At 47.0% G+C, this 71,585-nt stretch overlaps 2 protein-coding genes and 1 non-coding gene across 5 annotated transcripts in view; 1 reads left to right on the top strand and 2 right to left on the bottom strand.

Annotated features, from left to right (window-relative positions):
* The window catches only part of Npy4r2 (neuropeptide Y receptor Y4-2), a 4,988-nt gene extending 2,387 nt beyond the window's left edge, over window positions 1-2,601 (bottom strand). The window contains exons 1-2 of the mRNA XM_074077920.1: window positions 2,473-2,601; window positions 1-1,840 (exon numbers count right to left, since the gene is read on the bottom strand). The exon at window positions 1-1,840 is cut by the window's left edge and continues 2,387 nt beyond it. Of these exons, the coding sequence (XP_073934021.1) occupies window positions 657-1,784 (1,128 nt within the window). The 5' untranslated portion in view covers window positions 1,785-1,840; window positions 2,473-2,601 and the 3' untranslated portion in view covers window positions 1-656. The remainder of the gene's footprint in view (window positions 1,841-2,472) is intronic.
* A 41,731-nt stretch (window positions 2,602-44,332) lies between these two features.
* Gprin2 (G protein regulated inducer of neurite outgrowth 2) lies at window positions 44,333-71,301 on the bottom strand. Of its 3 annotated transcripts, none has more exons than XM_074079355.1 (3): window positions 71,176-71,301; window positions 70,467-70,678; window positions 44,333-66,117 (listed from the first exon to the last, which is right to left on the bottom strand). In XM_074079355.1, exon 3 carries the CDS (start codon window positions 66,109-66,111, stop codon window positions 64,744-64,746), a length of 1,368 nt encoding a protein of 455 aa, XP_073935456.1. In that variant the 5' UTR covers window positions 66,112-66,117; window positions 70,467-70,678; window positions 71,176-71,301; the 3' UTR covers window positions 44,333-64,743. The 3 variants fall into 3 exon arrangements, with proteins under 3 accessions (XP_073935456.1, XP_073935457.1, XP_073935459.1); XM_074079356.1 differs by having other exon boundaries at window positions 70,467-70,579; XM_074079358.1 differs by lacking the exon at window positions 70,467-70,678.
* Trnaa-agc (transfer RNA alanine (anticodon AGC)) lies at window positions 56,434-56,506 on the top strand. Its single transcript has one exon. It is a non-coding gene; the product is annotated as a tRNA-Ala (tRNA).
* Window positions 71,302-71,585: the final 284 nt, after the last annotated feature.

Genomic DNA, 71,585 nt, shown 5'->3' with positions numbered 1-71,585 from the left:
GATACAATGTAACTCTCAAGGTGTTCACAATCTCATCAAGAGGAGACACTTGCAGGTTGATTCCATTATAAGGTGGCAGACACAATGACAGAGAAAAAGGCTGGAGTCAGATGTGCATTGTGGAAGTCCTTCTGCAGGGGAGAAGAGCCAGAACTACCAGGATCCAGGCTCTTCCGCTGGATGTGTTAACAGCACAACAGCAACTCACTGATGAAGCACATCCACACGCATCTCTCCCAGAGGGCAGGGGCTGACCAAGATCCGGAACTCTATCTCCAAGTGCTCCTTCCCTTGCCCCGCAGTGACCTCAAGCTCTCACCAGCGGGGGAAAAATCACTGGATTCTCAAGCCAGACACAGGTTGCTGAGTTACCAGAATGATCCCTGCCTGCTACAAAGAGCCATCTCCGGCTCTGGCATCCTGCAGCTCAAGCAGCCAGGCTCACTGTGACCTGCAATATCTGGCCTCAGAATTCTCCCAGGAGCAAGTGGGTGAACCATCTAAATGCAGAGGATGCATTTAGATGCAGGCTTTTACCAACCTATCTGGGCCTGAAGGCTAGGAATCACAGGGTGCTGCCTGCAGCTTGCAGTATGCCCACTTAATTAAGTGAAAGAGTCTGGCAAGGAACACAGCAAGGAGAAGCCTAGAAACAGCTAAATGGGGTTAGACTTGTTATTTAGCTTCAGGGACCCTTTGGAGACTTCTGTATGCACTGTGGATAGGGGCAGATGCTCAGACTCCTCCACCGGGGCACTCTTCTGGCAGGTCAGCACCAGGGCCTTGACCTCCTTCTTGAAGTTGGTGTTGAGAAAGCCATAGATGAAAGGGTTGACACAGGTGGAGGCCATAGCAAGCAGGTGGCACACAAAGAAGATGAGGTTGCTGTGGCAGACAGGAATGACCTCGTGATACCAGTCCTCCAGACTATTGAACACATGCAGGGGCAGCCAGAGCACTGCGAAGGCAGCCACCATCACCACAAGCACCCTGTTGATCCGCTTCAGCTGTCCTGCCCTCAAGCTGCAGGTACCCTTGCGGAGCACACACCCCTGCCTCCGCAGGCGATGGTAGATGCGCACATAACAGACCAGGATGAAGCCCAGTGGAATGCAGTACTGGAAGAGCAGCAGGAAGGTGGTGTAGATGACACGGTGGTGGTCCAGGGGCCAGGACTCAGTACAGACCACCTTGTCTGACAGAAACTCCAGAGCCTTGGGGTGGCTCTTATGGAAGACATTATCTAGGATGCTATTGGCCAGGAAGGGCAGTGACAGGAAACAGGCAATGAGCCAGATGACCACAATCCCCAAGTAGGCCTGGGGTACACTGGGCTTCCAGCCTGTTGGGTTTATGATAAGCTGATGCCTCTCTAGGGCCACGAGGACAAGCGAGAGGATGGAGACAGTTACCGACATACACTGGATAAAGGCTGACATCTTGCAAAGGGCCTCACCGAAGATCCAGTAGTCCATGAGGGTGTAGGTGACCGTGAGTGGCTGGCAGATGAGGCACATGAGGAAGTCGGAGAAGGCCAGGTTGGCAATGAGCAAGTTGGTCACATTTGTCTTCTCTTTCTGCTTCATGGTCACGCATATCAGGCAGAGGTTGCCCAGGACCCCCACAATGGTTTCAATGCTGTAGCAGGTGACAATAAAAGCCAGCAGGTCCACAGAATCCTGGCAATGGTCAGAGAAGTTGTAGGGGATACCCCTTGGCGTGCTCCTGTTCTCACCCTGTGGGGATCCTGGGAAGAGCGAAGCCAGGAAGTGAGAGGCATTCATAGTAGACGTGAGATCCAGAAGTTCTTGAACTAAGAGGCCCACTTCAGAGGCAATGCCTGCAAGGCAAACAGACAAAAGGGGTTCAGGGTCATGCCCCAGGATAGAATCCATGGGGGAGCAAGCCCCCCACCCCGAGGAGATAGGAGCTATCACCTGAGGCTCAAGACAAGATCCAATGAGCGCCACAGCATACCCATTGCATGTCCAGTATTGTACTCGGTGCTCTGCATTTGTCAGCTAGTTTACTCTGAGAGATAGGTATCACCAACCCATTTCCTTGATGAGGAACTGAAGACTCAGAGATGTGAAGCAACTTGCCCACAGTCACACAGCTAGTAAGCTGTCTGACTGTCTGATGCCAGACAGTCAGGATGCAGGGCTGTTCTGATGACAAAGAAGGCTGGAGCACTGTGTGCAGAAATCAGGTGCTTGGGTAGAAAGCCCTGGTCATGTTTATCCCAATGAAGACAGCAAGAAAAGCTGCTGTACACAGTGACTGTGTAAGTCACACTGTGTAAGTCTTCCATGGCACACAAGAGGGACACAGTGCACCCTCCTAATCTCACCCCTCCTGCTCTGCCAGCCTTGTTTTTCAGATGACACATGGCCAAGGTGAAGACTGCCAGGGATGTAAGTTAACTTATCTGTATACAAGTTTCTTCCTGCTGCTCACCATATACATACTCACCTGGTCAAACACAGGATGCCTGTCACCCTCCCTGCAGCCTATGCTCAAGTCATCTGACGCAGTTTGCAATCCACCAGGCGGCTGCCCATCTCATGCCCTGGCATAGACTGCCTCCTCAGCTCCAGGGACCCCTGCCAAGATAGAAGTAAAACTTGGACCCCAGAACCTCCAGATGGGTAATACCAGTGCTAGACATTTTGACATGGAGGGTCACCCACCCTGTCATTGCACACACCACTGTGACTTACCACACAGGTGAGTTCTCTAGGAGTCGTTAATCCCACAGGGTCGTAGTTCTCTACCTTTAATAAACATGAGAATCATCCCACGAGTGTGTGAAAGTGCAGATTCCAGGGCCCCTCACGAGGATATGCAGTTAAGTGAGTCCAGGCTGGGCTCAGGGATCTGTATTTTAACAAGTGGCCTGTGGGGTTCTGATGTACATGCTGTTGGGTCCTATTTTGAGAAACACTATTCATGACAGAATACCCTATTTGAGATATTCTTTACTTCCCATCGACTAGCCACAATGACTTTTAAACTGCTCAAGTGATAAGTTAAAAGCAGCTTTCACAGAGTAAAGCCAAATTAACCAGAAATCAGTAACATCACTTTGACAGCTGTCATAAATGTGTATTCGATCTGACTCCTAGAGATGAGTCTCGCCTGGCCATTTACAAGATCCAGTCATGAACTCGACTGACAGTTTATAGTCTGATCATTTTGCTGCCAGATCTCAAGAGGCAGGAGGGCTCTGCAGGCACCACAGTCTTCTGGCAGAAATGGCCATTTGGGACTGAACATAACAAGATGAAATATGCCAGGCCAAACACAAAGGTTCAGAATTTCAGGCAAAAAGTAAGCCATAGCTCCATAAACCTGTGGCAGATGCACTGGTTCCAATGCAACAAATGGGACAGAAACCCAAGGCTCTGATTGACCTTGAGGGTGGGACAACACCAGCCATTCTGAGCCAACCAACTGCAGCATGATAAAAGGAGTTACTGGAGTGGGGAGGGCTGCAGAAAATATTCACTTCTTCATTTAATCATCTACTTGGTCAATATGTGCCACACACTAGGCTAGAGACAAGGGCAGCAGAGGTGAGTTATACAGCCATGGCCTTCTCAGACTAGAGAAACTGACCATCAGAGCACAGACAGAACACAAGACCATATTGCTATTCCAAAACCAGTATGAACTGGGAACTTGTGAGCTGGAAGATCAGAGAAGGAGCAGAGTGAGGAAATGAGAGGAGAGGTGGCATTGATCTGGAGTTCAAAGGATGAAGAGGAGTCATCCATCCAAATGGACCTAGGAGAGGAAGGAAGTCCAGGTGCAGGGAACAACACAGGCAAAGGCACAAAGGCAGGAAGGAAAGGAGCCTTCTAGGAGGAGCAAGAAGCTCAGAATGACTGGCACCAGGACCATGGAAGGAAGTGGCAAATGATGAAGCTGGCAAGGTGGACGAGGCCAGGGATGCTAGGTGAGCCATTGAAAGGCTGCAAGCAAGCCAAGTGCTGGGATCATGGCACTTGATCACTGGAATATAGGGAATGGCATGGGGAAGACAGCCATGACAGGAGGAAGGGAACAGCACCAGGGGTCTGCCTGGCTTGCAGCCCTCTTCTCAGAAAACCAGTGGAAAGTTAACTCATAGGATGGTCACCCGTAAGCCAGGACACCCCACACTAACATTGTTAATGAGCCCAAATCGGCCCTTCCAGCAGAGGAAGCACTGGGTCCGGAAAGGAGATGATTTGAGGAGCCAGGAAAAAAGTAAAGCTGGTCAGTTGACCCCTGGTGCTCCCCCAGAGCTGCAGAGGCTGGGAGGGAGTAATCCAGTGTAGACCCACATACAAGATCATGCCCAGAGGAGCCCTTGGTGCACAGGGACTGAAGATTTCCAGAAGCAACTTTCAGAGACAAGGCAACAGACATTCAAATTCCTGAGCCCCAGGTTGGCAGGACAGCTGATGCCTTTTATAGAATGTTCTGGGAGGTGGGGGATGTTACAAAACTGAACCACATAAAGAAGGAAGGTGCTAAAAGACTGTGACACAGGTTACTCCAGAGGCACCTGCACACCCATGTTTATTGCGGCACTATTCACAATAGCCAAGTTATGGAAACAGCCAAGATGCCCCACCACTGACGAATGGATTAAGAAAATGTGGTATCTATACACAATGGAATTTTATGCAGCCATGAAGAAGAACGAAATGTTATCATTCGCTGGTAAATGGATGGAATTGGAGAACATCATTCTGAGTGAGGTTAGCCTGGCCCAAAAGACCAAAAATCGTATGTTCTCCCTCATATGTGGACATTAGATCAAGGGCAAACACAACAAGGGACTATGAGCACATGATAAAAGCGAGAGCACACAAGGAAGGGTGAGGATAGGTAAGACACCTAAAAAACTAGCTAGCATTTGTTGCCCTTAATGCAGAGAAACTAAAGCAGATACCTTAAAAGCAACTGAGGTGCATAGGAAAAGGGGAACAGGTACTAGAGAAAAGGTTAGATCAAAAAGAATTAACCTAGAAGGTAACACCCATGCACAGGAAATCAATGTGAGTCAACTCCCTGTATAGCTGTCCTTATCTCAACCAGCAAAAACCCTTGTTCCTTCCTATTATTGCTTATACTCTCTCTACAACAAAATTAGAAATAAGGGCAAAATAGTTTCTGCTGTGTATTGAGGGGGGGAGAGGGAGGGGGCGGAGTGGGTGGTAAGGGAGAGGGTGGAGGCAGGGGGGAGAAATGACCCAAGCCTTGTATGCACATATGAATAATAAAAGAAAAAGGAAAAAAAAAAAAAAAAGGAAGGTGCTACCAGGCCCTGGTGGGAAGCTGTCATGGCTTAGCCATATCATCACCAAATAGCTAGAATGAGACCTTGTGGCTACAGGCAGCAGTTTGCCTGGCCACTGAGGGGCCTTTCACCCAAAAACAGCTATAGGCCTGGCTCTCAGGTCATCTGAGGGCCTCTGGGGTCAAGATCAGGATCCTCTGCTGCACAGACAGAGCCACTTCAGGGTGTAAGAAAGAACTCAGTGTCATACTAGGTCCTACGCAAACTAGCATGCTACATGCTTGTCTTGGGTTCAAATTTCTGCTCTACCATCTTGCAGTACAGTGACTTTGCAAAGTCCCTGAAGCTTTCTGAGCCTCAGTTTCCTCTGCTGCATAAGGGAGAAAAGAAGAGTAATACCTGTGTTGCAAGGTGGTCTGACACCCCCAGGCCAGGGGATGAAGAAGAGACAAAGAGCAGTAGGAAGGTAGGGCTTGGAGCTCCCACCCCTGCACTCTTTCAGGTCATTCTCCAGCTTGGTCTTTTGGGCAAATGATGTAATTGGATGGACTAGGCCCTGTTCACAAACTTTCTTTGTCACTTCTTGGGAGGTAGAGTTGCCTATTTTGCATAATGACCAACTTGATTCATAGTATGTGTTTGTCAAATGTTTGTTCCCTTTCCATTCATTCCACCAACTCCACCCTAAGGGACATCACCCTCCCCCCACCAGGAGATGCTGGCCACAGCGACACACAAACCCATGCCCAGACATCCCAGTCCACCTGAATGCAGATCTGACCTTAATCCTAAGAAGGAAGCCCTGGGGTTGGGCAAGGGACCATGATTCATCACTAACACACAGCCTCAAAAGAGCTGCCTTGTAGCATTACCCCTCACCCCTGCCCTGGAGCTCTGCCCCAGAGGCCCATCTCTCTCCAGGGCTGGAAGGGGCCACACTCCCACCAACCCCTCCAATCTCAGAGCTGAAGACTGATTCCCATTCACAGCCAGCGATTAGCCTGGGAGAAATGGATTATGGGCCTTCTGCTACCTTCCACCCACACAGTCCCCTCTAAAGATGAGGCCCAGGATGCTGAGGAATGCAGGACAGCAGGTAGAAGGAGGTGGCAGCAAGCATACAGAGATCACTCTATTCTGAGTTTGGCCCCACAGACAACTAGGAGATGCACAAGCAGTCTGAGATGCTGCACGCAGCTGGAGGGAAGTTGAGCCCGAAGAAGTAGGAGGAGCAGAGAGGAGTGCTTGGAAGTGCCAGCAGCAGAGTGGTTGTGGGAGCCCTATCTTGGAGAAGAGAGTTCAAAGAAAGGGGGTTCACCTCACCCTGGGGAGTTCACGGTTCTGAGGGGACAGAGGGCAAAAGAGACATCAGCTTTCATTTGCGCTCTCACTGAGCATTAGACCATACCACAGTTCTGCAAAGAGGGCGTTATTATTCTGATCCATATGAAATTGCCAGTATCTGACTATTTTTGACCTGTAAAGATGGCAAATTCATCTGCTTCCATCTAAGATAGGCCCCATTTCAAAGAGGAGAAGACAGGACCAGTGAGATTAAAGATCCTGACCAAGATCCCCTAAGAAGAAAAGCTGGAGCTGGAACCCTGGTCAGTCTGGCTTTGCTCTCCCTGGCACCTGCCCTTCCAATTTGGAAAAAGAAGAAAGGGAGCTGGAGCTGTGTCAAAGCAAGAGACAAGCTGATGCACAACAGGTGTCAGAGCACAGCTAGAAATGGACATCCCAAATCTACTATCCAAGCCAAACTTGATCCACTCATAGAGTCCTGGGCCCAGGGGAGTTCCTGAGGGGTGCTGAGTGAGAAGGTGCCCAGAGTCCCCCTCCCCCAGCAGCCTCTAGTGGTGAGGATCCACTGGCCTGTAGCCCCTACATACTTCCTCAGAACCCCTGCTCCATGGCAGTGCCAATGCTGGCCCAGCTTCTCCACACCCCCATCTTTCCTAAAGAGACCTGGGCTTGGGGTCCCTAATGTAAGGACGCCCTCAGATAGGGGTGCCTCCCTCTCAGCAGTGTGGACCCTCAGAGGCCTCCCTCATATAAAGAACAAAAAAGCACAGCTCCAGTGGGGAGAGGGACTTGGTCACCAAGGGAGGTGACAGTACTGGTATCTGTCCTTTCAAAGGATAGCATCTGTCCTTCCCTCCTCTTGCAGCCTCCAGTTTGAACCTCAACTCCTGGACCACTGCAGGGTGATTACGTCCACTCCCCAGGACTGCTGGACTAAGGCCCACTGAGCGGTGAGAAAGGGGGCCGCAGGTCCCCCAGGCACACCCCAGAGGGTGGCAATCTTGGGAAGGAAAGGTAGATCATTATGCAAGATCAGCAAAAACGCCGGCTGTTAATTTAGCTCCCATGTGGCTCTGGAGACATTGGGGACAGGCTGCAACCCCCTCCCCCCAAGAAATGCACTGTTTCCCCCCAGCCAGTCCAAGGAAAACTAATGAATACAGCGCTGTTCTCTTGTCTCCTCCCATCTCTCCAGATAGCTACTATCTCCTAATGCCACAGCCTAAGCATTTCCGGGGTACCTCTTACCTCCCTGCTCCACAGGGCAAGGTATCAGTCCACCTGCGAGAGTCAGGAGCTGCTACAGCCCAGGTCCGCTGCAAGGACAAGGATGCTCCTCAGCCCCGGCGGTGCGCCACAGAGTCCCAGGCTCTGGGGGCCCACCCGACGCCGTGGCCCAGGTACCCGGGCCAAGCAAAGCGCTAGCCTTTCTGGAAAGTCGGCGCCCGGAGCCCTTCAGCCCCCGCCCCTCGGCTGCGCTCCTGCCCCGGCGCTTGGCTGAGCTGTGCGGGTCTCACCTGCGCCTGTGTCCGCCGCGCTGTGATCGAGGAGCCAAGCCGCCCCCGCCGTCCGCTGTCCCAGCCTGCGCCGCCGCCACCGCCTCCGCCCAATCTACCACCCGCCCTGGAGGACGCTCCGGGAGCCGCACCTACTCCAGCCCCCACGTCCACCCGCCCTGCAGCCCGGTAAACTGCAACTGGTCTATCTCTATCCCTCTCCTCTCCCCTCCTCTCCCCTCCTCTCCCCTCCTCCCCCCTCCTCTCCCCTCCTCCCCCCTCCTCTCCCCTCCTCTCTTTTCTCTTCCCCCACCACCACCCTTTCTCCCCCCTCTCTCCTTCGCTCCCTCCCCCTCCCTTCCTTCTTCTCTCTACTTTAGTTTCCTCATCCATGAAATGGGCACAAGAAGACATGCCTTTCATAAACTCACTCAGCAACATTAACTGCCTATCTCCTAGGAGTCTTGTTTTCCTGCTGGGCACAGGGAGTTGAGCAAGATAGGATGCTTGTATCAACCTGGAGCTCCCGGCACTAGAGAAGAAGGTAGCCAAGAGGCAAGTAAAGAGTGAAACAAGTTACTCCAGAGGGTGGGCTGTTTGGGAAAATGGGTCCACTTTGAATCCAGAGGGCATGGCAAGAGCAAACGCCCTGGGGCTGGAGACATCTGGCCAGTGTGGCTGGAGAGTCAGCCAGGGGATGGAGGAAGCAGGTAGGCTTCCAGAGGTGCAAGCAGGACACTCCTGAAAGGCCTCCAAGGTTGTGGATTAAATGAGAATGTATCCTTTTCTCCTTTGGCGCCAGGGAATGCCAATTCAGATGAAATACATCTTTCAAGGGATGCTCCTATTTGAAATACACTAACACAATTCCTTCCCCTAGAGGACCTCTTGAAAGGTATGCATACGCTTCAAGGGCACCTCCTAAATGCTGCACATGCACAAGTGCCCATAAAACCTTCTGTGGCTTCCCATGCTAACAGAGTTATGGGCATAGGGCCTTCCTAGAACAGCAGCTGCCACTTGTGGTCAATAGAATCGACAAGAATGACCTCTGATCACACCATCTCCCCTGAGTAGTGAGCATCTTCATCTCTGTCTTACTGACAAAGCAGTGAGACAGCTACTGAACAACCTGCCTAGGTCACTCTGCTGAGAAACAGCCAGATCTGGGATGTGAACCAGGCCTGTCCCCATGCAGGCTTCTCCCCTCTGGGTGTGGACGAGCACCTGCCTTGCCTTCTTTCAGGACCACTCTCCTCCCAAGTGGACCTGCGAAATACTGCTCCCCCTTCACAGCCTGGCTCCGTCTCTCAGCTGTGTGATGCATGCTTCTGAGGTCTTGCTGGTAAGCCCTTGATGCTATGTGGACATGTTTGGGAACCATTACGCAGGCTCACAGGTCTGAGCCCTAGTCCTCGTGGGTCGGAGAACAGCAGAGGAGCTGAGAAGGCAGTGAAACCATAAAGGGCTTATGTGCCAGGCAGGTGGCCTGCTCTTATCCCAGTGCCGTGCCCACCTAGTAAGGTGTAATCATCTCATTTCACAGGTGAGAAAAACTGAGCCTCGAAAAGTGGGCTTCTCCAGCCACTCAACTTGTAGATGGCAGGGCTGGGATTTGAACCTAAAGTCTAAGCTTGTTTTCCAGAAGCATTACCACCCCGGGAGGGGTGGGTAGCTCCTCCCTACAGCCATTCCTGGTGAGACCACAACATAGCCCAGTCCCTTTTTCTCTGCTGGGAAAGAGAACAGCGCCCTCTAGCTGCAGAGGAACCTGGGCCCCTGCACAGCTGGAGAACATGAAACTCCCCCAAGAAAGCAGAGCCTCACAAGTAGGAATGGACTGTCCTTCCCCACTCTCTGGTGTACAGGGTCAGAAGCCAGGTCTGTGAAGCTCTGCGGACCAGGCTGCATTCTCTGGATGCTTGGGAAGGGTCTGGATAGGATTTTCCTTCTCCCATAAAAGCGGCTGGCTTGTCTGGCCCTTCTTAAGGGTAGCTTGGTGATAGACCTCACTCAGAAATGTTACATGAACCACCTTGGAGTCAAACAGGAGCACTAATGCCTCAGGTATATATGACCAACCAGGGCTGCTAGTGAAGCACTTTTGTGTCCCATGACTTCTCTCTGACATCTCAGTCCACATCAAGGTCAGTAAGCATCTTGATCCAACGAGGAACCCTAGGGTAGGGAAGACAGGGAATGGGTCCTGAGCGCCACCCCGCACCCCTTGCTGGAATTTTCCTGGACTTGGTGTCCTGCCCACTCACAGCTGCTGTCACCACTCTGAGAGCCAGAATGGGGAGTGGTCACAGGTCAGCAATGAGCCTCATCCCCCTGAACCTCTGATTCCCATCTGTAAAGTGGAGCTAAAGCTAAAATCCACCACGAGGCTGCAGAAGGAGAAATGAGACAAGAGGCAGAGTCACTGGCAGGAAGCACCATAGGGCTATGGCTGTGTCCCCTCTCTAGGTTTCTCGTCCTATATCACAGCCCACCTGTCTCACCTGGACTAGTCCAACATGGTCCTGACAGACCCTACGAGCTAGCCCTGATGACTCTAAAATCAACCTGACCCTAGCTTTCCTTAAGTCCTTCTATTGCTGCCTCGCCCCAACTTGTTCTCCACTTAAACTGTTCGGGTTTAGGGAACCCGGACATGAGTTGCACGTGTCCAGGCTTATTTATGTTACTCATCGAGCTCATTTTCCACATGGAAAACATCTGCTCATTCTTGCAGACCCAGCCCTCTGTGAAACGTCCTTTTACCCCACACATCATTCTAAAGAGAGGCTGCCAAGCATGGGCCAAGTGCATAAAGCAGCTTCCCTAATTTTCCCAGGAAGATGGTGCAAAGCCAGGTCAGCTGTCCAGGTAATACAGCTTCTTTTCCCACGCTGCTGAGCAGAGAACCAAAGTTCTCTGCACATTTAAAAAATCAACAGCACGACAGATATAGATCAAGATCATGCTTGCCTAGCAAGCATGAGGTCCTGAGTTCAAAACCAAACAAAAAATAAAGATTAATAAACAAAATAATCAACCTTGAAGGGAAACTGAAATAACCTGGGGAATAAAAAAGAACTTTAAGAAATCAAAAACTTCTCATTAATCCCCAGATTAGAGAAGCTACTGCATCCATACAACAAAAACAGATGTCCATGAAATAAGAGAGACCAAGAAAGCAAGAAAGAACCTTTGAAAATTATACATATGATTGCTGAAACTTAAAAACATTTCAAAGCAGGCCTGTGGCGTACACCTACAATACCAGCAATTGGGAGGCTGAAGTGGGAAAATCGAAAGTTCAAAGCCAAGCTGGGTTACACAGTGAGAGGTAAATTTAAAAATAATAAGTTAATAAAAACATTTCATTGGAAGGGATGGCAGAATGAGGTAAGGAAATGTCCTGTAATTTAAAGCAAAATCACAAAATCACAAAAAGATGGAAAACCTCAAGCAAAAATAAGAGACATAGATGATTATCACAAATGATCCATCATTCAACTAATAAAATTTCCAGGAAGGGAGAATGAAGACCATGAAAGGTAACACATCAGTCACAGTCTAAGCAGAAAGCAGAGTTCACCCTGGACAGTCAAATGAAGAGACTTTATTGGAAAGGTAGCTTGCAGGGTTCATGGAATCACACAAGACTTGTCTAGATACCTACATACTAGCAAAACAAGCAGTTACCTCCCTACAGATAAAGGAATATGAGGTGGTGCAATAAAATGTGTACACATGTAAGTAAATGAAAAAAAGGAATAAAGAGAAAAAGGACTGTAGGGACAGCTGCTGTGCCACCATCCTTAGACTGGCCTGAAAACAAAGGCAGGAGGAAAGAAACATGACAGCCTGTCTCCCTTCACATCTAGGCTCCTGTGGGTCCTTCCCATCGATCAAAGTCAGCTGGAATCCCACCAGAAAAGGAGCCTCCTTTTCTGCCCAACCTCCCTTTTCTGCCCAACTTCCCTGGGCATAAAGATGAGCAAAGAATGGTAGTGGGTGTGGCTCTGGGTGGGGTGTGAACAAAGGACAGTGTTCCCCCTTATCCATGGGGGGATACATTCTAAGACCCCCAGTGGATGCAGAAACAGCAGATATCATTATCAAACCTTATATATACTGCTTTTTTCCTACACACACCTACCTATGATAAAGTTGGCATATAAATTAGGCACATTAAGAGATTAACTAATAATAAAAAAAAATCAGAACAACTTTAATATAAGGATCTTGGGAGCCACTGTAGCCAGCATGCGGAATTATCAGTAATAAAGGAAACTATCTCAGAGCTACAGCTGGGAAGGATCTCTGGGTACCAGTCACTGTCCAATTGCAACCACCAAGGATAAAGAGAAAATTCTAAAATGGTCCACAAGAGGGACATGAGGTTGCTTACAAATGAAAAGAGAGATAGAGGTCTGACCACTACTGGTAGCAACATGGGTGATGGAACACCCGTGAAATGGTGGAAACCATTTTAGAGCTCATGGACATGTATTTTGAACCTGAAACCCTCATCTCAGCCATAATATCAAGTGTAAGTCTAAAGATATTTCTAGACTTGCAAGTTTACTTTTCACAAACACTATCTGCAGAAGTTAAGTTGATTAAAAAGATACTCCATTGAGAAGTGGAGATTGGAAAGATCTCAGTTTGAAACCAGTCCAGGTAAAAAAGTTGGTGAGACCCTATCTCAGCCAACAAAGTTAGACATGATGGCATGTGCCTGTCATCCTATCTATGTGGGAGGCATAAATAGGACGATGGTGGTTCAGGGAAACCCTACTGGAAAAATAACTAAAGCAAAAAAGGCTGGAAGTGTGGCTCGAGTGGTAGAGTGTTTGCCTAGTACAAGGCCATGAGTTCAACCCCCAATACTGGCACACACACAAAAAAAAAAGACACTCCAGCATAATTGGTACTAAAAGAGATGAGTACAAGAAGAGATGAGGTCAAAGAAATGGTTGAATTGATCAAGGAGCCTAGAATTTTCTCTCTACCCAAAAAATAAACTAGCATCGCTGTATCCCTAGGGAAATTTCAGGATTTGATGCTGGGATTAGACTTGAAAATTATAGGAATGGGGATTCCTGTCACATTCCCAGTTGACTGCTCTCTTCATCCTGTGCAGAAAGTTGAGCTCTTGGAGAGTACTGGATTATCATAAATTTAATCAGGCAGTAATTCTAATTTTAGTTGCTCTCCCAGCTGTGATACAGAACCACTTAACCACCCCTGGCCCTTAGTGTAGAGCTCTTGATCTGGCTTGCATTTTCTCTCCCTCTGTATCAATTAGGAAGAATGACCACAGTTGGCTTTCACCTAGTAAGCATAGCAGTGCAAGTCCAATGTCTTCTCTCGGGCTATTCTGCTTTCCAGCTTTCTGTCTTGGTATGACTGACAGACACCTTGATCATCTGAACAGCCACAGATGTGATGTGATCCAGTGTACTGGGAACACGTGCTGACTGACTGGTGAGCAGGAAAAAAATTAACCAGATGCCTTACAAGATACATACAGTGCAGAGCATGAGAGCTGTACTTCAGGGACTTCCCCCTAGGTAAAACTTCCAGATGTCTAATGGATGAGAAGCAGGTCAGGAGTCTCCAGCTATGAAAGATGTGTTGTTTGCACCCCTTATCCCTGAGAAAAATCACATGATGAATTTGTGAAGCAAAAGATTGTGTGTTTAGGGGTGCTGCTCCAACTCACTGAGCAGCCCATGGGCAGTCAGTTTAAAGTAAGGTTCAAAGCAAAAGAAGGCTCTCTAACAGGTCCAGACCATGTCTGTGACATACGACCCAGCCATTCAAAGATACTCGTGTATTCTTGGCATCTGGACATACTACTATCCAGATTCTCACAGGAGAATCGTGACACAAACCCCTTGGGAATTCCAGCAAGGCCACATCTATTCCAGCAAATACCAATCTTCCTTTCAAGAAGCAGCTACTGCCTTTCTATTTGACCAAACCATGAGAGACCAAGTGGTCACAGCTAATGGAACCTATCACCCCTGGTAAAGCAGAGTCATCTGACCCTGGTAAAGGAGTTGATGTGCACACAGCAACCCAGAGCCAATAGGAAGTGGTATAGATGAGTAAGTTCAAGAACAGATGTCTCAGGCCCTGCAGCTACTCGCCTGCCCCATCGCTGTCTCTCCCTCTACCTGTAGCTACAACCGTAGTAAAGCAAGTGGACCTCGTTCTGGAAGATGTGCTGTGACCCAGCTAGAGGCAGATGCTGCAGCTTACAGACTCACTCACAGGTCACCCTCAAAGTCAATTGGGAAAGAAAATGCCTCCGGAGGCCAAACTGCAAAATGTACATCTTGTGTCCACCCTGCCAGGATGGTGAGATGGTCACAGGAGGAGATTGTGGCCAATGTAGTACATGAGCAGTGGATCATGTTATCACATCAGGACCCTGGGAGAGAAGACTAGAGATCTGCTAACAAGGAGATCTCAAAAGAGATTCATAAATTTCTCGCAACGGGCACGGAGAGAGGATATGTATCCCCTAGGAATCAGCATTGGACTTGCACTGCTATGCTTACTAGGTGAAAGCCAACTGTGGTCATTCTTCCTAATTGATACAGAGGGAGAGAAAATGCAAGCCAGATCAAGAGCTCTACACTAAGGGCCAGGGGTGGTTAAGTTCCTTGTGTTGCTGAGTACCCGTCCTGACAAAAAAAAAGTGCTCATTCTCAAGCCCCTAGTATGGCAGCATAGCCTAGGGAAGCCTGCCAACAGCATGTGACAAGTTGACTGTACTCTACTTTTTTGTCCTGGAGGGGATGGCAATTTGACTCTAGATGAAGCAGGAGTTATGGAGGACTGGTGTCCAAGAGCTGGGAGTGGAGATCAAGTGGAAGAAAAGGATGTTTGAACGGGGTGCAGGTGAGGCAGGTGGGGGCATTGCAGCCAAGTAAAGAAGGAGGCATCCATGATGGGGCAGTGGCTGCACTAAGGATAGCACTGCAGGCATGGGGTGTCAGAGGCCTAACAGAACAAAGACTGTGTCCCTGCACGGAGATGGGAGCTCTGTGGCCCAGCCCAGGCAGTTAGTGAAGAGAGGTCCACAGGAAAAAAGGGAACAGCCAAGTGTGGGTTCCATAGCCCAAGCAGAGGAAGGTGCTAGAGTAGGGGTGGGGGTCCCATTGTGGGAGATTTGGTACATGCAAGGGGATCAGCTGAGCAAAGTAAACCTATTAAGTCTAACAAGGCAGTTTTCTCACTGTTGGGGAAGGCAGAAACACGGACAGAAAGGGAGAAAGTAGATGGTGGAGCCCGGTGGTTTTGAATTAGAATTGAAAATATTGCTGTGAGCTCATGGAGATTCTGATGTAATAGGGTATATGGAATGACACCCCAAAAGCAAAAGGTTCTACTGCCACCCATATCTTGGCTTCTAAGTGCCGTTCTCCGTGCAAAGAATCCAAGTCTCCTTGAGAAGATGACTGTCCAGGACTGGGGCAGAGAAAGTCCAAGATAGTCTTGCTGAGCTAGAAAGTAAGAATCCTGCAAACATATCAGAAAGACCCAGAATCCAGCTTGCAGGAGACTTCACTGGCCAGATCTGGGAACATATGTGCATTAAAGTAAATAATTATATTAATGGATAAGAACTCACTGAATAAAGGTGAAATCTGTGAGTCCATTCTAATATAAATAAATGAAGGAAGAAAGTGAACGTTTGATATGGAATGGGATATTTATATAATTTCAATGTTCCTCCATGAAAGGCTTATCCATGACAAAGAGAAAGAGTTACTTTACAGCAGGGAAGCCTTGCAGATACCACTTCAGTCAAATGATCCAAACCAACACCATCACTGACCAATGCTCAAATTGAAATTAAGCACTTACAACAGATGCAATGCAAGCATGGCAAGCTTCTGTGGCCTACCCATTGAAGGGGCATGAGAATGAATCCAAGCCTGAGGAGACAGTAGACCAGCCCAAAGTGAGGGGCATGTTACAAAAGAACTGGCCTGTCCTCTTGAACCGTCAAGAGCAAGAAAGTCAAGGAAATACTGGACAAGTGTCCAGATGAGAGGAGACCAGAGCTGTGACAACTAAAACTAAGCCCTGTGGTTCACCTGATAGAACTTTCATGGGGCCTGAGGGTGAAGTGGGGAGAGGGGAGAGATGTGTTAATGCTCATTGTCTGGGTCATGGTGGATTTATTTTGGTTAAGTAAGACAATGTCCTTTTTAAAAAAAAAAAACAAATATATATATATATATGTATTGGCAGCACTGGGGTTTGAACTCAAGGCCTCACTCTTGCTAGGCAGGTGCTCTTACCACTTGAGCCATTCCACCAGCCCTTTTAATTATATTTTCTAAGAAGAGTATCAAAAAGTTTCTTCATCTTCATGGAGTAAAACAGAAATAAAAGTCAAATCTGGCATGATGGCAACCTGCCTGTATGTAATCCCAGCCCTTGAGAGACTGAGGCAGAGAGGATCTCGGGTTGGAGGCCAGCCCAGGCCACATAGCAAGACCCAGGCTCAAAAAAAAAAAAAGAAAGAAAGTAATAAAATAAATTAATAAAAGCCAAGGGAAGTAACCTGGAAATAGAAGTGGGTGTGAGAAGAATTAACAAGCATTAGCTGAGCAATAACATTGCAAGATATTTGTTTCCTTCTCTAAATTTCTCTCCATTAAAAAGAATTAAGCTGCGGGTGTGGCTCACTGGTACACCCAGCTTAGTATACACAGCACCTGGGGTTCCATCCTCAGCATACACACAATAAAAAGTTCTTAAAGGAATAAGAAGTGCTTTAAACCTGGCAGCCCTTTGTGTTTGGAACAATACATGCAATCGGCACTGGGTTAGACTTGCCAGCTTCTACATTCTCACCAAAAGGAAGAGTTGGCCAAGTTGAACATGTCACGAAAACCATGAAAAATAGCAATACAACCATTGGAATCAGATAGAAGGTGACTTTTTTTGTTGTTTGTTTGTGTTTTGGTGGTACTGAGGTCTGAATTCAGGACCTTGCTCTTGCTAGAGGCAAGTGCCCTACCACTTGAACCACTCTACCAGCCCTTTTTGCTTTAGGTACTTTTCAAATAGGGTCTTGCATTTATGCTTGAGCCAGCCTGGACCACAGTCCTCTTATTTATGCTTCCCCCATAGCTGGGATGACAGGTATGTGTCACTACATCCAGTTTTTAAGTATTGAAATAGTGTCTTGAGAACTTTCTTCTCAGGCTGGCCTCAAACTGCCATCTCCCAATCTCTACCTCCTGAGAAGCTAGAATTATGGCATGAGCCACCACGCCTGGCAAAGACAACATTTTTGGAGTAGAAAAATTCAGCCTTTCTAAGTTTTATGAAGAAGTTTCTAACAAATGATGCTTTCTTTTTTTTTTAAGGCTCTGGGGATCAAACCCAGGGCCTTGTATAAGCTAGGCTACACCCCCAGCATAGATACTTATTATTTAGCGACAATTTAAGTGAAGAAGTTTCCAGCTTTAGATCTAACTTTGGCTGTAACATTCCACCAAAATATCTTGCAGACAGACAGCCATGCACCTACAGGTGTGTGTACTCTGAGGCACTGCTGACCATTGGCAGTGTGTCACAGCAGGTTTCATAGTGTGAATGGCGGTGCACAAACCCCGTGTGACTAAGCCATTGGCTGTTTCATACAGTCATTGGGACTGTGCCACTGTTAGTGTCAGGCAAGCTGCAAAGACAGAAATAGAATAAGTTTCAAATCAAAATCTTTTTCTAAGCCACATGGAAGGGAAATGTTAGGGAGAAACCCCAGAACTTCAAAGTCAGTGTAAGGACAGGCTTTGGCCTTCCAGGAGGCCTTCTAAGTAGAGATTCCAGCCCCCCTGGGCCAAGGCAAAAGACCAAGGTGACTCCTAGACTCTGGGAAATCAATTGCTCTTTGTTTGCCTTTGCTCTCTGCTGAGGCCATAAAGAAACTGGGCTGTAAAATAACCTATTCTCGCCACAGGAAAGGAAGATAAGAGATGCCAGTTGGGTAGTCAACACCTTCCCTGCCTCCCACCCCAGACAGCTGGCCCTGCCTCTCCCCAACTCCTACTACCACCTCTGCCTCTCTCCAGGATACAGCTGGCTGCTCTGGAGCCTTTTCCCTGCCCCACCCCCACCAATGCCTTCGTTGTTCTCTACTCCATTTCAAGGAAGTTGCCATCTGCCACTGTATCTCCATGGTGTGATTTAGCCCATGACCTCAAATCTGACCACCCTAGAACAGCACTTTAATTCCTGAACAGAGAAAGAGAAAGACACGGACAAAGGCACACCCTTCCCCAGAGGCCTGTATTCCCTACTTTCTGTGAACCAGTGAACTTAGCAGCCCAGAGTGGGCCAGCTGCCCTTCTAGGGGACATCAAAGGTGAAATAATGCCACCCAGCCAGCATACTTTGAACAGACTCTCCCAACCTTTGTCCCTGCCTTATGAAACCACTTACAGTCATTCGACTAATATTTTAAACTCCTACATGGTCTGGACACTGGATAGATTTTAGGGCCCCAAGATGTGTTATGATGGGTACAGATTGAATAGTAAGTAAATTTTGCACCAGCTTACTATACACCAGGCAAAGAATTCAGTCTATTCTATTCTCCATCTTAGCTATGTTGTCTTACCAAATTTGCCTGGTACAGTAGTGTGGCATTCAGCCATTGCTGAGTAACAACCAACCACAAAATCCCAGTGACATAAAAACATAGCTACAGGGGGGTGGTGGGGGGGTTGCTGACCTAGGCTGGACTCAATGAGGCAGCTCTTCCTGAAGCCATGAGTCCAGATGGACTTGGTTTCTTAGTGAGATGCGGGCTTCTCCACCCATTTTCACTCTGGGACCAAGGCTAAAGGGAAAATTCAAAAGAGGCCATAGAGATGGCAAAAGTACAAGAGGATAAGCCCAGCCATGCAAGGTCATTTCCAGCCCTACTTGAGTCACATCTGCTAACATCCACTGGCCAAAGCAAGCTGCAAGACTGAGCACAAAGTCAAGGGACAAAGAACTATACGCCACCCACCCTGAGGCCAAAGCAAGACAGAAGCCACACCCAACAGTAATAGAACCAAGAACTACATTCTTTAATGAGGTAGAGTGGTAGGAGAGTTGTGATGTGCTTGAATAATAATTTAATCTATCACACAATTCCGGAATTATTAAAGGAAACAACATTGGCTTCTTCCTTATTAAATTTAACAAGAAAAATTCCTCCATTCTTAATTATCAAGTCCAGCTTATTTTGTTCCAGATAATTTTTAAATCTTCCCAAAAAAAGAAACTCTAATTCCATTTTCTCATGGAAAAAAATAAGTTCACAACTTCATTTTCCCTAGAGCAGTTCTACTCTGGGACAGATACAGTTCCTTGACATTCTTAGATCTAGGTTATTTAAAGTACTGGAAATCACTCCACATGTACTTGACTCACTTCCTCTGCTTTCCTGCTAGTTTCCACTAGTTTTCTTTTTTCCCTCTGTTGTTTTCCATAAGAATCGTAGTCTTCTTTGCTATATCAAATTAAAGTTATTTGAAGTACACACAAATGCACAAAAAATATTACAGTATCAGTCACATATATGATTAGTATGTATATAGAATATATCTCACGTGAGTTAATTCCCAGCTCCAAATGAAATGAAACAATAACAGTGGCTTATAATTAAAGTACCAATTCCATTATATAGAAATCTTTCTCTTAAAAGGTAATGTGTCCAGAACCCAGTGCATTTTATAATCTAATTCCACATGTTATGCATGATAAACATATGCACTTACACCTTTGATATTAACATAAGCCTTCCTTTTAACAGCTGCTACCTTTTTCATTTCCTTACTTTCAACCTTGTTTTAAGTGTTTTATATCTACCATATAGCTGGATTGGGGATTTTATATACTATGAATCTCATTATTTTAATAAAGCAAGTTAACCCATTCATGTTTATAGTAATTATTGCATCTTTGGATATATTCCACTCATTTTGTACATTTATTGATCATATTCTATTTTTATCTTTTCTTTTCCTCTCTTTTGTTAATTAAATTAGCATTTCTCTTTTCTCTCTAGCAATTTGGAGCTATACATCTCGTTTATATTTTTCTAGTAACTCTTAAATCTTTAATACAGATATTTAAGCATTGTTCAATGAGTGGCCAGCATTAATTGCCATCTATATCTCACCCCTAAACAGAAAGAGAACATTAATGTCAAAGATAAATAAAATGCTGGATTAAGTTACAGGTATAGAAATTCTAAGAAACATATTTTTAAACTTTTATTTTGAGATATATGTAGAGTCACATGCAGTTGTAATAAATAATATTTTAAAAATCCCTTATCCTTTTACTCAGATTCCCCATGGTAACATCTTCAAAGCTACAGCACAGAATCATCGCCAAGACATTGACATTGAAGTCAGGATCCAGGACAGTTCAACACCACAGGGATCCTTTTATAACCATGCCCATTGCTCTCCCTCCTTCCCACCACTTCTTAACCTCTGGCAATCTGCTCTTCCTTTCTATAAATGGAATCACACAGTGTGTAAGCCTTGGGGATTCATTTGCTTCATTCAGCATGATTCTCCAGAGATTCCACCCAAATTTTTGCATGCACAAATAGCTTGGTCTTTTTGCTGTTGTTGTTGCTGAGAAATATTCCATGGTATGACTGTATCATAGTACGTTTAACCATTCACTTGCTGAAGGGCATCTGGATTATTTTCAGTAATTTGGGGATATTATGATAAAGGTTATATTACCACTTGTGTACAAATTTGGGGATGCAAATGAGTTTTCATTGCTGGATCAAATACACAGAATGTTGCTTTTGTGTTTGAGGTTTGTTTAAAAATAGCCCAACCTGTTCTTCAGAGTGGCTGTACCACTTCACATTCCCACCAGCAATGTAGGAATGACCCATTTTGTCCGCATCCTTACCTACTCTGGCTATTGTCACGTTATTTTTTAAACAGACACTGCCTTAAATTAATATAGCAAGAAAGACTAACATTCCTATGGAAAACAACAGAGGGAAAAAGAAAACTATTGCCTAGCAGGAAAGCAGAAGAAGTGAGTCACGTACATATGGAGTGATTAATGATAGTACAGTTTCTTAACACCCCTTATCTTCTTGGCTAGTCATGATTAACAAAACTGACTAAAGCATGTTTCAAAAACCTTGATGCACATACACACTTAAATGTCAGGGAAATATACTTTTAATTAGTAAAGACATGCTCTATGGAAAAGCAGAACTGTGTTGGTCAGCTTTCCATCATTATAACAAGTGCCTGAGACAATCAACTTATAAAGAGAAAAGCCTTATTCTGGCTCTCAGTTTTGATTTCAGTCCATGACTGGTTGGTCCTGTTGCTTTGGGCCCGTGGCAAAGTAGAACATAATACCAGAAGCACATGGTAAAGCAAAGCTGCTCACCTCATGGCTTGCAAGTGAAAAAGGGAGGAAGGAGCTGGGGTCCCACTATCCCCTTCAAGGGCATGAGCTCCCCCAATAACCTGAAGACCTCCCCTAGGCCCAGCCTCTTCAAAGTTCTGCTACCCCTGATAGTGTCATGCTGGTATCAAGAATTTACCACATGGAGCTTTGGAGGACACTTAAGATCCAAGCTATAATAATATCAAAAATGTTCTTTCATCTTGTTGGAAAACACAACATGGAAGAGCTACAACTTGTGATAAAATTAAGACAGAATGAAATTGTGTTTTAATTTGAGAACTTCACATCAATCTGACTTGTCAGCAAATTGATTCCCTGTTTTAGTTCACTGGGTCAGAAACACATTGCCTCATTCGATTTTTCAAAAGTCCCAGAGAAAGTGACCTACATTGCATGAGTAAATAATAAAGTATTTTTAGGTCCAAATGCTTCATAGTTTCTCTTTAATTCAACTTGATTCCCCTCTTAAAAAGAGACTTGTATTTCTGTTTTCACACTTTTCTTCCTTAAAATGGGGGCTTATTACTATTTCCATTGTACCATGTCTTTCATTTCCTTATCCCCTTCCCCCAGTGTTGAAGTTCCAGATTCTTATAGCTATATGTAACATAATCAATAAACTATACTAGCAATGCCATAAGTAATAATAATGAAACCTGATTTTTTGTGATCATTTCTTTGTTTATATCATGTCTTACATTCTTATACATTGTGTCTTTTTCTTAGATTTGTGTTTTGTTTTGCTGAAGTATAACCTCTAATAATTCTTTCAAATAAGATTCATAAGTAATAATGTTTGTGGTAAGCAGAATTTCTTTTTTTTTACTTGGTACTTTTTTTTATTGTTTTATTATTCATATGTGCACACAAGGCTTGGGTAATTTCTCCCCCCTGCCCCCACCCCCTCCCTTAACCACCCACTCCACCCCCTCCCTCTCCCCCCCACCCCCTCAATACCCAGCAGAAACTATTTTGCCCTTATCTCTAATTTTGTTGAAGAGAGAGTATAAGCAATAATAGGAAGGAACAAGGGTTTTTGCTAGTTGAGATAAGGATAGCTATACAGGGACTTGACTCACATTAATTTCCTGTGCATGTGTGTTACCTTCTAGCTTAATTTTTTTGATCTAACCTTTTCTCTAGTTCCTGGTCCCCTTTTCCTATTGGCCTCAGTTGCTTTTAAGGTATCTGGTAAGCAGAATTTCTTGTCCTCACACTTTATAGATATACACAGAATTTAAAAATTGTATTAGTTAATTTTTTGTTACTATGCCTGAGGCAGGCTATTTTTTTAAAGAGGCTTATTTAACTCAGTTTTGGAGGCTGAAAGTCCTACACCAAGCAGCTCCATTGCTTTGGCCTTTCCTGAGGGCCTGATGCCACACAGTGGGAGCAAGAGATCATATCGCCAAACAGGAAGCCAGAGAGTAAGCTGGGGATTGGGCTCACTCTCATAATATCTCTTTCTTTCTAGTACTCAGAGGTCCCACAAGAGAGCACCACCCCTCTTAGAAGACCAGAAAGTTTCGCATCCTATTAAACAATCTACAAAGATGCAGTGAATGCTAGGAATTCCAGTCTCCAGACCAATTCGGAGTGGCTCCTGCCTCCCCTTCCTGTTCACTCCTCTGAATTCCCTTCCAATGTCCTTACCTCTGGTTTCTGGCACTCTAGTCCTGGGGTCAGCATAAGGACCACCTTTGCTCTCACACTTGGCCAGAGTTCTATGTCAAGCGGACATCTCTCCAAGCCCCGCCCACTGCCTGGGCTCCCCAGTCACACTCTGGTTCCTTGCAGTGACCCTCCTCAGCAGCCTGCAAACCTAATGCTGCCACATGCACCACAGAGACTGCTGTTACTCCTGCAACTGCCCATAGATTCTGTCCCCCAGGATCATATCCCACTTTGTACATATACAGTCTCCCCAGCTGGCAATGCACCCTGACCTATATACTACGTCAACCTTCAAAATGTTGGTCGTGGAACCACCTTCTTTACTTTTCGGCCTGTAAGTTTGTTTTCCTAGTGAATTCCTCCAAAATTTGACTGGTGTGAGTAGTCAAGAATGTGAGTAGTCAAGTCACTGATGAAAACTCTGAGTTTGTTAGGACCAGGTGTAGTAACCCCTGTCTATAATCCCAGCTATGCAGGAAGCACAGATTGGAAGATTATGGTTCAAGGTCAACCAGGCTAAAAGAAAAAGTTATCAAGACCCTATCCCAAAAAATAAGCTAGACATAGTGGTACACACCTGTGAGCCCAGCTATGCAGAGGCAGAAGTAAGAAGATCACAGTCTGAGGATGGCCTAGACAAAACCACAAGATCCTACCTGAAAAATAAGCTAAAAGCAAAAAGGCTGGATGTGGGGGGAGCTTGCTAAGCAAGTGCAAGGCCCTAAGTGCAAACCCTAGAAGTGCCAAGAATAAGAATTCTGAGTCCATCATAATCACCCAATACTGCCTACTGTCCCTTCCCGAGACAGAACTGTTCCCCCATTACCATGTCCAGCATCTGACTGGGGATGCCCCTCTGCTAGGCCTGCCTGCCTCCCTTTTCCTGGATTTCATCTCACTGTGCTTTGCCATACAGTCCCATCCTAACCTGAAACTTCCTGCCATATTCCCTCCAGAGACCTTGAACTCCCCCAGATAGAGCTGCCCCTGGGTATCCTTGGGGAATTGGTTCCAAGACCCACCATGGCTACAAAATCCATGGTGCTCAAGTCCCTCCAGTAAAAATGGTATGGTATTTCATAAAATCTGTGCACCTCCTCCTGTGTGTGTTAAACTTCCTCTAGGACTCTTGCAACACTTAGCATCTGTAAACTTACACTGTACTGCTTAGAGAACTATAACAAGAAAAGACTATACATGTTCAGAATAGATGCAAATTTTTCCCAATATTTTTGACCCATAGTTGGAGGTATTTTTAGCATACGTGATACCAATTGCTATTTGTACTATTTCCATCCATTTGTTTTGCAGCCAGGTGTTCTAAGACTGGGGAATGGGAAAGATGAGAAGATGGGGTGGAGAGAGGCAGGGACTCATCGAAGCCGGGCCCAGTTCACTCTTTCTTGCATCTTCTGATGCTGCCCCGATCCTACCCAGGCCATTTCTGAGGATAACTGCAACACTGCACCTCTACCCTGGAGGTTTCTAGCAGGCCCTCTTAGTTCATTTTCAATGTCCTGAGCTCATTTGTCAGGCTGACTATCATTTCAAAACTGGTTCCCATTGTTATTGGTGACCATGGCGCTGTCTCCAATTTCATCAGTCCAAAGAGAAGCTGGGTTGTTCACATCCTCCTGCATTACGTCACTAGAGAACCCATCCCCCACTGTGGATGAATCCAGAGCTGGGTCTGAAAATCATGGTCAGGGGCAAGGTTTCTCTGATGCCTACTGAGAAGCCCATAGGAGAAAATAAATGCCACTGCTTTCCTCAGATGCCCTGCAATCAAGCCATGAAACCCCAAAGGCAGTCTTTTCCTGTGCCTCCCACTCTATTGTCCACAAGTCACAGGCTCCAGACTTCAGAGCCAACACATCACAGCCAGTCTGGAAGCTTAATATGGTGGGGGAGGGTGCAAGGACCCTGAACCAACCTACACCCTCCACCCAGTTTCCCCCAGGACTTAGACTGCATTCCAAATATCACCACCAGGTCCAGACCCATCCAAAAAGATCTGTGGATGCCAGCCCCAACAATGCAAAAGTCCAATGTCACAGACATTGTAACCTATCTCTGTAACCTGTGCAAAGATTTGCTACTCTCACAATATGAGGTCCCCTCAAGCAGGTACAGCCCCCAGGTGAATCTCTATTCCTGCTGACACCAACTACAGCCAAAGTTTTGCTTTTGAAATTTTACCACGTAGTCCCAATCAATGTAGGGCTTTGCTGCCCAAATGCCAGTTCTGTGAACAAATACTCACTTATCCAGGTGACTATGCCAAAAATAGGTGTGTGTGTGTGTGTGTGTGTGTGTGTGTGTGTGTGGTGAATGGTGTAGTGAGGAGACTGTGCGTGGTGTGTGCTATATTGTGTAGAGAATGTATACACCAGTGCGTTCTTGTGTGGTATATTGTGGAGGGGTGTATAATATGCATGGTGTGTGTGGTGCACATGTGTGATGTGGGGAGGAGCGTGTGTGGCATGTGTGTGTAGTATACATATGCCATGGCACAGGTATGTCTGACTAGCATTGTATTCATATGACGTGGACGTGTGGTGTTTGAGTATGAAGTGGTGCCCGTGGTGTGGGTGCTGTTGGTGAGGGTGGTGTTCGGGTATGTGGTGTGGAATGGTTTGTGTGTGTGTGAGATGTGGTTTGTGTGGTGTATGTATGCTGTGTGTGCTGTGTGGTGTGTGTGCACGTGTACTGTGGTATGATTTGTGTGTGAGAGAGAGATCAGCTGTGTATATGTGTGTGTGCAGTGTGGAAACTGTGCTGTGTGGCGTATCTGCAAGTGGAGAAAGCCTTGTGGTAACATCTCAGGGGACCCTTGGAATGCCAAGCCTTCCTTCCACTGGACCCCTGAGGTGAAGGTCTACTGGTATCAATGCCTGTGCTCCCTCTCCTTTCCTTCTTGGAAAGGCAACTATCCCACCTCCTCATGTGGGAGCTGCCATCTATCCCCCACTCCTGCCACAGTGAATTGGTCTCAGGAAGTCACATGACCAGTCTTGGCCAATTATCTCTCATTCCATGATTTTTCCAACTGGAGCTAGGAAAAAAGATCCGCTTTGTCTTGGGTGGTCCAGGGAGAGCTACCTGTGGTCTTGTGGCCTGCCCTGGCAAGTTGGCCAAGCTGAGTCCCCCTGTGGCTAGTGCTACATAGGTTGGAAATCACCTCTAACTTCAAAGAAACAAGCACTCCAATTCCAGGGTAACTTGTTGAAACTAGTTACTAGTTGAAACTAGGCAAGCTTTTCAACAGAGAAGTGTGAGCACTGGGAAATGCGGCTAGTAGGAGAGACTGAACATTCTTTGACTGCTCTCCTCACCTCAAATGAAGCCCTAAAGAGCAGAGAAGAGGCTCTGAGCCTCCAAATAGAGAGTCCCCCCATAGGAAATGGATAGCTAAATTATGAATGGGGGAGGTGAGGAGGGAAGGAAAGGAAGGAAAGGAGGGAGGGAGGGAGAGAGAGAGAGAAAGAGGAAGGAGGGAAGGAAAGAAGAAAAGAAGGAAGGAAGGAAGGAAAGAAGGAAGGAAGGAAGGAAGGAAGGAAAAAGAAAAGAAAAGAAAGGGCAAATCATAGTATTGTTTTCCTGGCAGGAAATACACTATCGCTCTTAAAAAAAAAAAAAGCAAGTCTAGAGAATAAAAATGAACAAGGGAAGCTGCTTCAAACTGAGATGGTAAGAACAGAAGTTTAGCAAATACTGTGTGACTGTTTTCCTGGGGATGAGTTATATCTTGGCAAAGTTTATCACTGCACAAATTGGTTTTGGCTCCTGAGGATGGGAGCCCTGGATTTTAGGGAGAAAAAACTCACGAGAAGGATCCCATCCAAAAGCTAGAGAAACTATCCCACCACGCTTTCCCCTGCCTAAAAAGGGTATGGCTTTGAGAGCGGTGAGTCCTGGAATCAACCCCTAAGTCCCCTTTTCTACACTTTACAGGTATCTCTCGGCTTACATCGGGGTTGTATCCCCTAAACCCATTGTAAGTTGAAAATATCATAAGCAGAAAATGCATTTACTGCACCTAACCTGCTGAAAGTCCCAGCTTAGCAACACAGCACACTGCAGGGGGTTGATTGTTTCCCCTCTTGATCACATGACTGACTGGGAGCTGCAGCTCCCTGCCATTGCCCAGAATCAATAGAAAGTTGGACCCTATGTCACTAGGACAGGAAAAGATTCAAATTCAAGTTTGGAAGTATGGTTTCTTCTGCATGAATATTGCTTTTGCACTATCCTAAAGATGAAAAATGGTAAGTCAAACCATCTAAGTTCAGGACTATCTGTAATTCTCTTGTTTTATTTCAGGCCCATGGAAGGCTGATCAGCATAGAAGGCTCATATTGCTAGCACACTGAGGACCTAAGAAGCTCCAGGAGAGTCCCGGGCTTGAGGACATTGTCTTCTCAAATCCGACTCAGGGGCCCTGTCATGTGTCCCTATGACACAAGGATCTCTTCTTAGAGGCACTTCCCACAAGTGTCATTTACATTCAGAGATGTACGTCTTTCTTCTCTCCATAAAACAACCAGATCCCTGCAGGTAAAGGCACCCTGGACAGCCCAGCACCTAGACAGTGCTCAGTGCCTGCCTTATACGTGAGAAATATTTACTATGAATGAATGCGATTAGTAGGTTGCTGCGAGAGTGCCTAACATAACTGGAAAGATAATCAAAGAAGGCATCAAATGACAGCCAGTGTGTAAGTCCCTCCACCCTGGCTCCAAATGAGCTTCCTCCATGCTTGCCAAGGCCCTGTGAGCTGGTCATGCTGACTGGGCTCACTTTTTGGATGGGGACACAGGAGCACAGAGAAGTTGAGCAACTTTCTCAAGTGAGGATTGAGCCTAAGCTGTGTTCCTCAAACGTCACATTAAGTTAGGGTACCTGGGGGTCCTCAGAATGCCTTGAAAGGAAGCTAGCAGAGCAGTCTACTGAAGGAATTAATGCGTAATGAATTTTCAGGACCCTGAGGCCCAGGAGTGTAGGGGCTGCTGCATCCCCCAGGAAGTGGCAGAGGCAGGACTCTGGGCTCCACTCATTTCTTCCTCAAGGGAACCACACAGGGTTTAACTCCTCTCCTTCTGTGTGTGCCATCAGTGATGGTCTGGTACATCTGCACAGGACTCCCCTCATTCCAACAACGACTTTCTGAGCTTTTGTTTCCACTATACACAGATGAAAAAGTGCTTTTGGGGAAAATAGCAATAAACGGGGTCAAGACCAGAACCCAAGTGCTACTGTTTGGGCCTTAAATCTCCCCCAAGGCCAAAATGCTGAAAATTTGGTCGCCGGTCTGTGGCACTATGGGAAGTGGCAGGTTCTTGAGGAGGTAGAGCCTAGTGGAAGGAAACTAGGTTACTGAGGGGCATACCCTTGAAGGGGATATTGGAATTCTGTCCCTTTCCTGTTTCTCTCTTTGCTTCTTAGTCACCTTGAGGTGACCAGGCCACCCTCTGCTATGCACTCCTGCCTTCAAGGCAGGAGTCACCTCTGTGTCACCAAAGCAACAGGACCAAGTGACCATGAATTGAATTTTCCTCTGAAACCATGAACCAAAATAAACCTTTCCTCTTTTTAAGTTGGTTATCTCAAGTATTTTGTCACAGTGGTGGAAAGCTCACTTAGACCAAGCTTCATGGATCCAGTCCTACACTGGACACATGGAAGACCATTTTCCTCCCCTCTTCATCTGAGGCTTCCAGCCAGCCCAGCACTCTCTTAAAAGTGTCCGCAGGCTTGGTAGGAATGAGAAGAAACTCGAAGAGCTGGTCAAGAATGAGAGAAACATGGTCAACCCTGGTATACCACCTTGGCAAGGATAGCTTATTGTTCATTACTTTGTTATTGAGGAGTTGGTTGGGAGTTCTGTTTGATTTGTTGCTGCAAACTCTTTCTGTTGTCCAATCTAAATGGAAAAAAAGGTGAGTTTTTAATCAACTGGATTTCCATTTGGGTTTTCTTATTGTTATCCATTTAAGTCTATCATTGATGAAAATTAAGAGGAGATCCATCCACTGATGGCCAGTGGTTGATAGATTAAAACCACCTATGGGTTTTAATGACCTGTGGGTGCTGGGAAGCAGCAACCGCTCTCACTGCAGAGCCTTCTTGAGTGGAACCACAGACCAGGCAGGGAACTAACTAGATCTCAGTCCAGTGAACATCAAATTATAGGGTGAGTCATCCTGGCCGACATCTTACAGCCTTGCTTGCCAACCAGAATGCAGGCCTAGGGCTCCACTCACCAGGAATAGCAGGCTAAGCTAAGGGAAGGCAGGCTATGAGATGTCTGTGTGATCTGACACCCCTGGGTCAACCCAAGACCATCCACCTGGTCCTTGCCCTCTTCCATTGTGGTCTACAGGACCCCAGAAGGTCTTGAGCTCCTTTGACAACTGTGAACCACAGATCTGGGTGTAGCTTAAATTCCAGTACCAACAGGAAAGGCCTTCAATTCTGGGCCCTCAGGAAGCCAAGCCAGGCTAGCTACCCCAGGGCCTCACAGGACTTGAACTGCTATCCTCTGTGGGCCAGACAGTAGGAGTTTCACTTACAATTTCTCATATTTCACAACAACCCCATGAGTCAGGATGTGGTGTCACCATTTTACACATGGGAAAACCAAGGCTTGGGGGGATGAGGCAACTAGTGAGTGACAAAACATGCTGGACTCAGAGTCAGAACTCTTATTCACGATCTCCTAATTCACATCTCTGAGCTTGTCTTCCTGGCCATGATCCTGCTTCCCATGGTGTCTTGTGAGCCCAGGCAAGTGAGAAGACCTTTATACCAGAGAGGGTCCTGACCGCAGGAGAAGGTGCCAGGCATGTCCAGTGCATCTGCAGATGTTGTTCCTTCTTTCTGGAGTTTCTTTTCTCTCTCTCTGGCTGGTGAGCCATCATTTCTGTCCAGCTCCAGCCACCCAATCCATAGCTCTTGGCATCTCCCCACACTAAAATTCCTTCATCTCCATCAGTGATTCTCCAGATCTGGCATAAAATAGTGCTTTCTACCTTGCCCTGGGTGACTTCATGCCTCCTCTAAGCCTGGTCACAGCCCCCACTTTGCCATACCCAAAACCCCTCAGCAGTCCTGTAGTGTCCCAGAAGTGGACCCCGGCCCTCCCTTTGGTAGCACTATGTCAAGGTTCCTGTCTTCCAGAACTCTGAGAACCCCAGAAGCACTCCCCAAGCTGCCCAGCCCAGACTGTCAACCTTCACTCATTGCTCTCCATCTACCCTGATCCTTTGTTCTCTGGTGAAGTCCTTGTTACAATGCCTGGGCATGGTCCCTCTGGCCTGGAGCGGTTCTGTTCTTCTTAGAAAGTTGAACTGTCCTTGCTCAGTACTCAGGGCACTCAGAGGCACCCCATCATCCTTGATGTGTCCCTCATGCTCCTAAGTCAGCCACAGGAGGGAGGCATGGGATAGGATCCCCTCCTGGCTTGGGCAGGTGCTTCAGACCCTTGCCATATGCAAGTTCTTCTGAATATTGTACTTCAATCCTAAAGGTATCCCCTCCTCCCTAGATACTGCTAATAGACTGACTGTCCTACAGTTTTACAATGATTTTCTGTTGAGCAACTAAATCTAAGCTCAAAAAAGGCTGTGACTACAGCCCAATGAAGCAGGATGATCATGGGCTCTGGTGTAGAGGCCTTGTTTATACTTCTCTCAGATCAGTCTTCCTGTCTCCACCTCACTCCAAAAACACCAAACAATTTCTAATTCTAAGAATGCACCCTGTTCTCCCAACTCTGGGCTGTCCACATGCTTGTCCTGTGTCAGACCCTCACCTCCCCTCACTTCAACATCCACCTGTTGTTCTCCCTTAAAAACCACTCACCTGTTACCCTCTCACCCTCTCTGTTACCTCTGACACCCTCTCAGGCCAGCTTGTGTCCCTCCTTATTATAATACCTGTGACCTCATTTGGTAGTGATGACATTTAGGCCCTCCCACCAGATTATGAGTTTTCAGTGGTGTGACTTGTTTTTCATCTTTGTGATTCTAGCTCTTGTCACACAAGATGTAGTCTAGGCACAAACCCGGAAGTTGATTGAGCCTATGTTCAACCACATTTTTAAGAACCTGAAGCAAGAAGAAGGAGACAATACAGACTAGATAAAACATTAATGGAATAAAGAATTCAAAACAATTAAGAAAATAAAACCAAAGTTGATTCTTTGAAAAGACCAAATTGACAAGTTTTTATACTGACCAAGATAAAAAAAAAAGACAGAAGATTAAAATTGGCAGTGAGAGGACACTCCCACCAGTCTTACAAAAATTTTAAAATGTTAAATGAGTGCTATGAGCAATTATATTAAAATAAATTGAATAATATGACTATAAAGGACAAATTCCCAGAACAACACAGAAATCAGAGTTGACTCAAAGAGAAGTAGAAAATCTGAATAAAACTATAACAAGTGATTTAATTAACCAAAAATCTATACACTAAAAAACCAAGACCAAATGGACTCACCAGTGAATCTAAATATTTAGAGAATAATTAGCATTTAAAGAATATTTATAAATATTTAAAGAGCAATTATTACCAATTTTCACAAACTTCCAAAACACAGAAGAGGAAGGAACAGTTGGTAACTCATTCTATGAGGCTTTATCATATTATTCTGATTCTGAAAGTAGACAAACACATCATAAGAAAAGAAAACTATAAATCCAATATCTCTTACTATGTAGATACAAAAGACCCAACAAAATATTGACAAATCAAATTCACCAATATATACAAATGATTACATATAATGACTAAGTGATTTAATTCTAGAATGCAAGGTTGGTTTACCATTCAAATATCAATCAGTGTAAAACACTGTGTTAATAGAATATAAGATGAAAAATACATGATCATCTCAAAAGATGCAGAAAAAGAATATGACAAAATCAAAATTCCATGATAAAAACATTCAAAAGGAATACAAGAGAACATCTATTTTTTTTTAAGTCATGGCTAACAATCACACTTCATGGTTAAAGACTGAATACATTCTCCCTAAGATCAAAAAGAAGACAAGGATATCCAACTTAACATTGTTGTACCAAAGTTTCCAGCCATGGTAGATAGATGGGTGAGGAGAGGGCATCTAGATTTGAAAGAAAAATACATTTTCTCAATTTGAAGATGACATCTCCAGTATATAGAAAATCTTAAGAAATTCTCAAAAAAATAGAACAAGTGAATAAATTCAGCAAGAGGTCAGTATACATAAATCAGTTCTATTTCTACATTTTTCAATGAGCAATACAAAAATGAAAATATGAGAACAAATCCATTTACAATAACAGAATAGGAATAATGATAATGAAAAAAATGCACAACTTGTACTCTGAAAAAATACTAAATATTGTTGAAACAAATTTTAAAAGATCTAAATAAAAGAAAATACATATCATCTTTTGGACCAGAAGACTTCATATTGTTAAAATGGCCACACTCCCAAATCAATCTATAGATTAAATGCAATCCCTACCAAAACCCCAGATGGTTTCTTCGTAAGAATTGGCAAGCTGATGCTCAAATTCTTATGGAAAGTTAAGGAACACAGAATAGCTAAAACAATCTTAAAAACAGAAGAACAAAATTGGGTGATGCACACTTCCAAATGTCAAAACAGATTTCAAAGTTACAGTATAAAACACTTGGAACTAACATAGAATAAACATAAGATCAGTGGAACAGAACTGAAAATCCAGAATACGTCCATACCAACAAATGTGTGGTCACACATATTTATAGCAGTACTACGCACAATAGCCATAAGGTGAAAACAGAGCCAACCACCACGAGAGACAAAAAGATAAACAACATGTGATGTAGAGTGGAATAACGCTTGGCCATAAAATAGAATGTTGTACATGGATGAGCCTTTGAATATTCCCACCAATTTACAGGAAATACAGAGGATGGTGACCAGGTTGAACACCCCCATGAGAATACAATCAGGAAAAATGCAGGTGACAGAAAACGCCACAAATGACCCAGGTCTTTATTAAATAAATTATAAAAATAAAAAGAGGTTGAAAACAGTGGCTCATGGCTGTAATTCTAGCTACTTGGGAGGCAGGCATAAGGGAGGATCACGGCTCAAGGCCAGCCCAGGTAAAAAGTTCACAAAGACTCCAACATAACCAATAAAACCTTGGTATGGTGGCATACACTTGTCATGCCATTGACAGCATAAGAGGATTGAGGTCCAGACGAGCCTGGGCATAAGCACAAGACCCTGTCTCAAAATAACCAAAGCAAAAAGGCTGGTTGCATGGATCAAGTGATAGAGAACCTACCCAGCAAGTGCGAGGTCCTGAGTTCAAAGCCCAGTACTGCAAAAAAGAAAAAGAATATAAAAAAGAATTGAAGGATGATCTGTATATTAACAGACATTTAAAAGATGTATTTTAATAAAATAGTTGCAACTAAGGCACAGCTATGTCCACTTGGGTAGTAATTAACCTACAGAGGAAAGCAGGGAAGTGACTGCTGTAAGTCAAGAGAAGTGAAGTTGTAGAGGAGTGAAGGGAGGTGAGATTGAGGTGGGGCCTGGGAGCTACTGTGGGCGAAGTTCTGTTTCTTCATAACCTAGTGATGGTTACAAGGTGTTCCCCTTACAAAAATTCATTGGGCCATGCATCTGTTTTATTGTGGTTTCTTATAGCTTCATTTTATTTGCAAAAAAATACCCTGATCACAGATTCCAATTCAGGGTGTGGAGTGGGTGCAGGTGTACTTTTGAAGTTCCCCCAAATGATTGTAATGCAGACAAGGCTGGAAATAACTGAACAAGAGCACTCTCGGCCAATCGTAAGCAATAATCAGGGAAACAAAACAAGAGCCAGCGCACTAAAATACTTAAATAAATCAAAATAAAACAACTCTAAATATTTTTTTTGAAGACCCATGCATTGGCACAAAGGGAATGGGAGAGCAGAACAATAGGCAAAAGGATGAAGGAGTGGCCAGCACAGGGTTCTGACAACCTCCGGGCATGGTGGCATGTCAGAAGCAGGAAAGAGGAGAGCTGAAAGGAGAGCAGGAGGGTAGGAGAGCACAGGCGTGCAGGTCTGAGATGCATCCCAGAAGTAAAAGGACCTCACTGCAGAGCCGTGAGCAGCAGATGAAGCGTTCATTCCAGAATAATATTCTGGCCACCTAGAGCACAGTAGCACTGGCATGGACAAGACCAAAGGAAAGGATGGGAAGAGATGGTGAGTGCCCTGTGGAAAGAGAGGAAGCAGCTCCTGGCAGAGACAGTGGGCACATTCAAAGGGACCCTGTGGGAAATAGGAGATGGGCTTGGGAGAGAGAGGGCTGCAGAAGGACTTCAGGACCCACAACAACAGAGAGGTCAGCTTTGTGGGAAAGATGACTATTTGCCTCCAGGTGCCTGTGTGCCTCCAGGTGGAAGAGGGCTCACAGTGGCGCTATGGCAGTAGATTCCTGCTATTGTCTGTTGTTCTATCCACTCCTCAAGGCCCTACGTTCTCATGCATGCTTCCTCGAGGAGTAAATTTCTGTAATCTGTGTGCCAAGGAGACAGCAGAGGAGGAGCAAGGACTCAACCTATTCCCAGATGCTGGGTGTCCACAAGGTCCCTGGCACCAATGGAGGGAGAGTGCTCAAGGTCACTCTTGGCCGAAAGCTCCAGTGCTATGTGGCTCCACACCACCCTCAGGGCCAGCAGCAGGACCACTTCTTCCACTCCAAGGTCACAGCCATGTTGCTCTTCCATCTCACCTGGCACAGGAAGGTTCTCTAGAAACAGCCACCATCTCTACATTTGACCACCACGAAAAAGAGGGAGGAAACTTTCAGATGCTCCACAATGGAAAGACATGACAGGGGCCTCATGGACACCCAGCATATCAAAATAGATTGAGTCCTCACTTAGAAATATCTCTTTAAGATACTGGGGTGTCCCTATACCAGTATTAACTCAAATGGATCAAGGATCTTAATATCAGACCACAAACTCTAAAGTTGATACAGGAAAGAGTAGGAAATACTCTGGAGTTAGTAAGTATAGGTAAGAACTTTCTCAATGAAACCCCAGCAGCACAGCAACTAAGAGATAGCATAGATAAATGGGACCTCATTAAACTCAAAAGCTTCTGCTCAACAAAAGAAATGGTCTCTAAACTGAAGAGAACACCCACAGAGTGGGAGAAAATATTTGCCAGCTACACATCAGACAAAGGACTGATAACCAGAATATATAGGGAACTTAAAAAACTAAATTCTCCCAAAACTAATGAACCAATAAAGAAATGGGCAAGTGAACTAAACAGAACTTTCTCAAAAGAAGAAATTCAAATGGCCAAAAAACACATGAAAAAATGCTCACCACCTTTAGCAATAAAGGAAATGCAAATTAAAACCACACTAAGATTCCACCTCACCCCTGTTAGAATAGCCATCATTAGCAACACCACCAACAACAGGTGTTGGCGAGGATGCGGGGAAAAAGGAACCCTCATACACTGTTGGTGGGACTGTAAACTGGTACAACCACTCTAGACAAAAAATTGGAGGCTACTTAAAAAAGGTAAACATTGATCTACCATTTGATCCAGCAATACCACTCTTGGGGATATACCCAAAAGACTGTGACACAGGTTACTCCAGAGGCACCTGCACACCCATGTTTATTGCAGTACCATTCACAATAGCCAAGTTATGGAAACAGCCAAGATGCCCCACCACTGACAAATGGATTAAGAAAATGTGGTATCTATACACAATGGAATTTTATGCAGCCATGAAGAAGAACGAAATGTTATCATTCGCTGGTAAATGGATGGAACTGGAGAACATCATTCTGAGTGAGGTTAACCTGGCCCAAAAGACCAAAAATCATATGTTCTCCCTCATATGTGGACATTAGATCAAGGGCAGACACAACAATGGGATTGGACTTTGAGCACATGATAAAAGCGAGAGCACACAAGGGAGGGGTGAGGATAGGTAAGACACCTAAAAAACTAGCTAGCATTTGTTGCCCTTAATGCAGAGAAACTAAAGCAGATACCTTAAAAGCAACTGAGGCCAATAGGAAAAGGGGAACAGGTACTAGAGAAAAGGTTAGATCAAAAAGAATTAACCTAGAAGGTAACACCCACGCACAGGAAATCAATGTGAGTCAACGCCCTGTGTAGCTATCCTTATCTCAACCAGCAAAAACCCTGGTTCCTTTCTATTATTGCTTATACTCGCTCTACAACAAAATTAGAGATAAGGGCAAAATAGTTTCTGCTGGGTATTGGGGGGTCGGAGAGGGAGGGGGCGGAGTGGGTGGTAAGGGAGGGGGTGGGGGCAGGGGGGAGAAATGAACCAAGCCTTGTATGCACATATGAATAATAAAAGAAAAAGGAAAATAAATACATAAATAAATAAAAGCAGTCAAGTTCAAAAAAATAAAAATAAAAATAAAAAAAGATATTGGGGTGTCACAAGAGAGGCATGACACAACTCAGAACTCAACAGGCAAGGCAAAATTTACTTCTTCAGAAGGGTGCACCACTGACAAAGAGCAAGCACACCCAGCGGGGAGTCCACTGGGATTTTATCTCTGATGCCGTGCTGTCCTTCCCCTGAACTGGGCAGTTTTTGGGTTCACAGTCCACGCAGTTGGCTAATTGAAGACAAAGACTTTTCAAAGCTCAGGGAAGCAATAAATGTTCTAGGTTATCAGCTCCAGAACCACGACATCTAGCGGAATTTGGTCTGACAGAGGATAACAACCCCTTGTTCTTTTTTTTTCTCTCCTTGTTCTTAATAGAAACTTTTATCACATTAAGCAGAGTCCATGAAGCGAGTTAGACAGATTAACATTTGTAACAGCGGTGGTTACTGCTTAAATCCTTTGACAGAAAAGACCAACCTAAGCTGATTCTCACAGTTCCCCTCCCAGCTTTTCTTTTTTTTTAACAGCTCTTTTCTTCAAACTTAGCTAGTACTAATTGACTTTTGGTCAAGCCCGGCCATCCAGCTGTCCCCATCCTTATCAGACTGGACATCCCAAGAGGGCCTCATTAGTTCATTTCGTCCTTGAGTCTTGTCACCTATGTTTTATGACTATTGCTCATTAATTTGGTGAGATCCCTTTTTGTTTATTTTGGGAAAGTCTATTGTGCCTCTGCACCTCTGTGAGAAGCTGATTTTTTGTGTCTTTTTAAGTGTTTTGTTTTTAAGTATGTCTTTTTGTCTCCTTTATATAAAGCAAAGTTACTTTTGTTATTTATCCCTTCATATTTGCATCATACAGGGACATTTTTGTTATTTTATTTTTCTTTACATTTGTCCCCTTATATTCTCCCCCTCTCCAGAGGTAACCCTGATTTCTGCCAGGGAAAAGGGTGTTGGCTCGAGGATCCCCAGTTAGTCAGGGTCTCTTCTGAGATGTCAAAGGGGGTCGGTCAAGGGGTCTTTGGTACCAGGAAGAGGTCTCCTGTGTGTATGGCTTTGTCTCCATCACCATCTGGAGCTTGATTATCTCCAACCTTGAAGAAACAAACTTGACAAACAGATTAAGAGACCAGGGGCCGAGTAGAGGGAACAACCAGGTTAATGATGGTAGTCAAGATTAATTTTTTTTATACTTGTAGAAGGAGGTGCTGGCTTTAGTACATTTTTTTAAATGCCTAAACCTGTGGGTTTTTTTCTTGTACTGAGTAGAGTTACCATGGCAACAATACATTGTCAGTATATATGTCCAAGAAAAACTCATTGTTTAAAAACAGTTAACAACAGCATCTTTAAGTACCAAAGAATATGTCTAGAGTCAGTAAAAATAGTCACTTTGTCTCTACGTAAGTAGAGGCCCTGGCAAAAAATATGAGTTTGTGTCTGGAAGGGCTTTAATGCCAGATAGCCACACATGCATGAGAACCATTTCCTTAACCCTCTTGGCTTTGGTTATTTTTGAGAGGCCTGGCACGAGTGACTCCATTTGAACCTTGACAGCATTCCCCCCTTGTCTCCAGACTGCTTGTCTCTGAGCAGTCTCCTCTGGAGATCTGTCTCCCATCCAAGTACTAACCAGACTTGACCCTACTTAGCTTCTGAGATCAGACGAGATCGGGAGCGTTCAAGGTGGTATGGCCATAGTCTGAAATTCTTTCTTGATTGGTCATTTTTGTCCCTCATCGTGAAGATTTTTTCCTTTTTGGGGTTTTTTTTTTTTTTTTTGGTTGGTTTTTGTCCCACATGGAACCAAAGCATGGTAACAAGCAGATCAGTTGGAAGTCACTGCCAGTTAGACCCTTTTGGCAAAATTTAAGCAATAAAGAAGCTTAGAAGGAGTGGCTCTTAGGCAGTTGGCTTCTAGACAAGGACAATGCAAAACAAAATCCAACAAAAGCAGATATCCAAAAGGCTAACCTGGTTGACACATAAGCGCTTATTAGAGTCATTTTTTTATGTACCTGGTTGTAAATGCCCCAGAAGGATCAGAACTATAATGATGAAAACTTAAAAGAGCCATGGTTAAAATCCTGACGGACTACTTAGCAACTAACAGAATAGTGTATCAGTATTAACTTCTTGTTACAGTGTTTATCTGAACTTTGTATTTTGGAAGGCTTGATATACTTGGAAAAACACAAATATACATAGGAACCAGCAGCAGCATTACTGCTCTGTAGAGGTTGTATATACATATTAGTTTAGTTTGTTACACTTGAAGTAATTCATTTCCCATCAGTTGGGGTGGACAGTGTCAGTGACCCCAAATAGCCTAATCACCTGACAATAGTCATTTAACCATAATTATGAGGTCTCTAGAAGATTTTATATAAACCAACTCTTAAATGAACTTTTATTTAATTATGACTCAGTTACCTCAGTAGTCAAAACCCTGACAAAAATCAACAAAGAACAAGTAAATATTTATTGGGACTAATTGTGGAGGTGTTACAGGAATCTTGAACAGAGGCACAGGAGACACCAAGGCTTTTTAGGAAGCAATATTTATTAGTGTGCCGGCAGTGGCTCAGCAGATTCACATCCAAAGGCTGAGCACCAAGAACAAAGGGGTCTTACCTTATATACCCTTGTAAAGTTACAGAAGGAAAAAGCAAGGTTTAACCCATATAACCCATATGTAACTCTATTGGCTACATTACCCCTAGTGTGACCTTTTTTACATTTAGATTTTTAAGTTTTATCTCCCTGCTATGTTATCCCCTCCCCCCCCAACTACATTATCAGAACACAGACTTGCTTATTTCTTTTTTTTGGTCCTCTTCCCTGCTACATTATTCCCCCTTTGATGCTCAGACCCACCTAGGGTCAAAGAGCATCATCTTGATTTGGGGGTTTGTATTTTTATAGCATCATTACATGGGCAGCTGTTTTTGTTTTGTTTTGTTTTTTAGAGTGGCCTCTTTAATGGTTTTGATAGATCACAATACCAAGGGAACCAGGCAAGGTAACATCAAACATTTTTCCAAGACAAGACCCATTGCCTTGCTTTCCATGACAAATGGAGCCTATATTGTTTGGGTTTTTTTGTTTTGTTTGTTTGTTTGTTTGTTACTCTGGGGTTCTTAGTATCGCTTAACCAGCAACCTCGTAAGCCTGGAGAACATGTGAGCTGATGTAACACCCAACCTGTTGGTGGGTGCCTGATACAAAGTACAGCTGTGCAGAGGTCCCAACAATGGCTGTCTTATAACATTTAGTACAGGGGAAATCCTTGCAAGGGCCAGCCCAAAAGGTAAGAGTCCAAGTGTGTAAAGGAGAGCAGGGGTACATCCCATGTTTGAACTTCCTCCGTGTGTAGACTAGTCAGCTTCCGGAGTGACTAGAGCAGGGCTGTTGTCCCATTGTTCATGTCCCCTGTTGTCTCCTGGGAAGTGGGGTCCTGCCAAGGAAGGGCACAGGTGTTCCGGAGGTGAACTTGCATGGTGAGGCTGAGTCAGGGACACATTTCCACTTGGGAGAGACTGGCTTTATTCGGCTGTGGTGGATCCTGGGAGCAATTTTTTTTTGTTACTTTAACTGTAGTGGGGATAAACAATATAACAACAAAAGAGCCCCTCCAATGGTGTTTTTAATGATTGGACATTTTTTTTTTACCCAGACAGTATCTTTTGGGGGTTTTTTGGGTTTTTTGTTTTGTTTTGTTTTGTTTTTTACTGAGTACAATTACCATGACAACAATACATTATCAGTATATATGTCCAAGAAAACACGTTGTTTTCTAAAAAAGTTAAAACCACCATCTTTAAGTATCAAAGGACATATTTAGAGCCAGTGAAAATAGTCATTTTTATTTAAGTAGAAGACCCTGTCTAAAAAAATATGAGTTTGTGTCTGGAAGGGCTTTAGTGCCATATGGCCACACATGTATAAGAACCATTTCCTCAATCCTCTCAGCCTTGGTTATTTTTGAGAAGTCTGGCACCAGTGACTCCATTTGAACTTTGACAGCAACCCCTGACTGTGGTCTTGGAGCCTGTAACTCTGTAAATTTCACTATTTTCAACCTCAATGAAACAGGCTGGGAAGTTGGGAAAACGTTTGACATTTTAATCTATAAAAAGGAAATAGACCCTGGTACTTTGCTGCATTTTCAGTTCATCATGATCACTCATTAGCTGCTCCTCATACCAGACCTTTCACTCCTTTTACGAGGAGATGCAAAGTGAGTTTCCCATCTCAGTTACAATGAAAAACCCGTTCCTCTCACTTGCTGAGTCCATAGCACAAACTCTGAATGTAACTTTACGTTATGTTAGTAGAGGAATGAATATGAGAGACTGTTGGCCATGGGAGACGAAAGAGCTAAACCCACAAGAGCCCTTTAATGAAACCACTCCCCCAGCCACAAGGAGAGCACTTGGCTCCTAAAACCCTCTATTACTGGGAGTTACTGTATCTCCCATCCAAAAAGGCTAATTCTCCACCCCAGCCGGACTTGATCTGCTTGGGACAAAAGTTTTACAATGACGCTACTCAGGAGACTCAGTGGTGAGGGGCTCAATCTGAGTAACTGCTGTTTACAGATTAAGGACAAAATGAAAAAGCCTGCCCGTGTCCCTGTACAGACCTAGAAGGGACAAAGCCCTGAAGATCTATTCGGGGGCTGGTTCTCAACCCTAGGTGGGTTCAAGACCTTGACAGGCAAACGTTCCTTGTCTTAAGAGCATGCCTGATAGCACCCTGCCTAATCCCCGGTACTGTGGTCTTTCAAGATGATGCTCTTTGACCCAGAAGTGGGTTCAGCATCAAGGAAGGGAATGTGGCAGGAAGGCAGGGAGGGAGAAGAGAGATCAATAAGAGCTACAGGAAAACCAGAGTTGGGGAATGTTACCTGGAGACCAGGGGAGGGTCACCTAGCCCTAGAGGTTAAAACAGCCAATAAAGTAACATGTGACCAGGTATGGGACAAGCTGTACCTTCCCCCCTTTTTTTTAGATGATCCTTTTTTTTCAATCTAAAAATATTTTTTCTTTAACATTTCACTTTTAAAACCATATCCTTAATACCTTTTATAATTTTTTGTTACTTGTTGGAAATAACTCATAAAACCTTTTTTTTTTTTTTTTGAAGAACTGGAGCTTGAACTCAGAGCCTTCACCTTGAGCCACTCCACCAGCCTATTTTTGTGATGAGTTTTTAAGGTAGGGTCCCACAAACTATTTCCCTAGGCTAACTTTGAACTGTGATCCTCCTGATCTCTGCCTCCTGAGTAGCTAGGATTACAGGCATGAGCCACCAATGCCCAGCTAAAACCTTTTAACTTGGAGCCTTATATTTGCATGAAAAAAAAAAACCAGAAAGAAAGCAACCTTAAAATTATTTTTTGTATAAAAATAATTTACAAAAAGCCCATTTGTTAATAGACCCATGTAATACAAGAGAGAGCTAAATCCCAGATTTTATTTACCACAGAATGAAACAGGCCAAGGTCATTTTTTTAACTATCTAAATTTTAAGATCCCTGTTGCAGTCTGCCACCTGGCTCTTTCCTTTTCTCTAGTCTGAGCCTGAGTGTTAACCCCTAAATGCCTGCATCTTAGGGAGACCTGATTGAAACAAATTTGAAAACTGGTTTTTTTAAGTAGCAGTAGAATAGAGCAGAAGTAATTTTTTACATATAACTCTGTAATAAGGACCATCTTAAAGATATATTCATATTCATATTCAAAAAAAAAGGGCTAAACAGTCTGCAACAGAGATTTCCAACACAAACACCCTGGGTTTTTGTTGTTGTTGTTGTTGTTGCTACGTTGAGTATCACATTAACCTTATAAGAACCATTTTGAAGATGTTTACATACACATATAAATTATATGTGTACAATATGCATTATAATATACATACATTACTTATAATGTATGCATATTATAATGAATAATACATAAATAATGTATATATACATAAATAATGTAATATATACATTATAAATTAAGCATTCCAAAAAAAATGTCAATTTAAACATGCATAAAATGAGCTGGAATTTCAGGAGCAAATAAAATTATTCCCAATGCTCTTTTAAAGCTATAAACAAAATGAAACATAAAAAAATTGGAGTGCACTTTCAGAAAAACCTTTTAAGTCATACCTAGAGGGCTATTGGGTGGGATGGTGGATGATGCATCTGTTCTCTTGTAAGTCTCCATCTTTGGAACTGAATTTTTTTACCCATCCCTTAATCTTGGTTGTGTGTTACCCTAGGAAAAGGTCAAACTCACCCCCCCATACTGGAGGTATCTTGCATTTTACCCATATCCCCAGGAGAATATTCAAACCCCTGTATTGGAGGTTTCTTATATTCTACCCAAAGTGCTTCCTCTGCTGTTGCAGGAGGGCTCAGACAGAGACTGAGAGGCACCAAAGCTTTTGGTGAGCAAGTTTATTAAGCAAACTGGCAGTGACTCAGCAGACTCAAGTCCAAAGGCTGAGCACTGAGAACAAAGGAGGCTTTCCCTGGTTACCATAACCTTACATGCTTTCTCCAGGTGGGGCTTTAGCCATGTGGGCTGACTGAGGACTGCATCTTGCCAGCAGTCAATGTAAGGAACCATCTGAGTGTTTCAGGCTCCCCTACAACCACTTTAAAAATTCTATTGAGTTTTTGAGTTATTGACCTTACCTAATGACCCCTCTGAGGGCCATCCTACACCAAAAGCAGGCCAGTTTATTTCACAGAAGGTTCTATGCTTGTCAGGAGTCAGCTTGACTCTGTAACCTCCATTAAATCCCCTCTTAAATTTCTAAGGGACGGTGTTCTTACTCTGACCTCCTCCCATTCCCCCGTTTGCTAGATGTCTAGACAGAGAAAAAGACAGAAGGGATGAGGGCTGCGGAGAGAAGGTAAGGGGTCCTCCTCTCGAGCACACAAGGGAAACAAATAACACTACTCACTTTGTCTGTCTCCAGCCGCTCTCCTCATGGGAATCTAAGCATCTCTTGGCCACAGTGAGTCTGTATAAGCCCCGGACTGGAGGCCCTGTTAGGGCTCACCCTAGACCGTGTGAGTTCACCACAGACCCACGGATCAGGACTCCACACTCCACGTCTCAGGCTCACACTTTCACACACTCTCACACAGCACAGTACTTCCACCCTGCTCCCTGAACCCGAACAACATGGTTTCACCCCCAAAAAGGGTGTTACTTGAGTGCCTTTTGAGAGTTGATCAGACTCCCCTTCTGCCTCCTGAGGTAGGCCTAAATTTGAACCCAGGTTCTTACCAGTCTGATGAGCAGGGCTCCCAGGTTGGTTCCCGAGCCTTTCCAGGTTCCTTTGTGCAACCAGAACTCACCTCCTCAGCTGACCAGAAGAGAGGCTCCCTCTCCCAGATCAACACAGTCTGGTGGCACCTGGCAGGGGCAGCCCTTTTGGTGGGTGGGGACTTTGAGCCAGTGACAAAGAGGTGAAAACACCACCCTCCAAATCCCAGAAAAGACCCCAGAAGTGTTGCAGGAGGGCTCAGACAGAGACAGAGAGGGCACCAAAGCTTTCAGGAAGCAAGTTTATTAAGCAAGCCAGCAGTGACTCAGTGGACATGTCCAAAGGCTGAGCACTGAGAACAAAGGGGGCTTTCCTTATATACCATTTAGAGGAGGTTACAGAAATGGGGGGGTACAGCTTGTCCCATATATAATCACATGTTTTTAGCTGTTTTAACCTCTGGGGCGAGGTGACTCTCCCCTGGTCTCCAGGTAACATTCCCCAATTTCAGTTTTCCTTTGTTTTCCTGCAGCATTCATTAATCTCTCTTCCCCCTCCCTGCCTTCCTTGTTTTGTGTCTGAGACAAGTCTCAGACATACCCACACAGCCTCTGGGATGTCCAGACCACAAAGTAGTACTTAACTTTCCTACCTTGGTCCATGCACAGAGTTAACCTGGTCCTCCATGGTGCTTGCTTGGGCTGGCCCCTTTTCCTGTGTTGCCAATTTACTTTTGATTTGGAGTTCATTGAAATAGTACAGAAATAATGGATCTCCCCCGGCCCTGAGGCCACTGCAACAAGGCAGAGAGACATGTCTCCCCTGAGGAGGGGGTCTCCATGGCTCACTGGGCAACATGTGGGGGGAGAATAATGGATGAGCCCCCATGTTGTTAGAAATATCTTTAAGATATTTAGGGTACCATGAGAGAAACGACACTACTCAGAATTCAACAGGCAAGGCAAAATTTACTTCTGCAGAAGGGTGCACCACTGACAAAGAGCAAGCACACCCAGCGGGGAGTCCACTGGGATTTTATCTCTGATGCCGTGCTGTCCCTCACCTGAATTGAGTGGGTTTTGGGTTCACAGTCTACGCAGTTGGCTAATTGGAAAGAGGATATCAGGAGGGGGCTTTGAAGACAAAGAACTTTCAAAGCTCAGGGAAGCAATAACTGTTTTAGGTTTCAGCTCCAGAACCAGGTCATCTAGCAGAATTTTGTCCAGCTGAGGATAACGATCCTTTGTTCTTAATAGAAAATTTTACCACATTAAGCAGAGTCCATAAAGCAAGTGTATGGGAAGCAAGTTAGTGAGAGTAACATTTGTAACAGCAGTGGTTATTGATTAAATCCTTTGACAGAAAAGACCCAACCTAAGTTGATTCTCATAGTCACTCCTCCTCTGCTGTCTGTGTGCCACACTGACTTTGCAGAAGTCTGCTTCTGGAGGGGACCGTGCATGAGGACATAGGGTCATAAAGAGTAGATGGCTCATCAGACAACAGCAACTACAAGCATTTATAGGCATGTACTTTGCCATTCCCTATCCCGCCCCTCACAACTGGTAGACAGACGTTTTGTTTTGTTTTTTGTGGTACTTGGGTTTGAACTCAGAGCCTCACACTTGCTAGGCAGGTGCTCTACCACTTGAGCCACATCTCTAGCCACTTTTTGCCTTAGTTATTTTTTAGGTAGGGTCTTGTGTTTTTGTCTGGGGCCGGCCTCAGACTGTGATCCACATCTTGCATATCAACACCTTGCATGAGATGCCAAGAGCTCAGGTGAGAAAAAGGAGTCCTCGGAGTTTCACCATCACCAAGCAGAACCCAGTGATGAACAATGGGCTCTAGGATAGGCTAAATATCCAGAGTGGCACAAAGGAGGCTCCATAGGAAGCAAGGTTTCCAGAAGAAGGCAAATCTGTAGAGCAGACCTTCCACAGGCAGACACAGAGAAAACCAAACATTGCAGTCAAGACATCTTACCTCGGCCTATGGAATGAGACTATGTGTTTTCCAAACAAGCAAACAAAAGGGATTCATCCTGCTCTGCAGCTATGTCAGGCAGAGATGGACTCAGCAATCTCCAAAATAAACCCCAGGAGACTAAGCCACACCCTACCCTGTTCCATCACTGTCACCATAGTGCAGGGAACACACCCACCTCTGCTGCATTGTCCTCTTTCTGGCTGCCCATGACCCCACCTCACTGCACAATCACTGATTTTCTCTTGTTTCTGATCCTAAGAAGCATTTTCTCTGCAGGCAAAATTACATGGATCCAAGCAAACCAAGGCAACCCATGTGAATTTCAGAATATGTGGTCAGAAATTGAAATGAAGCATCTCAAGGCCAGAGGAGGATCCTTGAGGGGACTTCTCCAAGGAGACAGTGGTGAGTGTTCATCACATCACAGAACCTTCCACCCTTCTTGATTTCTCTTGCCTGTTTTTGAGCTCCTTGTGGGTGGAATCTCATCATAGTCATGTCAAGTAACCAGAATGTAGCTTAGTGCCTGGCATATGGAAGATATATAATAAATGTGTGCAGAATAAGTAATTCATAAATAGGTCAGTTGTTAATGTTATAAAGATAGAAACACAAGCTGTCATTCACTTGCACATGCCCAACTTCTGAGCCACCCGCCCTGGAGTGTTGTGTCTCTGCTACAGTCTTGCACCTGCCTCATTCAGACTTTTATTCACTGCTGTAGGGAGAAGTATTGAGCTGTGCATGGCCCAGTCGATCCAGATAGATGTCCTCGGTGTCCATAAAATAACATTTGCTCATTATTTCAGTGGCTTACTTTATTTTCCCCTGGTTTTATTAAAATAGTGGAAAAGATCAAAGTGGAAGAACTTAGATTCAAAAACAATGCAACTAAAATGAGAGTGGAGGTTTTCAAGCATACATCAAGAGGCCATCTTCCTGGAGATTTTGTGAGCTAAATTCTCGCTTCCTCAAATTCATCGGAGTTTCTGTTAGCTTGAAGACAAAGTGGACACCAAGCTTTGTGTCCATAATCTCCCTTAATCTCCCTCAACAATCAATTCTTTATGAAAGAGAACTGGGAGATGGAGTGAAAGAGCAAGTTACTCAAGGACACAGCTGTCAGGCAGGCATTTGGGATTCTCAATTGAGGAACCATTGCTCCGTTTCCTCAGCAGCAGGATGCCAAGGGACACCAGGGAGGGGTTCCTAATGGGTGATAAGGAGTCCTCACTGCAACCCAGGCCAATGTTCACCACTGGCCCCTGATACTGAACTTGAACAATGAGGGGGACCCAGTCACCTCCTCTCCATTCATGGCCATTCACCTCTGACCCCAGCCTGGTGATAAGGTTAGGAAGGCTACCCATCCCCACCTCTGTGCTCTACTCCTCCAACTGACTATGCCTGAAAAACCCCTGGATACACAACTTCAGTTCTCAGACTCATGCTGGGGGGAGCAGATGCTGGAAATGCAGCCTCTGCAGCCAGAGATCCAAGTTCTCACTCCCAGACTCCCATCCACAGAGAAGGTAACTGGATCCCAACCCAGATGTTCTTTGGGCAGGAGCATCGCCAGCTAGGCCCTAATATGTACACTCTCCCTAACCAAACTCTAGTCCGGCTTCTGTAAGCCCTCCAGGTCTTGCATCACTTGTTGGGCTTGCATCACTAAGTCAGTTTAGCAAGAACACCACACCCTCGATATCTAATCACCCTCGTTATTTACCACCACCTCTGCCAGGTGATGCCCAATCACCCTGGCCTGTTTTCCGCAAAGATTCTACTTGGTTGCTTTAGCCAGACTGTCCCTTCCTCCTGATGTCTCCTCTGACTAATTTTCTATCTACCAACACCAGCCTGCGCCTTGGCCCCTCTTGTCCACACTGTTCAGAATTGATCCCAGTTTTATGTTGAGATCTGTTTTCCTTCATTGCAACAGTTGCTGAGTAAAATCTGGTTTTACCTCAACTGCTGTCCACCTCTGATTTTCCTTAACAGCCCCCATAAGCCCTTCCCAAGAGGTGCTTTTAACAAAACCACAACTTCTCCCAGTATGGAGGCCTTCAGCTATGGCAAACCAGTCCATCCCTAGCAGGAGCTCTGCAGAAGCCCCTGGCCTCTACCAAGACAACTGAGTTCAGTTCCCTGTTTGTCCAACTGCATGTGTGCAGGACAACACCTTCTTGGTGACCGCTTCCCATCTCCTAGCTCCTCCCCATCCCCTACATGCCCAACAGTTCAGATCAGCCCTCTTTGACCCACCAATCCCAATACTAGCACTTCATGTTCCCATCTGCCTCCAAGCTTCTGTACATTCTAGCCCTCTCCTCAGGGCACCCCAGGCCCTCTCTGCCTGACTAACTCTTCCTTCCACAAGCCTCTTTCTCCTCCTAAGAGTCTCCCTTCCATCAGCAGAACCAAGGGCTCCTTTCCATGTGGTCAGAGCCTCCCTGCCATGTCCAGAGTGGAGACACATGTCAGTGCTTGCCAGGTGGGCTCTCCTGAGGTCTCCCAGGTTTCAAACAGCAGTGCTTCTCTCATCCCTGAGTACCACATCTGTATCCAGGACACCATGGATGAGCCATAAAGTGTGTTTACACTTAGATTCCCTCTCAGCGCCTCAATTATCCTATAAATTCTCAGCTGGTGGGAGGTTGCTGCTGCTAGGGCCTGGAGCAGGGCAGCATACCTGATTCACCTGAACCTCTCACCTGGACCTCCCACCTAGGCTTCCCACCTGGATAGCTCACCTGAATATCTCACCTGGACTTCCCACCTGGATACCCCATCTGTACTGACCTCCCACCTGGGACATCTCACCTGAGCCCAGCACTCTCCTTATGGAAAATATTGGCTGTTGCTGTCCCACCTGTCACTTGCCTTAAAATGAGACCCATTCCCATGCCTGCCACTTCTCTCTTCCTTCATCTCAATGATTAAGCTTACAAAGCAGCAACCAGCAAGCCCAACATCAAGCTGGGTGAGATGCCCTCCTCTGTGTCCTCCAACCCACACACTGTACATGTCCCCTGTTGTGATAAGTTGTATGTGCAGCTTCTTCGGTGAGACTGTGCCTGATCCACCTCAGTGTCCCCAGCACTATCGGGGGCACCACTAAATGACTAAACGAGGAAAAGAATGACTTGGGTGAACTTTAGTGTGGTGCCTCCAAAGCCCCTGTGACTAACAACATAAAAACTGAATATCTGCCCCCATAGAAGAATCGCTACCTCAGGTGGACATAGGCCTCTTTGGAGAGCCGGAGTTGGATATTGGCTTCCTGCAACTGCAGAAATCAATAATTGAAATTTTAGCAACTTAAGATGACATAAATTCATTAGGTTACAGTTTGGAGGTCAGAAGTATAAACAGGTCTGCAGGGCTGCCTTCTTTCTGGAGTCTCTGGAGAGAATCATTTCCTGTCTCTTCCAACTTCCAGAAGCTTCCCACCCTCCTTGATTCAGAGTCCCTTCCTCCATCTTCCAACCAGCAGCATAGCAACTTCAAATATCTTTCTTTCACCTCTGCTTCTGTCCTGGAAGCTCGTCTCTCTGATTCTCACCCTCTTGCCTTCTGTAAGGAGTACATTGCGGTTACACTGGGCCCGCCTGGGTAATCCAGAATCGTTTTCCCTTCAAGAGCTTTACCTTAGACACATCCCTGGCATCACTTTTGCCTTGTAAGGTAGCACACAGGCTATAGGACATAGGGAAGCATCTTTGGGGAGCCACCATCCTGCCCACCAGAAGCCCCGAGTAAGGAAGGCTTTGAAGTGAAGAAAGTGCTCTTGCATACCATCTTCTGCACTAGGAAGCCCCTTCCATGCCAGTCTCAATGCCTTGCTCTCCCCCTACCATTCCTTTTTCCCCTGTCTGCCCCTGGAAGGGAGCAGGAAAAAAGCCATCATACAATGAAGTGAGGATTTCCATTTGCCAGGCATGTTAATATGTTTACCTTGTTCTCAAAACCACTGTCCAGAGAGACTGCCACACATTCCCAAGACCCCATGCAGCCAGCCTTCCTAAAACCAGCCCTGGCACCCCCATTGGGCACCTGGGCTCCCTATCAACATCAAAATGCCAAGTATGGGTACCGTTGCTAAGAACCAGCCCACACAAGGTGTCTGCTTTGACACTGTGATGCCCCACTATGCTCTCCAGTCATAGTATGGACTCCATCTTGGTCCCTAGGTCTCTACGTTTAGACACTGGACACTTCATCAGGGCCTGATGGCTCACCCTTGAGAATTTTCCTGAGCTGACATTGCTTCCCTAGCCTCAGGAAACCCCAAGCAAAGCCTGTCCACACCAGGGAAAGATAGGGCCAGGGACCCACAGAGGCAGCAGATGGGTAACCAAACTCCTCCAAGGTGTAAAACAGGGCTTTTAAGCCAGCACTGCTACCTGACCATGACACCGTGGTAACTTACTTCAGGGCTCAGTGTCCATTTATGTAAGACAGAAATAGTACTAGCTACCACAGTTTAAGCACTCATCAAGTGAAAGGGGAAATATCTCATTGGTGTTTCTAACCTGACATTGCCTTCTTCAGGGACAAGGTTCTGATTTCCAGAAGATGACTGAACACTAGACATCCTGATGTGTGAGGAAAACTACAGAGAGAAATGGGAAGGGTAGCAAAGTGGGCAGAAGGTCTTGAGTGATGTCTCTGAGGCAGAATGTGATGGAGGATGAAAACAGACAGGACTCCATGTGGGCAGCAGGAGAAGGAGAGGCTGGGGAGAAGAGGTGGGACAGCAATGATTTAGGGTACCAAGTAAGGAAGAGTGTGAGCCCCTCACACCTCCCTTCAAAGCCCTGGGTGGTGTCTAGATCACTCAGTGCTTTCGAAAAAGGTGCTCCTTCAGATCTGGTGGGTATGACTTCTCAGTTGGTAAGGGCTAAATCATGTCCCCATATTCCTGTGCTGAAGTCCAAACCCCAATACCTCAGATTGTGGCCTTATGTGGCGGTCCTTACAGAGGTGATCAAGTTGAAATGAGGTCATTAAGGTAGGCCCTACTCCACTATGGCAGAGACACAGAGACAAACATGGGGAAAGAAGGCCACCTACAAGCCAAGGAGAGCAGCACAGAGCAGATCCATCCCTCGAAAGGAACCAGTCCCCCTGACTCCTCCATTCTGGACTTCGGGCCTCCAGAACTGAGAGCCTTCAGTGTGTGGTCCTGGGTTTGGTGGCCTCATAAGCATACACCATCTGTCGTATCTCCAACGCTCATTTTGTTTCTCTCTTCTCATTTCTCTACACAGGGTGACCAACCATCTTGGTCTTGGTGGACCTGAGGAGGACATGGACTTTGGAGGACTAAGCTCAGGAAAAGTCTGGATTTTCCCAAAAGCAGACCCCAAGACAAGGATTTGTGGATGAGCTTTTTGCATGAGAACCAATCCCAGTAAGTGCAGTGAGGAAGGGAGACAGGGAAGAGAGGAGCCAGCAGTTAGGAACAGGTGCCTCTGTTAAAGTATAAAGGAGAACAATGGAGAGTTGAATTCAACTATGATACATTATAAGAACTTTTGTAAATGTCACAATGTATCCCCAGCACAACAATAATTTGATAATAAAAAATAAATTTTAAGAGTCATTTTTCCATGTTAAAGAGCCATGTGATTTGTGAAATCATACCTTCATCATCTCCCAATTTCCACCAGAAGCAATAGCACCTCAGAATTGTCCCATTGGAGGGTGAGGAAACTGAAGCATTTCACCCACCAATTCCTGCCCCTTGATCATGGACTGATCATGGAGGAGTTATACCACCCCGCCGCCACCCCGCACGGAATTTCCTGCTCTAGGGCTTGGCTGAGCTTGTTTCTATGACCACAGGAAGCCTGGGGCAGAGAGATCCAGGGGTTCAAGGTCAGAAGTTGTCAGTGCTTCAGGAGCTAAATCCAGAGGTTGCCAGGACCTCAGAGGTGTGCTGAGGGGACATGAAAGCACAGAGGGTGTCTGCTATATCCCAGCTCAAGATGGGAGATAGTTTTCCAGGGTCTCCAGTCCTGAATCCTAACTTTCATTTCCTCAGGTCCCTATGGCTTTCCTCAAGGCAGCATGGCTTCCAGGACATCAGTTCAGATCTGTGAATCCTCCCAGGGCAAAGGTGCTGTGCTCAGCAATCTAAACCCTTCCTCGCTAAGACTGTGGCCTGTAGGTGCTCACTCCTGGGTGGCTGCTATAGGATCTTTTGAAAACTCTGTGTCCATAGTGACTAAGACCTTCTTCAGGGTCAAATACTGGGAACACAGACATAAAAGGGACAGCGTCTCCATTATTGAGAAACTCACAATGGAGTAAAACAGGTAAGTTCTAAATTATTCCTTCAAGAAAGAATGAAAGGATGTACTGTACATCTCCAAGTTTAAAAAAAGGAACTTGAAAGTTTCCACCATAAAGAAATGATAAATGTTTGAGGAGTTAGATACGTTTAATCTTATTTAAATATTACACAAGGTATGCTGCATCAAAACATCACAGGAGAAATGTTATTACATACAATTGTTATGTTTTCATGCATCAGTTAAAAATAAATTGAATTTAAAACAAGAATGAATGAAGGACATGTCATAGCATATTGAAACAGGGACTTAGAAGCCCTGGAGAGGGCTCTGTTACCCTCCTTAGTTGAACCCCAACCAGACATGGAGAGAAGGAGCTGGAAAGGTAGCCAGACTGAGAAGAGGGCGAAAGGGGGAAACCGCAGCCATGGGCTGACATAAGCTAGCCTCTTTGCCTTTGGAAGATTCAAGCCTGCAGGGCTCTGATGCAGCCAGGAAGAAGACCCCAGCCCCAGCGAGCATGAGGACAGTCCTGTCCATGCTAAACACACCCCAACAGGGCAGCACTGGCTCCTTGCCTGGCTGTCCACATTCCCCTCAGGCTCTTCCCTACCTCTCCTATCCCTGCTCCACCCACTGCTACAAAACCTCCTGACACAATTTCTCCTAAGTACCTCCCCTCCTCTGCTCAGGTTGCCTCTCAGCATGGGCCATAGCACCACCCACTTTGCAAGTGGCAGCAGAGACCAAAGGCCACCCCCAGCACCTCCAAGGAACTCAGCCCAGCAGGCAGCTGCTCCCACCTCGGGCTGTGCAGCGGCTCTGGGATGTGCTTCAGATCAGAACTTTTGACATTTGTTTTCCCACCACACAAGCACAGTGTGTGGGGCAATGTGTACTGAGTGAGGGACATAGGAGAAATACTAGAGTGCAAACCACACATTCTGTGGTCCCAGTAGAGAGCTATGGGAGGAAACAGTGGGCCCTTCAGCCAGGATGGGTGGCAGGGCTTGGGCAGGCTCCCTGGGATGAGGAGATCGGGCCAGGGCATAGCAAGGAGGACCACCCCTAGCTGGCAGTCCCCTAGGCAGCCCCTGTCCCTGAGGCCATGCCCAGCCAGGTCTTTTGTAAGATTTACCAATTTACCTAAACAGGCTGCAAATGGCCTCAAAAAGCCTGGTGGCGATTGCCAGGCCTTGGAATGATTCCCAGTCCAACCCTACTCAACTCACTGCACAGCCCCAAGCCTACTGTCCTCTTCCCCTCCCTAAATCAGAGATGAGAATGGTGCTTCCTGCTATGGTTTGAATGTCCCCAAAACACTCATGTTGAAATTTAGTCCCTTTGTGAGGAATCAAGAGGATGGAAACTTAATTCATCTGTGGTATTTGAAGGGGAGAACTTTGGGAGGTGAGGGCATGAGGGTGGGGCCATGGCTTTGTAAGAGGAGAGATGAGGGACTCTGCAGAGAATCCACCAGAAGGGAGGAAGAAGCTCACCAGACGTGGCTGTCCCTGAAGTTCCCAGCCTTCAGAATCATGAGCTGAGTGAGCCTCTGTTCTTCATAGATTACTTCATCCGTACCACTCAGAAAAGAGGTTAATATACTACCCCAGGTGCCTATTGCGAGTTCTGAAGGAGATAAGCATAAAAACCACCTGTCCTGTAACAAGCAATCAGTGGTGACAAGGGCACTCATCACCAAGGGTCCTGAGCTACCCAGGATCCTGCTGGCTGCTCTGGGACACCCGCAGGTTTGCTCGCTGGCTCCCTCATCCAGAGCTTAAGGGATGGCTGTGGACTCCAGAAAAAGTCTGGATGCACTACAGTGTGCTGTGTTGCTAAGCCAGGGTGACCAGTTAGGTGCATAAAATGCTGGTTTCAACTAACGTTGGGGAGTAACCCATTGAGAGCTCAGCAGCATTTGTATCTTCAAAGATGACGAAACAGAAAACTGACTGAGACCTCACTCTATTGCTCCTCCCAACCCCAAGTTCAGAGAGCCAGATCAGAGACTTGTTCTCCACATACCTGCTAGAGACCTTGATATAAGAACACACACGCAAAACACACATGACACACATACTTGCCCTCTTTTCAGGGGAGAATGGTCCCAGTTTACCAGAACAAAGGACCCTGGATCTTGCATTCTGAGAGGAAGAAATATGAAGCCTCCCCTGTCTTAGTGACTTTGACCTTCTCCTCCCTAATCTTTTAAATTCCCCTCCCCTCTCTTAACTGCTAGGGAACCAGGACAATTCATTTCAGCCCTGAACTAGACATTATTCCCCTGTGTGTCTTTAGGCAGGTCACTCACCCTGCCTAGGCCAGTCTCCTTTACTGAAAAATGTACCAGCTTGCCTGGTGCGGTTGTCCTGAGAAGAACAAATGAGAGGTTTCATGAGCTTGTCCCTGACAAAGGTGTCACACTGGTTCAGACAGCTAGGGCCTGGCAGAGCAGGAGACAATGAAACATTGGGATAAAACATACAGATATAGATATAGATATATTATGTACATATGTATATTTGAAACTTTATTAAAATACAAAGAGCTCTAACCAATTAATAAGAAAAAGAAGAATCCAGGGAAAATGGGAAGTCAATATGAACTAAGAAATTCAATGGGTCACGAACATATCACAATCCTGATTGACGCACACGTCAGACCAGGAATTGTGCTCGCACTTTACATGCTGGATACCATGAAATACTCAAATCCAACTAATAGCACAAAGACATTACAATCCTCTTTTACAGATGAGAAACTGGTCCAGTGACATCTAGCAACTTGTCCCACATCGCACAGCTCAAAAGTTCCCAGAGGAGGGCGTCTCAGTCAGTCAGTTGACCAAAACCACCTGACTCCTAATGAGGCCTTGCAAATTAAAATGACCGGAAGACTCTGATTTTTCAATTATCAGATTAGGCAAAACATTCATCTGATAGCATTCCAATGCTGGTGTGGTGTGAGTAAATGAGCATTTTCATGTATTGAAGGTATGCTCTTTTTGGGAAGTCATTTGCCAACATCCACTGACACCAGATGACAAATTCAATTCATCCTGCAAATATACTCACATAGGTACATAAAACTATACACATAAGGATGTTCACTTTACCGAAGTATTCTGAGATATAGACCCAACTGAGATAACTTACATCCAAACAAAAAGCTACACACTGATGTTCACAGCAGCCCAAACCTGGAAGTAACCAAGACGTCCTTCAGGAGTTGGGTAAACTCTGGTACCTCCATAACACAGTATTATTCAGCACTAAAAAGTACTGAGCCAACTAGCCATGCAAAGACACGGAAGAATCTGAAATCCGTACTGCTCAGTGAAAGAAGCCACTCTGAAATGCTTCATGTATGCTGCATGATTCCAGCTATGTGGCGTTCTGGAAACCACAGGAAGGACATCAGCAAGTTCAGAAGGAGTCAGAAGGGACTCGAAATTCTTAAGGTGGTGAGATTGCTCTGCAGGAGACCGGAATGGATGTGTCAAAACCCACAGACATGTGCAACACAAAGAGAGAACTTTAATGTAGACTATGAGCTTCAGACAAACTGACTGCATCAGTATTGGCTCATCAGCTGTAACAGATGCACTATGTTCTACACTATGCAAGGCTTCCTAGGAGAATCCAGGTGGGAAGGAGAAATGATAGGAGTATGCTGTCCACCGTCTGCACAATTTTTCTGTCACTCTAAGTCTGTCCTAAGAAAGAAAATAAAGTCTACTATTTTAAAAAATAGATGAAGTAAGGGCTGGAGACGTGACTCAAGTAGTAAAGCATCTGCCTAGCAAGCGTGAAGCACTAAATTCAAACCCCCATGCTTCCAAAAAAATTAAAAAATAAAAAAAAAGATGTAAAGTCCATCAAAAGAGAGTTGGTTTAATAATAGCAATAATAATAATAATAATAATAAGGCACTTGTATTCTATGCAATACAACATACCTACAAGAAAGGAGGTAGAATTTATATGTGGCAAGATGATCTGCAAGACCAATTGATTTTAAAAATATATTTAAAAAAAAAAAAAAAGAATGTGCCAGTGGCTCACCCTGTAATCCTAGCTATTCTGGAGGCAGAGATCAGGAGGATCATGGTTCAAAGCCAGCCTGGGCAAATGGTTCATGAGACCCTACTTTGAAAATACCCAACATAAAACAGGGCTGGCAGAGTGGCTCAATTGGTAGAGTGCCTGCCTAGCAAGCATGAGGCCCTGGGTTCAAACCCTAGTACTGCCCTGCCCCCCAAAAAAGCAAATGCAGAATTGTATCTCAGTGAGATCTCACTTATCTATTTGGAGGTCTGAACTTGTGACAGCAAGAGAGTTTGCTGGAGGCCCACAGAAACTGACTGCTGTGGTGAGCTGTGGACTTTCCCAGGGAGAGAGAGCTAAACCTTCCCATTTTACATCACATTGTTTGAAATTCTTGTCATAAACATATACAATGTGTAAAGTCAGAAAGTCAAGGTCAGCCCTGCTTTAAATTCTTATCATAAATATGTATTCCTTTCTTTTTGAAAAGGCAAACAAAAAGCCATCCAGTGTATCCTCCAGCAACCTGGTAAGCCCAAGGAACAAAGGCTACCAGAATTTAGGAATCCAGGCCTGGAGTCACACAAACTGAAGTTCGAATTCCTCCCCTTCCTTTCCTTATTGTAAAACAGGAGGACTTTCCTGATCGCACTGAAGCTCAGCTGTCACTGTGAAGTAGGGCAGATCATAAGAAGTAAAGAAGACGACACATGCAAAACACTACCGTTCCTCCCACCATTCATTGATGAGCTGTGACAAGCTGTTCATGTGCACTCAAGTAACCTCCTATGGCAGACTACTGGTTTTTTCCTTACTATGAGAACGTGTCGTCTGGAAATGCAGCAGCCATCATGTGACCATGAGGACAACTCTCACTAACACCCTAAAAATGGCAGATCAGAAGTATGGAAACAACTTGATTCCCTGATGTCCACACTGAGCATCAAAGTCTACTTTAGAACCAGTGACCTCCTGAATTCTTAAGTCAGAAGTTAAAACATCCTAATTCTCTAAGTAACTTTCAGTTCACAATTCAATTACTTGCTGTCAGAGGGGTCCTTACTGAAGCAGACCCCAGAGAAGCTGTGCGAGCATGAAGGGAGCAGAGTGCTTGTCTGGGCACAGCCACTCCTTCATGGCTCCCCACTGAGGAAGAGAAACCTAGGCACCTCCACAATTTCTCCTCTCTTACAGTCGCATGCACTCCCTCACCCACTTCTGTTGTGTAACTCCTTGGCCTCCTGTCACCCACCTGCTGTCACCCTCCAGCTTCTCTCTTGGCTATCGCCTCCCAGCCCCCAGATGGAGACGGTGCCAGACAAGGCAGGACCCTGGTCTCAGCCCACCAAGCACTAGAACCTGTCCCTCTCCACCGGTCACCTCCAGCTTAGACGCCCCTGCTCCACCATGTCCCTTCCCTGTGGTCTCTTCTGCCAGACATTCCCAGGATGGGGGGGGGGGTAGGGATCCGGATCTTGGCTGCCCGAGACCTCTCCTCATGACCTAGGAGGAGGATCCTCTTGGGTGGGACCTTCAGGCAGGTTTTGGGGCCAAGCACACGGGTTGGCGTGGGATGCAGCAGGGTGTGCTTGGTCTGGAGCGTCCACAGGAAGGACGGACAGAGGGGTAGGAGGGAGCGCAGGGAATGAACTTAGCAGTGCCCAATGGGATGCCGTTCTGGGCCTTAAACACCCTGTCCCTCCGGCGTGGACCTGCGTCCTTCACCCTCTTTCCCCAACCCCAGCAGCGGGTCCGCAGCTCCCAGGCTGTGCCTCAGGTGCCCACAAGGGGGCGCCGAGTTCTCCTGCTGGCCGCGCCGCTGGACCCACGCGGATCCCGGGGCGTAGCACCCGAGCAGCAGCCGTCGGCACTCCCCAGTCCCCGGGAGCCGCGGGGGTGGGAGGCGGGAGTAGGAAAGGGGCCTCAGCACTCAGCCCCACTGGAGGGGACCAAGAGAGACCAAAGGCCCTGGGAGAGGAGGTGGTCAGGCAGTGGTTAGGAGCCAACTATAAAGACATGCCAAGAGACAGTAATTAAGATAAATATTTCATGTAATATTTCAAATCAAAATTAATGAAAAAACAAATGGCAAAGTATCAAAAATTCCAGTAAAGCAAATTCCTGTACTGCCCCCTAGCGAGGCTCATCCCCTGTGACCACGCCTTTGCTGGCTCCTGTCCAGCAAAGAGGTCTTCCACCCAGGACGTAGCCAGGCCTTGCAGAGTTCAGGAGTCTGTCACCTGAGCAATCCTTTCCCTCCTACCCGAATTCCCCTCGATGCTAAGGGAAAGAAACCAGAACCTCTTCAGAAGAGACACAGCCAGGATACTTACATACAAAAGGGCATCCTTGGCCATGGTCTTCCTAGCCCCTTCACTGCTAAAAGTGAGAAGTGAACAGAGGGAACCAAAGGCAGAAGGCTACAGATGAGGCACCACGGGGGCAAGCAGATGGAAGAGGTCTGGGTAAGAAGATAACTCTACCTGTCCCACAGGGCTTCAGCACCCCAGTTTAGCTCCTGGGTGAGCACACATTAAAATCCAGCCACAGCAGAGACTCCCTGCTTGGGCTCTACTCAGGCCTAGGAGGAAGATGTATCTACTTGGTGTCAATGTCACAAGTCTCCTGCCCAGTCCCCAGAGCTGGCTCCTGGATACAAGACCAGTTCTGCACAGGAAAGAGGCACATGAATAGGACAGTGTGGTGTGTCCCCAAGGAGGCTCAGGTCATATTCCAAGACTATTACATGCCAAGCAAGAGTCTGAATGGGTGAAAGAAGAGATGGCCTGCCTCAAGCCAGCAGGTGGACACCACCAACCCAATGGCCTTCCATTCACCCAGCTGGACCACAGACAACCCATTTCTCTTTCTGGCCAAAAGTACAGCAACCCCAGGAAGGCTTCCCCCTCTAGGGAGATTCTCAGAAGCTATTTGGCCAGGTCAAACACTTTAATGTGTATCCAAAGAGGGAAAGGACAGATGAAGTAGAGGGGCCTTGGCCCCTAAAAATCAGGAATGCTGACACCCAGACCTGGCCATGGCCCAGGGAGAAATTCCAGGCCACAGGAAGAGAGAACCTGACGTTTGTTGAGACAGAGCAGACCCTTGTCATAAAGGCAGAAGGAAGCCAAAGCAAGGACAATCTGATGGTGGAGAAACAGAGGGTTCTGGGGGACAACAGGACATGGGACAAAAAGGAGAAGAAGCTAATGAGGACTAGGGGGAAAAAAACCCTATGGAAGCAGGTGTAGGGCCAGCAGAACAGCCCCACTTGTCCCCGGCCACACATGCAGAGAGGCCAGGCAGTCCCAGGCCAAGTTCATGAGATGCAGAGAGAGCTCTTTGAGGAAAAATACTTGGAAATGAGAAGACCCAGGCCAGGTGAGACTGGGCAAGGAGCCCATGGGCACCTTCACATTGAGAATCTCAGGATATCAGTTTGCAGAGCTCATGCTTCAGGACCCAGATCTGCCTCCTTGCTGAGTGGTCTCAGGCTTGGAGGGTGAGTCCTGCAGTCAATACTGAAGGGAGCACTGGCCGTATGTACCCACATCTTAGGGCATGAGAACCAGACCAGGTGGTCTGCCCCCAATTCCATCGACCCATGCCACTTTGGTTTGGCTTGGGTTTTTAACAGCCATCAACTTTCCCCAGGGGCTTTTACTTGTTTATTAACCTCTCTGTATCCATGGCAACACTATTAGCCCCATGTTCTCCCAATCCTATAGGTCAGCATGGTCCCCAGGTCCTTCTAGGGACCCCCACCACCTTTAGAAAGACTCCCATGAAATAAGGTGAACAAACCTGAAGGGCTCAATGAGGAAAGTGGTAGAGAACAAAGAAGTCTGACTCTCCTGACCCTCACAGTCACCTCCCAGGAAGCTCATGGTGAGGCCCAGGGAACAGCCTTTGAGTCACCAGACTGAAGAGGAGGGATATGAAGGATGAAGGTGAGGCTGTTCCCTGTCCCCAAAAGGGCACGAAGAGTAAGTGTGCAAATCCGACAAGTTTCATCTCAAACTTCTAGAACAGCTTGTTAGACAAAGCAGATAAGATCCTAGAAATGGAAACAACAATCACCAGACCAGTTCTGCTGAGGAGGAAGCCAGCTGTGCCTCCCTCTTCCCTTGTTTGAGCAGGAGTGTCCTAGGGCTGGGATTTGGGTGAGAAGGGTGGTACTAATGACACAGATCTGGATTTTAACCTCAGACCTTTAACATCAAATTTGCTTTAGCAAATTTTCTATGATGAGAGTGTGGATTCAGAGGAACCTGGGGACTATACTGACCTACAGGATGGCCCAGTGACATGCTCCAGGCTCTGTAAATGGTCCTGCCCTGCCCGACAAATTGGATGATAACTGATAAAGGATTAGTTGTAGTTTCAGATGACAAAACTGGGCCAGACCAAAATGACAAAGGAGAAGGAATGCAACATGAGCAAGTGCCAAGCTCTGCCTTTAACTGACCAAGGTCACTTGACGTGAACCCAAATGAGGCAGAACTACTCCTTAGCAGCACATGGAGAAAAGATCTGGGCATTTTGTGAGCCACCAGCTCCACATACACACTGGGTGGTGTGATGCCTTAGGTGCAAATGCACCTGTTAGTAGTGTACCCCAGATGTCTGTGACTCACTTTGCAAGTTCTGTGCACTCTTTGCAAAGCCTCCCCCAGGATCCCTAGAGCTTCCCAGTCTGCATGCCAGAGAGCTAGAAGTGCCTAGAGTTTGCCACCACCTCCCATCCCTGTGTGGCCCGGGACTGCCCTGTGGGACCTGGATTGGCCTACAGTCACACCTTTGCTTGATTTCTGCCCTTCCCTACCTTGTGTCCCCTTTCCCCACTCTTTATGGTCCTCATCTCAGCATGAGCTTCTGAAGAACTCAACACCAGAGTAGCCAAGGAAGGGAATGGGCCTCCTCGTTGAGGCTCTGGAAACCGTGTTTTCAGACACCCCTGGCCAGAGAGCACATGTCCCAAGCAGAGTGCAAGCTGAAGAACCTGGGAAGTAAAGAACTTTTTTTTTTTAATTCCTTTTGCCAACTGGGGATTGAACCCAGGGCCCTGGCCATGCTAGGCAACCACTCTTATCACTGGAGCCATGCCCCTAACCCTTTTGTTTGTATTCTGTTTTTGAGATAGGGTCACACTAACTTTACCTGGGTTGGCTTTGATCCTTCTGCCTCCACCTCCTGAGTAGCTGGGATTACAGACACATACTACCAAGCTAGGTTGAACTTTTAAGGAAATAAGATGTGGGGCATGATCACAACCAAGCTGTCAGGGGAAGAAGCAGCTGCTCCTATGGCTGTGGAACACCATACAGCACCACTAGCACAAGTGCTGAGCACTGACCAAGAGACAGGCTATACATGAGTTATCCATTTGATCCTCACAAAAGCCAGGCTCCAGATCCTCACGGTTAGTGACTTGCCCAAGAACCCATTGCTGTCAATATGAGAGAGATGCGCACCTGTGTCCTGGCCACAGGACAGGCAGGCTCAGAGGTAACAAGTTCCAGGAAGCCAGGCATCAGCTGTTGGGGATTCAAGATTTCCACAGAAGGAAAGCAGGTGGGCAGAAGAGCCCAGGAAAAGACAGAGGGGAAATTCCTGCCAGGGCACAAAGCTCTTCGCTTTATATACTCCAGAGGACAGAATGTATCAGAACAAAATAAACTAGACCAGCTAGGACCAAGGGCTCTTCCCCACAGGGCCTGGCAAAGCTCTGATCTCCTAACTTGTATTTATTTTGAATTCAAAATAAAACAAACAAATGGACAATGAAATCCAGCACCTCCCAGAGTGAGATCTGAAAGACCCACAAAGTTTGGCCAGAAATCTGGAGTTCAAGGGGAAGAGACCTGTAAAGGAACAGTAGCCATGTTCTGTAGCCCTGACGCACTGCCGGCCTAAGCCTGGCCTGGGAAACCCAGCAAGGGGGCAGGAGTGGGTCTCCAGATCCATCCCCTGCCCCAATTCAAAAATTAAGCTGTAGTTTCAACACCACCTTACAAACATTTATCTCAGTTGCAATGAAGTAGGTGGCCAGCTGGCCTGGCCCACACCAGACCCAGCCCAGCCTCCATTCTGGTACCAGTTGCAACATGGGGATGGGTGATTAGCACATATCTGTGGAACAATGAACTCATGAGATCTGCATATGAATGACAGAAGAGAAAGTCTCTTCATGAAGTGGGTTTCACTCTTGCCAGCCAAGCTTGTGGCCCTTCCCTTGCCCCTCCTGAGCCAGCCTATCTACCTCCTCTTGTTCCAGCCAGTGGCTTCATCCTCCTGTTTGCCAAAACTAGAAGAATCTCAGCCTCCCGATCTCCTCCTCCCAATGAACAACACATGCGTTTGTGTGAACCCAGCTCCCGACAGCTCACTCCTCACCCTTGAACAAGTGCCCTCCACATTTCCCTGGGCTCCTGCCTCTTCCTTGCCAATCTCTCCTCCAGTAGCAGCCAAAGAGGTCTCTCTAAATTGAGATCTGGTCCCCAGGCCATTCCAAAGCCCCTCGAAGGCTGTGCTCTGCTCAATCATATCCATGTCTTCCCTCATGGGGCCTGAATAGCAGGGGCTCACCATAGCCCAGCAGGACAGGCACTTCTAAGCCTTTGACCTGGCCAGCCTGACTCCAGTCATCTGCCCAACCCCTCTGTGGGGTTAAGACCCCTTCTCAGCTTGGCTTCTGTGAAGACCCCCATGTCCCCACAGCCATTTGCTCTTTCCCCATCCATTCCCCTAGGCTGGGGCTCCTGGGACCTCTGTGTAGGGCCAGGCACAGAGGAGGCATGGTGACCACATGCATACCCTAGAGCTTCAGCTACCTCCCCTGTACCACAGACTAGACTAAGAGATACCCAAGAAGGGGCGCATGAGACTCCATTGGAAAGACATGTTTCCGGGTAAGAATATCCCATTGTGGATATTCTCCCCTTGTGCCTTTCTCCCCTTGTCTGGCCTGTTAAAATGCAATCCCTGCTTCAAAGCTGAATCCATAGCTCCTTAGTGAGCACCAGATCCTTGGGGAAAGGAAAAAGTAAGCCAGCTTTCAGGTCCTGTCTTCCCAGGAAGTGACCTTCCCTCTACCCGTTCCCCCCCCTACACACACACACACACACACACACACACACACACACACACACACACACACACACTCTTCCCAAACTGCTAGAACCTCAGCCTTCCAAGAACAGGGCCGGGTCCCAGGCCCTAACTCTACCTAGTCTTCTGGCTCCCTTGCAAGGGTAGCCTGGGGGATTCTAATCCAGGAGCTTGAGATCAACACTGGGTGCCAGGATAAAGACACAGCCTACTCCCATTCTCCCAGACCTTGAGAGAAACACCTGGGAAATGAAGTGAGGCAATGCCAAGTCCCTGTCTCCCCCTGTCCCAAAATCTCCTGGCTCCTACTGCCTGGTCCATGTCAGGACTGGGCAAAGACTCACAGACTCCCTAACCCCAAAGCAGCATCCATTTCCCACTAGGTGGGAGCCCCCATCCCAGAGCCCCCAGCCAGCCCTTTTCCCCTCCCCATCCATTTCTACACTCCCCCATGAAGAGCTGCACCAGCTGGGAATGAAGCCTTAAGTCAAAAGAGGTGACAGTGGTGTAATTTTAGGCCTGCAGCATATTTGGAGGCAGATGGCCACATGTTCTCCATTTCCTGAAGCCAACCCTTGACACAATGACCTGCAGAACAGCTGGCCCTTAGAAGCCCCCTCAACACACAGCCAGGAAGCCTTCTGTACCACTCAGGCTGCCACATTCCATGTGCTTGGCCAGGGCAGGGGTGGCCTCTGTCTCACTCTTCAGACTTCACAAAACCTGGTACCAACCATGGGTTCAATCCATGGGTTCAATCCTTCTGTCCCCAACTTGCACTGGATTGGGCACATGCTGCAGGAAGCACCTCTACTCAGCCAGCCCTGGCATTGAATCTTGGCCCACCAGTTCAAGTTGTCCACTTCAGGACTCACTCTTCAGCTATAACCTTGCCAAATGTCTGTCATTCCATCTATAAAATGGGATGAAGTAAAGACTCAACAAGGTAAGTTGACAAGCACAGTATATGCCACACAGGTGGCAATAAAGCCACCAAGAGTCCTGGGGAGAAACACAGACAGTTCTGACAGCAGACTGAACAAAGTGTTTTTTTACAGAGATAAGGATCTCTCTTATCACAGTGCAGGAACCCTGTCCCAAATTCAGAGCCCAGAAAGTGCAGAGAGGTGGCTCTTGGGAATCAAGCCCTTAAATAACAGCCCTGCTGTGTGGAGCTGGAAGCCCCAGGCTGAATCCTGTGGTCTTTAGGCAACCAATGTTCAGGTGAGAAACACGCCTGCAACGGGTTCAGGGAGCACAGGGCCCCCACTGTCCCTGGCCCTGACCGAGGGCAAAGTCCATGGGCCAGACCAGCTTGAAGACTGTAGTTCCTTACTCTGGGGCTGCCCCAGAGCAGCCGCAGCAGCTGGGTCGCCTGAGGGACTGCATGACTGCCCGCAGTGGGCCCCTGCGACCCTCCACAGACAAGCTGTCCTCACTAGCCGGAGCCCGCTGCAGCTGCTCAAACTGCATCTCCAGGTGCTTCTGGATGGCCACGCCAAGCACTTCGGGGTCCACTGAGGCTCCATACACCTCCCATGTCATGCCCTCAGCATCCCACCGCACATCCCGCACAGGAGACGATGCTTCTTCCAGGCTGGACCCCAGGGTTACCTCTGGGAACATGTGCAGGGCCACAGGTACTTCCAAGGATGGGCTGGTGGCCACAGCCTTGCAGGTTGCCACTGGAGCCACCTGCACACTGGCATCCTGGGCTGACGCCAAGCCAGGAGCCAAGTCACTGGCTGAGGTCATGGTGCACACATCTCTGGTCCTGGAGCCAGGTCCTGTGGCTAATGCCATGGTCCCCCAAGGGTGGGCACAGCAGTGCGAGTGTCCAGAGAGCCCCACGGGCAACTTACAGTGGAACTTCGCCCCGCGACGAGTCTGCAGCCCAGACTCGCTCACAGATGCCACCAGTTTGGGAAAGGCCAGGATCCCTGTGGCAGGCAGGGCGTGGCAGTAGCCACCAGCCCCTGCCTCTCTCATCCTGCAGAGCAGAGCTTCTGGGGACAGAGCATGGCAGGAGGTGATGGCTGACTGCCCAGTGGCTTTGGGTCCAGCCTGGGGACTGCTGCCGTGAGTAGTTGTACCCCCCAGGTCTATGGGTGGCACCCACACTTGACTCTCCCCCAGCACGCAGGCTGAGTTAGAAGTTCCAGCCTCTGGAACCAGGTCCTTTTCCAGGCCTTCACAGGCCTGGTCACCCTGGCCAGAAATACTACCAGGCTGCAGCTGAGCCTTGTGTTCAGGTGAGCTACCAAGGGCAGAGCAGCTGAGGCTGGTCTTCCGAGCACCACCATGACCCCGGGTCTGGGTGCTACGGACCAGGTCTGAGTGGCTCCTTTGTATGGCAGCCACATTGGGGGCCCGCAGGCGACAAAGGTCACCACTGCCCAAGGTGGACATGTTGCCCACAGTGCTGCTCCGCCAGTGGCTCACAGAACCAGGCTGTGGCTGAGGGCTAAAGGCCTGAGCCTGTTCTGTGCTCTTGGTCTGGTGCCCCACTTCTTCCGGGGCCTGGAGACTAATGCTGGCCTCGCCCGGCTGGGCCTGCCACACAGTGCTGCTGGCACTCTTGCGGAGCTCTGGCCTCTGCTCCTGGCTCTCACACAGCAGACTGGAAGAGCTCTGGGACAGGGGCTGTGCACGGGGGCTCTGGGGTGCCCGGGCACCCAGCTCAGGGTGGCTGGAGCTCATGGCTGCCTGTAGGAGAGAAAAAGGGAGTAAGTAGAGTTAGTTAGGTATTGGCACCTCAGCTGACTCTGCTCTGAGTCCACACAGGACTACGCAGTGGGGAAACAGCTTCCTTCCCGGCCTGCCTAACTGGTCAGAGACATAACAAGTCAGCGACAAGATACCAGACACTTCAAATTAAAGCCATCCTGCATTATACATGGGATGAGACTGCAAACATCTAACAATCAGTACCTTCTGGAGTGGAATCCTGGAGACCACCCACTATGGCAGCTGTTGACTCTTTACTGGTGGGCTAAATGTACTGGAGCCCTAGGGGTGAACCTTCAGCACTGGACACAGTGCTTTGGGACAACAGCTCCAAGTCAGTCAGCACAGAAATAGTGCAGGATTTTAACAGCCAGCACAGCTGCACTGACAAATACTAGCTTGCATCCTCTTGAGACTGGCAGTATCCATCTCACTGCAGAACAGGGCATCCTGGGTACAGAGTGGGGTCTCAGAGGTTTGTGGGAGGAGGAAGCAATAAATCCAGGACTGAGAATTGCTATGAGTTCTGCAGGTGCCCTGCTCACTATCCTCTCTGGCCTGGCCTGGCCTGCCTGAGCTGCCATGTCTCTAAGGCTCAGTGTTGGCAGTGGTAAAGGGGAACAGGGTTCCCTAACTCTGGGGCAAGAAGACACCCTGCCCATCAGCTCTTCAGCTGGAGAACATGGGAATCATTTAGATCTGGCTGTGCAGTGAGATACAATGCCCAACATCAAAACTCAGGTGTGTCCTCCATGAATTTCAACTCCCTCTTGCTCAGTGTGCCTATGTTCTCTGCTCCAGCGACACCCTTTCCCCTCTTCCTCTGGTTGCTGTTCACTGGCCCAGCCACAGTCTAGAGTCAGCAACCATCACCTTCCAGCTCAGTATTTCCTCCTGGGAACCTTTCCTGGCCCTCCAGCTGGGCTGAAGCATATCTGACTGAGAATTGCCAGGAATGGATGAAACAGTCTGGCTGACCGTCAGCCTCCCCACTGAAATTGGCAAAGCCAGGCCTGTGGCCTATTCCTTGCCATCTGACCAGCACCCTGCACTGACTTGACACACAGGTGGCACTGCTATGTGCCTGACTGACTGAGAAAACTATCAAATACAATGACAAGCCCAAAGGGGAGTGGGCTGAGTGCCCAAAATGGGGTCTGAGGGAGGGCCCCACCAAGGCAGTAAGCTCTCATTGGGGGTGAGCCAGTTGCAGAAGATAGAGGAGAAGGTGCCCAGATGGAAGGAAAAGGATGGGCAGAAGGCAAAGCATCACAAGGAGCCAGTGGGCTGGGAGCCAGGTAGGGTCCAAAGGGTCTGGGTGCCTGAGCCAGGCCAGTTCTGACCAAAGCCATGAGTAAGGAAGTTCATTCCAGGATCCCTACCAAGAGGGATGGACTGGAGAAACTGCGCAGGTACACAAGGCAACAGCTTCAGTTTGGGCAATCCCAGCCCTGCCCTCCCACCTCTGGGCTGATAAGGATTTCCAGGAAACCAAACACCCTGGCCAGGTAAGCAAGGTCACCAGAAAGGGAATGTGGAAAATGCTCCAGAACTTAGTTTCTCTGTCACTGCAAGCACCTTGATGCACCCAACTCAGGAGAGCAAATAGCAAGGTGGGTTTGGAGCTGTAGTGCCAAGAGTCCATCTGGGTACAACATCCTGCAATAAGAGAAAGGCTCCACCCTGTACTGTCTGGTCACATGTGGCTCCTGAGCACCAGATAGTCAGCTACTATGACCAAGAACCTGAAGTAATTTAACTTTAGCTTGCTTTAAGTAATTTAAACTTAACTGGTCACATATGGCTAATGGCTACTCTATAGCCATTAGCTGGACCATCCAGCTCTGAACACGGCCCAGCCTGGTAAGGGCTGTCCCATCCCAGCCACTCCTTGGAATCAAAGATATTCTGGTCTCTGAGAGAGTCAGAAAAAAGATGAGGAGCCAAGAGAGGACTCTGGCCCTGTAGCTGCCCTCAAGGAGCCTAAGAAGGGCAGAAAAATAGAGAAGAACAATAATGCCTGTGGGAATTAGTAATGATAATAACAGCTCCAAGTGCCTGATCAGCCACCATGTGCAACATCCTTTGAAAATACTGTCTCATTTCACTGTGAGGGCAATCTTGTAAGTCACCATCCCCATTCAAATAAGGTCAAAGCTCAAAGACTTAGTGACCAAGGTACACAGCTGGTCAATGGCTCAGCCAGGAATCAGGTCCATGTGTGTACGAAGTTCTCTGCCCCTCCGAGCACTGTGCAGACCTCCATCCTGGCCTCTGTTGCCCTTCATAGTCATCATCTGGAGCCCTAGCACTCGGCCTAGCACCTGGCACTGAGAATGGTGTCCTTGACGTGCCAAGTGGAACAAGTGAATGAGTGGAAGCAAAGCCTGGGCCCCACCCACCCCACCTGTTTCTTAAGCTGCATGGCGTGAGGGCAGGTATACATCTGCTGGCTTGAAGTCCTATGGTCACCAACAGCCCCTGGTAGGAGGACAACCACTCAGCCGTGGGTCCAAGAACCCCAAGAAGGCCTCACCAAGCCAGCCTACACAGCCTTGGGGTGAGCCTCATCACTTTGGACCGTCCTAGAGAGTGGAGCCATAAAGAGCCAGGTCAGTCCCTGGTTCCCTGAGGAAACAGGTGGGACAAGCCTGGGGATGCCCCTAACTCCTACCAAGACCTAGTGAGAAGCCATCAGTGAAGTGAGACTTGTTGAGCCTGCCTCCTCAGACACTGCTCAGTGAAACCAATGACCACAGAGACCCGAGGAGTTCCCTTCCCTATTCCACAAGTGACAGGTGACAAAACTGAGCCCTGGAGCAGCTAAAAAAATATATCAAAGAACCCACAACTGAAAAGGGCCAATTCAGAACCCCAACAGTGTATCCTCCTACAACTTGGCCTTCCCAGACGTGGAAGAGGGAGGGCTCTGAGGGAAGTCACCTCAGGTTACCCCTGCTGACAAGGGGTTTCCTATGCTCCCTATCACCACTTTGGGTGGAGCAAGGAGAGGGGCCTCCCAGGAAGCCACATGTAAGGAGAAAGGGGCAAGGCTCTGTTTCCAATGGTGGCTCTTCCACTCCTGCATATGTATCCTCAGATGCCCACCTTAACCCTCTTTGCACCTCAGTTTCCCCAATCTTCAAAAACTGAAGTAAACTCCCACCTTGCAGGCTTGTTGTGAAGACCAAACATGATGGCATATGACTGTAATAATAATCCACTCTTTCTCCTCCATCATGAGCTACTACTTGAGTTCAAGGTACTGAAGGGACTAGTACTGGGAGGCAGAAAGACCCTTTAGAAAGCTACCAAGACACCCATAGGTCAGTTATCTTGCACCCCATCTTGGCTACCTTCATCCTGTGTCACATGCCCAGGAAGGTATGCCCACCCAGCTTCCATGGAAAAGGTTCTGGTTTCACCGAAAAGAAACTCTAGGGAGATGGTTTAGCACAAAATAAAGGAACACTAGAGCTCTTCAAATGACACCTTATGTCCTTGCTCCTACCCAATTTAATGCCATGGCTGCGATGTCTGGGGTTGGTGTTCTGTGGCTGATGCTGCTTCACATTAATGCTGTCGGCAACTACAGGACAAACAGTGTTGTGTGCAGCAACCAACCAGTACCATTTTGAGTAACTGCCCCAGTTCTGCAGAAACTCCCAGCCTAGCTCAGCCAAATAGACTACTGGATCCCCTTGGCCAGAGGTTCCAATTCTCATCCAAGCAGAGAAGCCCATGCCTTTGGGGTGAGCCCAGGAGGACTCCCAAGACACCCATCTCACACCACACTGGCAATCCATATGAGTTCCCTCTTGTTAACCACAGATAGGAAAAAAGTCGGGGTGGGGATGGGGCACAGAGAAACTGGTCACATGTTAAAATGTGGTAGTTACTCTCAAGGACCAGGTAGAAATAAACATCCCACAAATCCCCCGCTGCTTTGTAGGGTTGTGACAACCACCAGTAGGTGGTTTAATCCATCCCAGAATAAAAAGAGGCCAACGCAGCAGGAAGTACTCCTCAAAAGAAGGATTTGCAGAGGAGAAAAGCTGCCCATCACCAAGAGAATCCAGGTGCCTACGGGAAACATGATACAGGTCGCAAGCAGTGCCAGGAAAGGGTAGGAGGAGGGGGTACAGTGGCCCCAAAGATACCACTCTGCTCACCAGAGAGACGTCCAGCCCCAACAGCCCCAGAGCATTCTCCCACAGAAAGGTTCGCTCACACTCCAAGGGAGGTGGCTCCGGGTGGGAAGGGTAAAGTCTCCGGGGCCCACTGCCCCAGCCTAGATGCAGCCGGATAGATAGCCAGTGCGTTCCTACCTGCACGCGTGCTCTCCAGCACAGTGCCTGGCATGGGCACACGCCCCACCGTCGACACGCCAAAGGCAACGCAGGCCCGTTTGCTGGGAGCCTGTAGGAAATGCGTCCACACTCTGCAAGCCAAGCACAGGCCGTCCCTGCTCCGGGCCAAAGGCCTGAACACACCACACCAAGCAGCCTCACCCAGCCAGGGCTCCCCTCCCGGGGGGCCTCTGGGGCAAGACCCACAAGGATGTTAGGATGAAGTACCTCATCTCGGGCCCCAAGACTGGACTACCGACCCTCCCACACAGATGCAGTCACTGAAGGGAGATGGGGCCGTGGGCTCTCGGGCAGGGATTTGGGACAGAAGGGCAGGAGAGGTGGGGGCGGGGTGTTGACAGTGGAGGAGGGCGGGGTGGGGGATTTCGATGGAAGAGGAGGAGGAATGGGAGAGGGAAGAAGCGATAGCATCTGGGGTTGAGGCCGAAGGAGACGGGTCCCGGGCAGAGTAGGAAAAAATAGGAGACTGAGTAGAAACAGAAAAGGTGACAGGACAAGGCAACTGGAGGCGAGATGGGGGAAGGGATGCGGCCATGGGGGACCACTGAGCATTAGGCGGGAGCCGGATGCCAAGGGTCTGGGCGCAGGCAGAGGTGACGAGTGGGTTCTGGGGCGCCTACCCCGCCCCCGCCACCTCCCACGGGCACGCAAGGTGCCGACCTCTCACCCTCTCGCCCTCCTGGCGCCACGCAGGCCGGCGGAAACGCAGCTCCTGCGACCGCCACAGGTGCCCGGCGAGCGGCCCAAGATGGAGCCCGGGCCGGACCGGGCCTGGGCCCCAGACGCTCCGACCGCGGAGCCAGCGCCGGGAGGGGCCGACTCGGTCTGCAAGCGCGGGGGGGGGGGGGGGGGGGGTGGGGGGGGCCGGGGGAGGGGCGCGGGGGGCGGTGGCCCCGCTCACCTGGGCCCGCCCCCCGCTCCTCCGCCCGCGTCGGCGTCCCGGCCCCGCCCCCTAGCCTCGGCCCCGCCCCCACAGCCCCCTCCCGCGGCTCCTCACCACTGCCTCCCCACTGTCCAGCCCCCGCACCATTACCACCATCACCACCAAGTTCACTTCCACATCCCTCTGCCTCCTTG

Source organism: Castor canadensis, chromosome 7 (assembly GCF_047511655.1).
Source record: "Castor canadensis chromosome 7, mCasCan1.hap1v2, whole genome shotgun sequence".
NCBI lineage: Eukaryota > Metazoa > Chordata > Mammalia > Rodentia > Castoridae > Castor > Castor canadensis.
The sequence above is the reverse complement of the archived record's forward strand: the minus strand, read 5'-3'. Positions and strand labels throughout refer to the sequence as shown.

Excerpts from the sequence above, each read along its gene's own strand:
- Gprin2 (XM_074079355.1), bottom strand. The coding sequence starts at position 66,111 with ATGAGCTCCAGCCACCCTGAGCTGGGTGCCCGGGCACCCCAGAGCCCC.